General features: G+C 35.2%; 2 pseudogenes; one reads left to right on the top strand and one right to left on the bottom strand.

The window, feature by feature from the left end:
* Nucleotides 1-1,698: 1,698 nt before the first annotated feature.
* On the bottom strand, nt 1,699-3,535 carry LOC127191084 (ATP-binding cassette sub-family F member 2-like; annotated as a pseudogene).
* Nucleotides 3,536-30,395: 26,860 nt separating this feature from the next.
* LOC127191083 (TIP41-like protein) lies at nt 30,396-31,322 on the top strand (annotated as a pseudogene).
* The last annotated feature ends 40,767 nt before the right edge of the window (nt 31,323-72,089 follow it).

Below are 72,089 nucleotides of genomic sequence, written 5' to 3'. Positions count from 1 at the left end.
GAGAAATGGGAATTTTGAGAACATTTCATATCAGTATATTGGAGAATTGTTTTTATTAAAAATAGTCTAAGACCTACAACCCTGAACTTGGACAGAACAGAGTAGGTTGAATCTGCCATTCCAGTCTTCTACAGCACTTCAGCCATGAAGCAGTTGGTTCAGCAGCTGTGGCTCGAAGCCACGCTCAATTCTGTGAAGGCTTCCCAGACAGCTGTAGGCTTGACACAATTCTTTCTGCAGAATGTTCAAAATGACCCTCTGTTGACTCGTGTATCTTCAAAAACAAATCCCTCCAGATCACAGAAATCTGCTTCTCTTGTACTCATATTTTTCAGATGTTTTACAACCAATTTTTGATGAACTGGTTCATGTTTGAGAGAACTAAATTTGAAGCCCATACAAAATCCTCCCTGTAGGACATGTGGCATGATGCATTGTATCCTGCTTTAAGTCTACTTTTCTTATTTTTTCACAGATTTTTGTTTCACAAGATTTAACTTTTTTGCATAAACTGACTGTAGCATATATAAAATAGAAAAAATATTTTAAAAATAGTCTAGTTTTACAGTAACAAATGATTATCCCAGACCTTATATACAAAATCATACTCAGCAGGCTATACTTATATATGATTATGCATATTAATGTACACATATATGTATATGTCTTTGTATGTGTGTGATAATGAGAATAATCACAAGAAAATGAGCTATGAATTTGAGAGTTGTGGGAGAGTATGAAAGAAATTGGAAGGAAGTACCTGGGAAGAGCGAGCTGAAAGGAGGAATAGAAGAGGGAAAGTCATATAATTCTACTATGATTAAAAATGTATTGGAACATGCATTCCTATATGAGATGTCTTTATCAAACATCTCTCCTCAGTGCTCAGTAGACTATGAGAAGGAGGAGGCATAAAAATTATATGAACCAGAAGGGAAGGATTATTTCCAGACACAACAGGACTAATGCAAATATGAACTCACAAAAACAGTGGCAGCACATATAAGTTAGTACCGGTTGAAGCAAGATGGGGTCTCAGGGCTGAGGAAGGGCTTGTGGACACAGCTACACAACTAATAAGGTAGCTATCTACAATTGATAACCACTTGAAAGGAACAATTTGTTTTCTCTGATGCATTCTCATTAAGCATATTAACCACATTTAAAGATTGGCCCTATGCCCAGCAATACTTTGCAGTACAAAAACAAACTCATGATATTTTTGTCATCTTTTTTTTTTCTCACATGTCTGTGTTTGAGCACTTTTCTTTTGGTCTTACTGTACTTCTGCTTGTATATCATGGTTTATGATATTTTGTTATATTTTAATTTTAAGATAGAATGCATCACAGTTTGTTTATTGTGATCAGAGGTTGGGCCCTTTGGGTAGCCCAGGTCCACCTGGCTGCATCTCTTAGGGCAAGATAACCAGCAAAGGTTTGGAGGGAACAGCCAGCTGGATCCAGACAGACAGACCCAAATGGAATGAGGGTGCTGTACAGCTGGAGATAAGATGAAGTCAAGGCAGGCTGAAGTGAGAGGCTAAGAGCAGTATTTCAGCAATTCTGAAGCAAATCTGCAGCAATTGCAGCATCTCGAAGGTCCTGTCCTGAGTAGCTGGTCAGTTGTCAGGAGGCAGTCTTCAGGTGGCAATCCTAACCCAAACCTGGCTGATGGCTCACACCTTGTGTGTAGCCTCTAATTGAGCTGCGGCTCCTCGTCTACAAGCTTGAACTTGAGGTGCTCTTTGTAGGCCAGGACGTCTCCAGACCACTTGGTGATTGTCTGCTTCTTACAGATCCAAATATCCTGTGCAACCTGTTGGATGGGTATGAAGTCATGGTTGACTAGCATCATGCCACCCTCAAACTCATTGATGGCATCTGCCAGTGTGTCAATGGTCTCGAAGTCCAAGTGGTTGGTAGGCTCATCCAGAAAGAGCATGTGAGAGTTCTACCAGGCCAGACAGGCCAACCACACTCAGAACATCTGTCCATTCAACAGGTTCCAGATGGGTCTTACCTGCTGTTTCCAAATGAGGCCATATATCCCTATGATTTCCCTCATGACCTCCTTCTCTTTGATCTCTGGGTAGCACTTCATCATGTACTGCATAGGTTCAAGGTCCCGGCCCAGCTGCGACTATCAGGGTCGCACCCTATCTTGACATGAGAATGTTCCTGAGTCATTCCATCTGTGGGCAGAAGCTCTCCAGTTAGCAGCTTCAGAACAGTGGACTTCGCTACACCATTGGGTCTTACCAGAGTCACTCATGTGTCAAAGTCAATGCCAAATTCTAGATTATTATAGATGCAAGACCTGTCCTTTATATACTTGAAGCTCATATTCTGATGACAGATGGTGGGATTGTACCACATGGTGGGAAATAAAATGACACCATCCTGTCACTCACAACCCTTTCTGTCAGCCCTGATGCCACCATTTTCTGTAGGGTATTCTCTTTGCTTTGAGCCTACCAGGCCAGTCTGGCACTGCCATGGCCAATCCTGGCACTGTAGTTCTTCTTGTGTTCGATCTGGTCCTGCTCCCAGGAGAACTTTATCTGGTTCTCTTCCAGCTCCAGACATGTCTTCACATACTGATCATAGTTACCCATGTGGTACTTCAGTGTCTTGTTGTGCTTGTGGATGATGTTAGTGCAGACTCCATTCAGACAGTCCTGGGAATGGGACACAAGGACCAGGATGCACTTGAAAGTCTTAAGTTCCTCTTCTAGCCACACAGGTCCAGGTGGTTGGTAGGTTCATCGAGGAACAGCATGAAAGGCTGAATAAAGAGGCTCTGGCAAGAGCTACTCTCATCCTCCAGCCACCAGTGAAGTCCTTCGGCTCCTTGTGCTGCATGGCGGGAGTGAAACCAAACATACGTAAGATCCGTGAGGCCCTCATCTCGACTTTGTTGGCATCCAGCTCCTCCAACCACTCACACAGTTCCATGAGATTCCCACAGTCTGCATCCTCCTGAGCTAACCACTCAGCCTCACTCTCCAGCATGGGCCCTCTCTGTGTCCACCTCCGTCACACACTGAAAGTGTGTCTTCTTGTTAGAAGGCATCTCACGGGTCAGATGGTAGATGTCAATGTGCTCGCGGATGGGCACTCCACATTTCCTAATAGGAGAGAGGGGCATAGACTTTCCAATTCTATTTAAGCCAATGAGGCCATAATGACTGCCTGACTTTAATTCCAGTTTGTGTCACTAAGCAGCTCTTGACCATGACAGATGAGTGAGAGGATGATAATGTGGATATCAGTGGTGTTGGGGTGAGAGGCCAGCACATGAGTGACAGCCCAAGAAGCAACTCTCTTCATTTCAAATCCTCTACCTCCTGGGTGAGCAAATCTCCTTCTCTATCACCTGTAGTCTCTCTGCCATTGACCTCTTCATTTTTCTCCTCTGCCACCTGAGGTTCTTGACAACATCTACTTTTTTCCTGTCGCTTTCTAGGCCACTGTCAAGCTCTAGCAGCTTCCTTCTTTCTGGCCGCCTTCTTCTTGACCAGGTTGGAAGACATGGTGATGAACCACAGGGTAGTACCTGTTCTTTCAGGAATAGGGCCTGGCAGCTTGGCCTCTGTTGCAACCAAGTTAGTTGATGTTTAAACAAATGCTAAGAAATTATAGAAACTGCAATTGTCTACTTTAATGAAATGTGCCATGGTCATTTTACAAGGTTTCATAGTGATTCACCACCTTTATATAAATAGATTAAAATAAACCCACCAGTGCAAAAGTTAATTTGAGTATGAGAGGGAAGTGAGATTGCTCTGGGGCTGATATAACTTAGTGATAATTGGATTATAATAGTGTTACAGTTAATAGAGCCAAATATGGGTGGATATTTATTTTATTCTGTGTGTCTGAAAAGGGGAACAAAAAGAGAATTAACAATAAGGCAACAAAAGCAAAATCAACAATTAGCTTCATTAAAGGCTGTTTGTAAGGGTAGTCATGTTATTACATTTGTTTGTTTTCACAACAGAACCTGCAACATAGGACACTTTATTTAAAAAAAAAAAAAAAAGAGGTGTAATTTAGCTCAGTTTTAGAGGATCCTCTCCCACAGTAATTCCAACCATCCTCTTCTCCTCCCTTTCTACTTAGAAAAGGGATGATGTCCCATTGATATCAGTTAGCCTTGCCATATCAAGTAAGACTAAGCTCATCTTACCACATTGAGGCTAGACTAGGAAGCCCAGTTAGGAGAAAGATCACAAAGGCAAGACACAGAGTCACAGACAGCTCCTGTTCATACTGTTAGAAGTCCCACATGGAGACCAAGCTACTCAAGCCAAGAGGGACTAGGAGGGTCTGTCCCATCCATGCTCTCTGGTTGACAGCATATACTCTGTGAACCCTTATGGACTAAGATTAGTTGATTTGTAGGTTTTCTTGTGGTGTCCTTCACAACTCTGGCACCTATAATCCTTCCCTTACCTCTTGCACAGGAATCCTTAAGCTCCTTACACATTACCACCTCAGGACCTTGGGCCTCTGTATCTGTTTCCATTAGTTGTTGGGTGAAGCCTCTCTGGGTGAAGTTATACTAGACTCCTTTCTGCTAGTATAGCACAATACCATTCCCTCAATTTTTGTTCCATCTTTAACCCTGCACATGTTGTATGCAGGACAAATTTTAGATGGACAGCTTTGTGGCTGGGATACTGTCCCAATCCCTCCATGGGCAGTCTGGCCTGGCCAGTTCATGCTCAATTCCTCCATTGCTCTTAGTCTTAGCTAGGGTTGCCCTTATAGGTTCCTGGCAGTTTCCATTGTCCTAGGTTTCTAGCTCTTCCAAAAAATGACTTCCCAACTCAGATTCCAGTTGTTTCTCCCAGTTCTTTCTGCCTCTGTCCTCCCGCAACCTGATCCCTCCTATTTCTATACCCACCCATTCTCTAGAGTCCTCCTTCTGTCTAACCAGAAACTGTAAACCACATAGTGTTGCCTTAAATGAAGAATGGAAAAAAGAAAATGTGGTACATTTACACAATGGAATACTACTCAGCTGTTAAATACAATGACACCGTGAAATGTGCAGGCAAATGGGTGTAACGGAAAACGATGATCCTGAATAAGGTAATCCCGACTCAGAAAGACAAACATTGTATGTATACTTACAAGTGGATATTAGCCCTAAAATAAAGATTAACAATGCTACAATCCACAGACTGAAAGAAGCTAAGTAACAAGGAGAGTTCAAGAGACGAGACTTCAGTTTGACTGAGATAGGGAAATAGACTAGACCTTTAAGATTGTGACTTCCAGTGACCTCAGACTAAGGTCCTGTGGTTATGCACTACCTTTTTAGTATCTCATCACTTTTCAACTTTGGCACACTGGAATGCGGTTTCCCATACATGAAAGTTTAGAGAAAGAATAATATCCAACTAATTCAGGAAAGGAGAGGAAGAAAAGGAGTAAAGAGAAAAGTGTGTGTGTGTGTGTGTGTGTGTGTGTGTGTGAGAGAGAGAGAGAGAGAGAGAGAGAGAGAGAGAGAGAGAGAGAGAGAGAGAGAGAGAGAGAGAGAGAGAGTGACAGAGAGACAGAGAGACAGAGACAGAGACAGAGACAGACAGAGACAGAGACAGACAGGGGGAAGGATACGTTATTTTTATTGTATCTGATTTCAGCACCAGTACTAATTCTCTTGTCTTTTTTCTTCAAACTTCTGTGTTCTTACTTCTTACACCAAAACACTTTGTAAGCACCCTTGGCTTTTTAGTGCAAACATTTTACTTTGCTAATACTTTACCAGGGCACTACAAAACATACTTACAGAATTGAAGTCACATTTATTAAATAGACTAAAGAGTACACATCATTTCACAAGAATGTTCTAAATGTTTTAACATGTTATCAAAAATTCTTAACACAAGAAATGTCAGCATCATCACCCATTCAGTTTTTTTCTAGCTCTATCATTCATGGTGACATATGTATAGTTCATCAAATGTAACACTAGAGGTGAGGAAAAAAATGAAAGAAGCCTGAGAATAAAAGATACCAGACAATGTATCCCAGCAGAGATAAGAATAAAAATCAGTTTATCTGAGAAGCCACAAAGCAAGAAAAGAATGGAGTGAAATGTTCAATATTTTAACAAAGCCTCAAATTCAGCATTGTGTGAAATTATCCTCCAAAAGTGTGTGAGAAATACATTCTGGGGAAATAGAAATTGAAAGAATTTGAGTCCAGTAAAGATGCTTTGCAAGAAATATTGAATATATTCGTCGAACCATAGAAAGATTTAACAGGTAAGAAAGTTTTAAAAAATAAAAAAAAACCAAAGTAACCACAACTGAAGAAAAAAAAATGTGTGTGTGTGTGTGTGTGTGTGTGTGTGTGTGTGTGTTTGAGAAAGAAAGAGGGAGGAAACCAAAAAAGAGGAGGAAGAGGAGGAAGATGAAGAGGAGAGGAAATTTACGAGTGGGTGACAAGATTGTGTCCAATTCTCAATTGTTTTCTACCTTAACTTCTTATTTTATTTTTAGCCAAGGCTTTTGCTCTGAGCCTAGAGCTCACCAGTTCTGCTATCTTGATGTGGTTGTTTGAATAAAAACTCGTGCCTATAGACCCATAAGCATTGAGGGCATTAGGAGGTGTGGCTTTGTTAGGGAAGGTGTGACTTTGTTGGAGGAAGTATGTCACTGTGGATCTGCGCTGAGGTCTCAGAGGCTCAAGCTACATCCAACGTCTTAATCTTCTGCTGCCTGCCAATGCAGGTGTAGAACTCTCAGCTCCTTCTTCAGTACCTGCACAACATCACACTTCCTGAGGTAATGGTAATGGATTAAATCTCTGAATCTGTAAGCCAACGCCAATTAAATGTTTTCCTTACTAAGAGTTGCCATGGTCTTGGTGTCCTTCACAGAAATAGAAACCTTAGCTAAGACTTCTGGCTAACCGGCAAGCCTGTCTTCATTCCCTCTCCCTGATCTCATGTATTCAAGCAAGTACTATACCTACTAAGCTATATTTCCAAGTCTTTTTTTTTAATCTTAGTGGACTTTTCAGTCTTTTAAATATAATAAAATATATTCAAATACATGTGCCAATTATCTATTATATATAAATATATATGCGTACATGTGGTATATGCCCATATATGAATGAATAACCATGTTGATTCAAGGAATAAAAAAGGGAAATAAGATTCTTAGACTCATCAGGTTCTTACACTAAGAGTGAAAAAGTTTATTATGTAAAAGTGGATTAAAATAAGTTGTGAATACATATTGTAGTATCTAAGACAACTCATTAAAACATTTTAAAGTGTAATTGATAACCTAATAAAATAATACAAATAAAATAATTTAAAATTCTAACTACAAACCATATACAGGAGGTGCAAATAAAATTAAAATTAGGTTAAATGAATGAGACATCACACAAAGTACATTTAAAACAATGATACCAGTAATTAATTATAAATAAATAGATGTTTCAACTTAAAAGACAGATTCCCAAAGAAGATAAATATAAAACTCAAATGTATATTTTCTACACGACCCCATTAAAAATAAAACATATTCAGGTCAGAATGAAGCAGATGGTGAAACATACACCATGACAAACTTATCCAAATAATTGTGCTGTGTAAGTAATTACATTAATTTCACGCAGAAAAAGCTTCAAAGAATATCGATATGACATTAAATAATGATAAAAGTGACAGTTCACCAAGAAAATACAGACAACTCAGAATGGAAATACTAACGAAACATTGAATTACTTTTCTGTCACTAGAAGTTAGGTGACACAGAAAGTTAACTTCCTGACATAATAATGAGCTTGGATAGCATCCAGGCTACTGGGAAAAGCCCTAGATCAATTAGAATAAGTATTACATATATCCACTGCCAGTTATAAACCAAATACTGTGGCAGCTAGTTTCTGTGTTCTTTCACTTGAACCTGATCACAGAAATTAAACAACACACACACACACACACACACACACACACACACACACACACACACACACACATACATACACACACTTGAAGCTCAATTTTCAACAATGTATTGTATTTCTGGGATAAGTTGGCAGATGAGAGGATAATAAGGGGCATATGGTATTTCAAATTGAAGGATGGCAGCAGGAAACACAAACATTGAAACAGGATGGTTCACAGGCCAGCAGAGTGAAAGGTTGAGTGAGGAATAATGGGAACCTGCCCACAGCTTCTGCTCCTGCTCTTTGGGTTGAATGGGAAGCCAAAGCGAGAAATGAAAAATGCATACTCGGCCAGGTGTATGGTGAAGAAGGTCTGGTGTCTCAGCCGCAGGACTGGTTAACAATTCATTGGAAGCATTTGGTAAGACAGTGATGTCTCTTGTGTAGCAATTAAGAACTAAAGAAATCCATTTGTTTTCTCTCCTTCCTATAGTAATGATGTAGCTGGACACTATCATGAGAAGAAAACTACTGTTTGAGACTGAACTACACTTTGAATCTGAAATCAAGGATCCATCACAACACCAGGAATCCCATAAAAATAGTAAACTAGAATCCATTATATATGTAAAGTACAATATGATAAAAAGAAATGAAAGGTACATAAATAAAATAAAAATAGAAATTAAGATTTAAAACACAAACAAAAACACCCACAAAACAAAAGCCTTGCTATGACACTGTGAGACAAGGAACTTCCAAAGAGGTCGTTGACTTCATTGTTTCAGCCATCTACATGTGGGCATGCATCCTCTTAAGAGTAGGTTGGTTGGTTACCCTGTGAGACTCCCATGAAGAAAACTAAATTTTCATTTGCAAGTGGTTATCAATTGGAGATAGCTTCTGGGTTAAAGATGAGGGCTTGTCTACTTCTCCCTTTACCTCAAGGACCTCATCTCCTGCAAACCCCTATAGGTGGTTGCATGCTCCCTCAGTCTCTGTGAGTTCATATGTGTTGGTTGGTCTTGGTTTCCATGATTTACTTCATTCCCTGTGGTTCTTACATTCTTTCCTTTCTTTTTCTGCAGAGTTCTCTGAGTCCTAAGAGTACATATTTGATGGAGACATCCAGTTTTAGGCTGAATGTTCCATGATCTCTTACTCTCTGCATATTATCTGGAGTCAGGTCTCTGTATATTCACTGTATTTTTTCATGTCTGATGCAGGAAGATGTTTCTCTGATGATGGCTCAGGAAGTCACTGATCTAGCAGTATAACTGCCGGTTATTAGGCATCATTGTATTGCAATATGCATATATATATATATATATATATATATATATATATATATATATATATATATATTTGCATATATTAGATATAATAGTAGCATTTGTTTTACTCTGTGTCTCTGAGTTATTTATTCTTAGATTCTTGGTCACCAAAACATCATTAGGTATAGGATTAAATTCATGGAGTGGGTCTCAAGTCAAATTCAGATATTGCTGAGTTAGTGCTAGAAACTCTTTGCTGCCATTGCCCTAGCATATTTGCAGGCAAAACACCTTGATAGAACAAAGATTTGGTGGATAGATTGGTGTATATATTTCTCTTTGGCAGCTAGATAGCATGCACAGTATGTTCCTGTACCTAAAACATGAGGACATATGGGTGAAGGCTCTGGTAGGTCTTATCTAACTGGGCTTTTCCATGTAAAAGTTGTGTAGATATTGTCTTCAGCAATAGGGGTTATGGGAGAAAATATGGAGAACATATAGCTAAAAATTAAAGAACATTTTGGAGGTAATATGAAACCGAACACAGTACAATGTCTGTAAAATATACACATATATGAATTTGATCTAAGTGAAATAACAAAGTAATGAAGAGGAACACAAACTGGACATTTGATGCAAAATGAAGTTACATTTCTTTGAATTTTATTTAGTTTTATTGTTAACCAAAGGGGTTTCATGGGAACCTCCACATTACGCAAGATGTTGGTGAGTCTGCAGAGTGTTCTCTACAAAATGAAAGCAAAGCCTCATTACTGGAGAGAACACCTAATTGACTCATTTTGTTTTATTTGAAAAAGTAATTCTTTTTTAATTTTATTATTCTTACTGTTATGTATTTACCTAATATTTATTTATATTCAGTGAAAATTTTAAAATTTGTTGACTTCCCCTTATGTTCTTCTCCATTTTATATTTGCATCATTATTTACTTCCACTATTATCATCTTTATATCATTCTGTACCACATATTTAATCTAGTTCTCTTATTATTACATTTATCATACTATTTAATTTTATAGATAATTCTGTACTTTCATATTTTACCATGCTCTACACTGGTAGTCTAGAAGTAGTGTTGCACTGAATTTAATTTTGATTCCAGATTTGAATTTCTGTGTTATTCTGAATGAGGTTGTAACTTCTTTTCTTCCCGTAGGGTGATAATGGATTGACTCTATACAATACTACTATACTCAGTATCCCCTGAATAGAATCTGGTTACATATTCATCTAAATAGACATAACATTGCAATGAACACACACATACAGAAAATGAATATACAGAAAATATAAGAAAATTTAAAAAATTAAACACAAGGGCAAAAAACCCAGCCAATAAATGAGTAAATTAATTGATTAAAAAGTTCGCAAAAAAGATGGAAATGAACAAAAATACATTAACAAATATTATTTTGCCGCAGGTAAGAGTTGTTTATGTTATTTGTAAAACCTAGTTTGTACTTAAGATTACATCATTAAAGGGTTTAACATCTTATGAGATACATATTTTTTTATGTTTGAAAATTTCTCAAAAAGCCAATAGTTTTTAATAAATATGTATTAATTTAAAATAGAATAAAATGTAAAGGTTAAAAATTGCCAAGAAGTACTCGATTAAGTGTAAGACCTTAATATTAACTGGCTATAACTAAAGAAGTGTTATATTTATAAACTTCTACTTTTATTCACAATTCACTAGATAGTATATTAAAGATTAAAGCAAAACAAAGTTTTCACCCTGCAAATTTATGATAAAGCTATATTTAAAATCAATATTTTATTAACTTACTAAGCAAATACCTATTTAATTAATATTTTTTATTTACTCATATAGTAAATTAATAATAGTGCTCACAACTTTCAAAACTAACTTTAATGATAATTGTTGTTTTTAATTATATGTATGTGTATGTGTCTGTTTGTTAACATGTGAACACAAGTGCAGAAATGTTCACAGAGGCAAGAGTCACTAGATCTGCTGGCATTGAGGCTATAGGTAGTTGTAAGCTCCCCAACATGGGTTCTATGAACCAAGATAGGACCCGCTGCAATAGCAACTCACACTCTTATCCACCCAAACATTGATATAATTTCAACAGTATGATTTTAAGTTATAATTAAGTTTTTTAATTTTTTAGTTTTCTTTTTTAATATACATTTATATTATTACACACATATATAGTAAACTACATACAGCAAAAAGAACCATGAAACGATCAGGAATTATGTTAATTTTAAATTCTTAGTGTTTTGGCTGTTTGTATTTGTCAACCCTGAAGAATATATCTTTCCTATCTTGGTGCATCTAAAATTTTGAGCATAAATCAGTATCTATCATATCTCATCTTTATCAACTTAAAACATCCATCTACACCTAAAAACATCATAACACCTAAGCAACTAAACTTAATTGTAAAGCTGAACTATAAGGTCTTCAACCCCATCAGAGATTTCAAAAGGAATAAAATTAATTACCCTAGTAGACAGGAAGTGTAGGTTAGCAGCTTCCAAAATGAGAACATGACAGAGACAGTTTGCTGCCTGAACAGCCACCGGAAACTCTCTATAACGTTGGAGCATCTTCTTCAGCCTTTAAAAAGTGAATTATTTCATAAAAGAATGGTTAACTCCAATAGTTTGCTTGAAGTAATATAAAATTGTAGATAGAGCATATGTGAATGTTTTAAACACCCCCCAATGCACTTTGAGATGTGTATTCTTTACATAAAGCTTGGGATGTCACTAAATGTTATGTTGCTTCACTTTCTTAAGGTACAAGGTTTTGTCAGCAAGTAGAAGACTAGATAGTATTTTGTTAGTGATACATTTCAAGTAACATATTTGAAAGTGTTATAGTTATTAAACTTTAAAAAGGGCAAACATTTTAGTTAGCTCGAAGTGTAATTTCATTATCAACACATTTTTAGCATTTATCAAAATCTGCAAACCTTTCCACAAACATTTTATATGGTCTAATTAATTTTATCTGTGTAATACAATTTCTTCACAAAAACTTTATTGCTTATATCTTTAACCATCATTTAAAACAATTATTTAGTCAGTAAGATCCAAATTATCTTGGAAACAACAATGAATAAATCTTATGTTAACTATCACCAGATTGCAGGCAGGTCAAAGGCACTTGTGCTGATCTGGGAAACAAGGGAGTATACCCAATTACTCTGAGCACTACTTGCTCAGGGCTACCTTTGCTCACCCGCTAGGCAACTGCAACAAAATGGCTGGCAGAAGAAAGAAGCTATCATATGGCAGGATCAGTCAGGAAGAGGGGCCTGGAGTTGGGAAGACCCCAAGAAGCTGGTAAAAATCCAACCCTGAAACTAAGGGTTAACAATCTTTTTTCTGTTTTTTTTTTCCTGTAAAAATTGTTTATTAAGCGTATGCTACGACTTTCTCACGTACTCTGGTGCCTCACATTTGACCATGTCCCCTGGAGGGGGAGACCTGGTGGCACTCAGAGGAAGGACAGCAAGTAGCCAAGAAGAGACTTGATACCCTATGAGAATATATAGGGGGACGTAATCCCCCTCAGGAACAGTCATAGGGGAGGGGAATAATGGGAAAATGGGGGGGGGGGGGAGGAATGGGAGGATACAAGGGATGGGATAAACATTGAAATGTAACAAGAATAAATTAATAAAAAAAAAAAAGAAAATCAAGAAAACTAATTTGCTCTTGTACAAACCACAAGGAAATAATCTGTATTAAAGATTAATAATGATTCAAAAAAAATTGTTTATTAATTTTTTTTTAAAAAGTACCTTCCATGATTTTCAAACAATTTGCCTAATTCATTTTATTTATACAGAAACACTGAAAATAAGAAATGGAGTGTATGGCTTCTCCTACATTTTAGCACCATGACACAGCTGATGCTTTCTTTCTTTGTTTCTTTGTTTGTTTGTTTGTTTGTTTCTTTTTTCCATGGTGTTGCTACATACTTTAGGCTACTCTCAGTCTCCTGAATTATTCACCACCATTCCCAGCCTTTTCTTCTGTTGGCTTTGGCAAGAGAGGAGCCCTTTGAGCTCCTTACTAGAAAGATTTTTCAGTTCTAGAAGCCTAGCTAACACCTTGTAGGAAGGTGCTTTAACTTTTGCTATTTTATCACTTCCTGTAGCCATTCCTGACAAAAGGCCATTGGGACTCACTGCCTGGGGCCTCTTCTGCAGACTGCCTAAGAGGAAGCAGTAGGGAAGATGTTGTCCGGAGAAGAACATCACTGGCCTGGTTTGGAGATGGCATAGTGGAAACTGATTGGTTGGGTCGCCCAATGCCAGAATCCCTAGTTGGATTATCCGGGAGGGGCAGGTGTTTTAGGCCCATGCTGGCTGATCTAGCCCTCCCACCTCAGGGCTCCAACAGTTACTTTCTATCCTGTTCAAGATTTCTGCAGTTCTCACTCCAAAGTAGCTGCCTACTTTTCAAACCTGCCTTGGTTCTCTAGCTGTCAATCTGTCAGTGGCTTCTTTCTTTCCAACTGTCTATTTACTTTCCTAAGTGTGTGTTCTTTTCAGGACTCACAATTGTCTGTCTCATGGAATGAAGACAGGGTACACATAAACAACCACTAGTCACCCGAGACTGAGGTGATGATATATAACAAATCAGTTTTTAACTTATGAATTTAAACTACCCGACCCATTAAAACCCATCTAGTTAGGTTGCCCCTTTGATTTTCCTTGAGATGCCATAAGAAAATATTTTATTTGTATTTTAAGATCTTTCAAGCTAATGAGTCATTTACATTATTTTATATGTTCAAAGTTCATATATTTTGTAATATATAATACTACGTATTCACCTCATATAATTCTTTTGTGTGTATGTGAGTGTGTTTCTCTGCATGTGTTGTTTTAAAAAATGCTATCTCATTAGTCACATGGGCTATCTTTGGACATTAACGTATTAAATACATAGTTTAAGTTATTAGCCAAAAATGACTAGGTTTTGTTTCCAAATTTACATCATGTGATTCTATCTGTTGATCACTTTTCAAATGTACTGAACTTTTTATTCCTCATCCATTTTAACATATAGATGCAGAGTTCCTTCCTTGGTTAGTAATTGAATATAACATTCCCAGACTGAATTGCTTTTTATGAGGAACCTTTTCATGTGTTCTTCATTTGGATGGGTAATTCATTCACAAAGACAATCATGACACACACACAACTTATTTCTTTCAGGGTTAGTCCCTTGGCCATTTTCAAAAATAGTTTATAATAACCAGCACGATGGTATAGAGAACGTATAGAATTTACAAGAGCACCAAAAAAAAGTTTTGTTTTGTTTTGTTTTTTAACGAAAAAGGCAAGATTAGTAGTGGTATGATAAACCCTGAGAAGATCAAAGGGGCCAGTTAATGAAGGGACTTGGAAATAATTGTATGAGCTTTGATATGTAATTCCGAAAATGGGATCAAGGTTATTATTTATGAACTGTGTATCTTTAGTACAATCATTAGAAACAATTGCAAAAAACAGCATAAGTTTCTCTTTTCTATGGTGATTATAATATTATGGTGATGTAGTATTTTCCTTGACTAGCACAGTGCTCAAGTCTATTTTTAGACCACTGTCTAATATTTATTAATTTAAATATTATACATAATCCTGTTCCATTTTGGGTATTTCCTGCCTGAGTACAATCTTCAATTTGTATATGTGAATAAATGAAAACCGTCCACATTCTAACAACTTCTCAATATGCTATGGGCAAAATAGTTTTATATTCTTCTCCACAGGCAAATGAGAGAAAAATGATCAATACATGACCATATAAACTGACACATGCTGAAGAAAAAAAGGCATATGGTAATGACAATACATAACTTTATCTATGGCTTTTGTAAAATTCATTTTATTAAAAATAGATGGTGTTAATCAAAGTTGCAATGAAGCAGCATTTATTTCTTTTTGATTAATGATGGTTTTTATTTATAATTTTATTGGCAAAGTGGGAGAGAACTTTAAACAGCTTTAATACAGAGCATTGAGTCTGACCATGTCAGGTTGAGCAAGTCCCTTTTCAGTCTTCATGTAATTCTCCAATGATATACAATATTGTATATGCAGTTCCCTTTACCAAGTACAGTTCTCAGCTTTCAGGACGTATTTAAAAAATATAAATACAAATGAAAGGAAACCACTCATTAAAAATGACATCAAATGGAAAGTATTTTAAGTGTGAATTTGTTTTTCCTGGAAATTATACATGCCCAAAGAAAACCAAAAACCTAAAAAAACAAAAGCAGTTACACTTCCTATATTAGTGGACAGTTACAACAACAATCATCTTCTGTAATGCTAGTTTTTATTTATCAACTACTCTGAAGATCTTTACAGATTTAAGTTGGTAGAAGTAACAGACACAGGAAGCATCTATGTTCTCTATGAAATAGGGTTGACATCAGCAATAAGCAATGAATGAAGAAGGATGGGAAATGATGCTTGGAGGTAGATGTATTTAGTCAAGCTTCTGGAGAAGAAGGAAATGCAAGGTAGCTAGGAAATCAAAAGCATTTCTGGGGGTAGATCATTGTGGAGATTATGGCAATAGTCTACTCAGATATACTCATTATTCTGACTTTTGATGAAGATTTGACTTCATAATTTAACTTGTAAGTTTTCAAAAGTCAGTATCTTTCATGTAATGATTTGTTTAATGTATTCCCTATAGCATATATCCCAACTATGCCTTGTAAATTTAAAATCATCATCAATGTAAAAATGTAAGGTATTATTAAGTGTAAAGTTATATGACTGTGAGGATAGTTCAATAGTGGAAAACTGTCAGGCATTGGGCCCCAAGAGTACTTCCCAGTACTGGCAAAACATAAAGCATATCTTACAGATAATATACAACCCACATTATGAATAATAGAAAAATATGCTTGACATTTCATCTAGAAATTGGTCTGGTGTAAGCACATGAATTTTGGAAAATATAGGAGAAACATCATTTTCATATTTTCTATGAATGACAGTTAAACAAAATTTACTTTACCCTATTGTCAAATAAATCAGTGTGGATTACTTCTATTCCACAAACCAAAAGCTAATTTATGAAAACTGAGTCTTTAGTTGAAAATTCAGTTTCTGGTAAATATCTAAGAATATTATAAGTGAATGAACATCCTCGATTTGGAAAAGAAAGTATACTGAGTATATGTGTATAAGAAGGACATTTTGTATTTTAATTTCTCCACAGGCAATTCACATGTATCCAACTAACTTAATTACCTTATTTAGACCTCACTTCCTATAGAAAATATCAAGTGTGCACCCATGAGACAATGAATATTGCTATCATTCTGATAATCACTATAAACAATTCTTTTAATCACATCACGCTTCATCACATAAAATGAAAATGAAAATTATAATGAAAATTCTTGATATGTTTTTGAGATCTAAGGTTACAATTATTTCCTACCCTATTTTCCTACATCTTTTATTCTTAGAGAAATATAATGTCCAGAAGATTTTTTTGTTTTATTAAATATGACTTGAGTTCCAAGGCTGTGTTGGAAATTAATTTATTAAAAAAAGGTGCATTCATAAAAGAACAGACTTATAATGCTTTAAGAAATAACTTTCCTACCATTTTGAGTGCATCTCTGAAGGCCCTTCATTTCTGTCAAGTACCATTAATTAGCATTTTAGTATCATTAAACTATTGTAAAATACTTTACATATTTATAGAAATATAAATAATATAAAATATCTCCTTTAGAGAACATTTCTAAATTTAAATATATGCAAGAATTTGTAAATACCTTTGCAGCAAATTGTAGTAGTTTGAACTAATTAATTAGGATATAATAGCTTTTGGTAATTATTCTCACTGTAACATCCTGTGAGTATTACAAAATACTTAAGAAAAGGACAATTTACCATGTGTGCTTCTAGGAAAACAAGCCTTGCAAACAACTAATCAATAAATTGTTTCACAAAGAAATTTTTCTCAAATCAACTAACTCATATATTGGAGATACCTATAAGTAAGTTGTTTTTCCAAATTTTAGTCCTCTGGTTGGATACCCCAAATATAAACAAGTAGCTATTGATGTTACTTAATGCATATTTTAAATTTTCAATGCACTTTTAGCAATTCCTTTGATAAATCTATACTGAAGCAGTATTTATGCATAATTTTCTTACTTTAAATTACTTCCAAATATTTGCATAAGAAGATGAAAAAATAGATTAATGCTATTAATCCTAGGCCTATTATTTGTGAGAGTAAAAGCAGAAAATAGGATCTCTAAAAATGAAATATTCAGAGGGAGTTCCAAGGTGGCGGCACCTATCATGCACTGTATCTGATCTACTGCATGGAGACAAGGGACACACTGCACACTGCAGACCACCAAACGGGCCTGGCCCCAAGGCAAGCAACAGCCCATGGAGGGCCTGAACCCACTCTCCAGATGCTTGAATGGAAACCACCTACAGGCTTCAGCCAGCATATAAAGCCCTAATTCAGTGTGTGGGATGATGATACACTGGAGTCCCTGGCCTGAGGAAGTCTCAGGCACGCAAGTGAATCTGCCATTGGACCCCTTCAGCCACCCTACTCCAATTTGCGGAGGTCCCCGGGGCCATGTGGAAACACAAGCAGCTGGGTTCACCTAGCCTAGCTAGGGCACACACAGCCAAAGGGAGGACCAGGCCGAAATTGGAACAGGCAGCAGCTGACGTAGCCCACAGCCCTGGGCGTTTATAACGCAGCTTGGACAGTTCACAAATCTCTGACAAGATCTACCATGCTCTTGGGAGAGGCTGGACACCCCTGAGATGTTTATATTCTGGTCTAAAAGGGGGCCATAGCTCAGTAGGTTTGATCCGGGCAGGGTCTTGAATACAGAGCCATGGGAAATGAAGGCAGCTTGGAGCAACTTGCTCAGCTGGAGTGCATGCCGCCAGAGGTCTCAAAGAGTCCTCGTCTGTGGGCCGCGGCATACTGATCCTGCAGTGTCCAGCAGATTGAACCTAGCTGGATCAGTTCCCATGGCCCCATCAGGATCTTCCACACCTGAGGGAGAGGCTGGACACCCTTAAGGGGTCTACACTCTGGTCTAAAAGATGGCCACAGCTAAGTGGGTCTGATCTGGGCAGGGTATTGAGTACAGGACTGCAGGAAATGCAGGCAGCTTAGAGCAACTTGCCCAGCCAGAGAGAGCCTACTGCGGTCTGTGTCACCAATACAGCTGGTCTGAAACACAGCAGTAACTTGAAAGGGACCAGAAAGAAGTCTACCTCTACTGACCTAGTACGGAGCCTAAGGTGTAGAGCAAAGTCTACAGAAGTGGAAACCAGGTCACCTGCCTGTTCCTGGCTAGAACTCCCTGGTCCAACAGGCAAGGGCATGTGACCTATAATCACTCACCAACTATCCACTCTGAATGACCAGTGAAGGACACCAGAAGCTACCTCCCAACATCAGAGACAGTAAAATGACTAAAGGACAGAATAAGAATGCAAACAACAAAAACCAAAACAGTTCGGCATCTCCAGCTATCCCAAAGAAAGCAACCCTTAGAACCCAAACACAATCAAAATACAAGAAAACGACCTCAAGTCCTTAGAAAGGAAGATGATAATGGATCTGTTCTAGCCAATGGACAGTATATTCTCCACAGTTATATGGAGAGCATGGACTAACTCTGACATGAACTCTGGTGCCCCATATTTTACGACCTCTCCTTGGTGTGGAGGCCTGGTGGCATTCAAAGAAAGAATAAGCAGGCTACGAAGATGAGATTTAATAGCCTATGACCATAAATTATGAGAGGATATCCCCCTTGGTCATGGACCTAGGGGAGGGGAATAGCATGGGGGTGGGAGGGAGGGAAGAATGGGAGGATACAAGTGATGGGATAACAATTGAGTTGTAATCTGAATAAATTAATAAAAATAATAAATAAATAAAAGAAATATTTAGAATGGTACGAAAAGGCGTTTAAGGTGTATTCTAATTTAATTTACATAAACTCAATTATTAATAAGCAATCCACACTAATAATGACTCATAAACTATTAAAAATTAATATTCTTCTTCGTGTGGTACTAAATAATAAATATGATCCTTAGTAATATCCATTCCTCTTTACTTGGGAAATTCTTGAAGGGCTCTATTTCAATCACTTCATCAAATTCCTTTTAGTATCTGAATTATTTGATAATTTATTTCATATTAAAGAGCAAGGAGTTTGTGCCAGTCTATTTATTTTTCAGTGAAACACAATTCCCAATATATCTAGTCAGTATACATATATGCATAAACCCATTATATGACCAGTACAATACTAATAACTTGGTACAAATTTAAGTGGATAATGAGAAAGATTTTCTTAATTGAATCTACAATTCATAGATAGCATCTATCTTATCTTATTTTATAATAACAATTCTTTCATGTGCACTTAAAACATAGGGTTTGTATTACTTCATAAATATTAAACTCTTCTTTTGATTATGTAAAGAATGTAGATTTATTATATGCTTTTACCTAAGTAGTTTTATGTATTTATTTTATTCTTTAGTAATTGAAGAGATCAACAGAGTGTATTTAGTTCATATCCACCACCACCCTTTCCCCCTTTTAATACTTTAAGACACCCATCAATCATCTCCAAGTTTCACCTTTCTTCTTCTCCTCCTCCTCCTGCTCCTCCTCCTCCTGCTCCTCCTCCTCCTCCTCTTCCTGCTCCTCCTCCTCCTCCTCCTCCTCCTCCTCCTCCTCCTCCTCCTCCTCCTCCTCTTCTTCTTCTTCTTCTTCTTCTTCTTCTTCTTCTTCTTCTTCTTCTTCTTCTTCTTCTTCTTCTTTTCTCCTCATCTTTACTGTATTATGTCATATTGGTGCCCTTGATATATCCATCTGTGCAGGGCTCCAGTCACTGGAGAATAGCAACCTATTATGGAACAACATACTGTTGAAGGAAACTGATGATTCCTCCCAGCAACCATGAACTACAATAGCCACTCAACTAAGACTAGTGCTTTGTGAGCCTCTTCCTTCTTCATACTTGAGTTGTACTGACTTGATGTTGCACAAGTCTTGAGCTGACATCCACAGCTTCTGTGAGTTAATGAGTGCAATTTTTTTGTTATGTCCAGTAGACATTTCACAGCAATATCCAACGGCCGAAATTTTATTACTCTAACTAGACGTATTTTAGGGATAGTAATTTTAGGGTTAACAAAATTTTGCATTAGACAAAATTAAGTCTATTAAGTCTATTTAAAAATATTAAATATGGATCAAAACTATTACAACATTGCAGAGAAGCACAGAGGCACTGTTTTATTATTAGTTCTTTGAGAATTTTATATTTTTGAGCATATTCATCCCCTTTAACTCCTGTTTTGCAATCTCTCAACTTTCCACTATAATTTGAGATTTCCTCTTCTCCCTTCCCTTCTCCCTTTCTATTGCTTTCTCTTCTCTTCCTTTTTCTATTTCTTCTGCTTCTTATCCCCTTATTGATCCTCATATTCCTCCTCCTCCTCCTTCTCCTGTTTCTTCTTCTCTTCTCCTTCTCCTTTCTAAGAAAGTCCAATTTGTGTTGGCTAGCTTACCATGGGCTTGGTGCATCGTCTGATGTATATTAAACTATTGAAAGGTCACATCATAAACAATAAAAACTACAGCTTTTAAAATGAAGAGTGACAATCTATTTCATAGTTCATGCTATTCCTTTTTTTAAACTTGTCATTAGTATGTTTCTCCTAGTACACTATAGCAGCAACATAATAAACTTGACGTTTGGGGGCTATGGGTATCTAAGCCTTAGCAGTTTATGTTTTGGAGTCACTCTACTTAAGGTAATTGCAGAATATAAACTTTTGTCCTTTGATTGTAATTTAATAATTTCTCTATAGTTACAAGATATTTATATTTCCAGTTAAAAGAGAATTCTCATATAATGCAGGGACACACAAAGTCATTTATAACAAATGTAATCTTTGGCATTGCTATTCTACTTTATATTCTCCAAAAAATATACAGAGTAAAATTTGACGTTTATTTTGAACTTCAGTTCACTAATACCTAAAATACACAATGTTCAGTTTAATATTTTTTGATAATTTGAAAAATTCATGAAACTCTTTTCAATGAATAAATTACTAAATTAACTAATATGATACGTATTAGGATAAATAATATTAACTGAATATGTATGAATATAAATGAGCAGAAATATCAGGAATTATTGTAGGCTTTGAATGTTTTCAAACCTACTTTATTTGAGGTTCTTTAATGCTTATATCTCCCTTCTAACCTACCTACCCTAAACAGGAGATAAAAGAGGTAAATGGGAAAATGATATGTAGATCTTCTTAGACTCAGGTCCTTGGAGCAACTCCACTCTTCATAGTCAAAGTTTCAGCAGACATGATGAACAACAAAGCAGCAATTCAACAAAGGACTTTGACAACAGCAGCCAGAATCTGGAGCAGCAGCTGGAAGCCAGGCCCTTGAAGCATTCATTCTCTAGGAGGTTTCTCCATGGAAATGTCTCGAAGCATAGTGATGAACAGTCAAACAATGGTCAACTATACCAAAACCAAAAGCCAAACCCTGGTTTTGGGCATACTAAGATGTTTACCAGGGGGAAAAATCCATGCCCTAACAAGAAACAGTTCCTCTTCTAGTGGACAAATAGCATGTTTTCTCTCATATTTCCAGTGGACAAACACCACATACTCTCACACAAGTCTGATTTACATCTCATACTTGGTATCAACACAGAAACATGTTTACACCTACTAAAAGGAATCATGAGAAATCTAGATTTACAGACAACAATGGAAAGATACATCAAACTCTTAAAAATTATTGAATGATAAATATATTACACCATTAAAACATTTTAAATTTTAAATTACATTATATATATGATAAAAATAGATATAACCAAGGCTAAAGATTGTTATCATTGCACAACTCCACTCATATCTAAGCTCTATTTCATCAAATCTGATTAGTGTTTACTCATTTAACAATATATAACATATCTTCCAAATATCCATTTCTTGCAGCTCAATAACAATGTCTATATATTATATCAGACAGACTCATAATTTTTTAACTGCTGAATTTGGTTTCATTTTTCCTTATTGTGTGGAAACAAAGAGCTATTTATGAAGATTAGGATTTTTATTTAGTTTAGGAAACTGTAGCAAATTGATTTTAATATCTTATCTTTAAGTGAGGAAAGTAAAAATAAAAGGTTACTGAAATTCAAATCAAAAATCAAGGAACATGAATGTGTATTAAATACTTGCAATGAACAAAAATATTAAACAATGCCTTCATGAAAACATGTTTCATAATGAGAAATCCTAATCTTACTTCTTTGATAATGTAACTATTCTTTAGTTCTTTGGTACTCATGAGAAAACATTCTCATTTGGCATATACCTTCATTCTTCAGCATAATTATTAATATTTTCAAATTATTTTCCTCAAGTAATCAGGTTTTCTTACCATTTGCAATATACATCTTTACTCTTTGATGTTATATTAAATATTTTCTTAAGAGTAAATTTTTAACTAAATTCTGTTTGGTTAGAAAATACATGATACATTTATAAACATCTTATATAATTTTAGGTAAATATGAAACACTATGTTTCCTTGTGGCTTTATCAAATAATCTTTGTTATTTGTCCATTTTTACTCTTTATTGACCTCTCCTTTACTCCCAAGTTGGACTTCCTGTTCTTAGTTTCATTTCCAAATTCGTATCATCTATATCCAGCTTTTTTTCCTCTCGAATCCTTCCTCCTTCCACCTGTGGTTCTTTTATGCTTTCGTGATTTCTGTTGTTATGCTCTGTATTGGATAATCATATATGAGAATTTAGATATGGAAATTGCATATGAGAGAGAGAAGATACAATGTTGCCTTTCTGGGTTACTCACTCAACGATATCTTTCTAGAGCCATTATTTACTTGTAAATTTCTTTATTTAATCATATGAAACACATACAAATTTACCTTCAATTAAACACATATACTATACACACACACACACACACACACACACACGCACACACATGGGCTCACAGTTCTTTCCACAAGAACTATATACTAACAAAAACCTCAATGACTGACATAAGAACCCACTCTTCTAAAGGTTGCTCATGGCACTCCAGGTATTAATCCAGTTGATTCCCAAGTCAATATAGATTGGTGCTGTAGCCCTTGGTTGCTTTTCAAGAATGCCACAATTGTTGAATACATATCCATGGATTATGATATACAATATGGTTCCCAGACTTTCCTCTTAAAATGTATGCTACATAAGAATAATTATGTTAGTTAATTGTTTTAATTAATTTTATCTTATTGACATACTTATAATAAATAAGACCAAACTATTATAATCAAGTTGTACATTTGATGTTGCTAATACTTTATCTCTTTAAATTTACCACATTATTTTCTTTAAGAAATCACAATGCCTAAAAGGTATAATATTATTGTTTAGCCCTCCCTACTGAAAAAACACACAGTGTTAATTCTTTGGTAAGGACCAGGTGTTTACTAAACTTCATATGTAAGAATATCCAAAGCTAGGCAAAGAACATTTTATGTTGTGATTAAAGGTTCTTTACATGCATTTCCTGTTACACTAATTCCTCAAAGCTACACCTCCAGCTTCAACCAGATGCTAATTCTTTGAACTGTAATTAACAGTGTGACACTTATGAAGTAATTTTTAGAATGATTATAGTTACTATACTTGTATCCCCCAGAAGTGCTAAGTACTGTAATCATCACCTGTTCTTAGTGAGCCTTATTGCACCACAGGCTATTAACAACGGATGGCTTCATTTAACCAAAGCTTCATTCCTAATGAATTATCAAGAACTGAATTTTTATTTCCAAAAAATGAGCCTATAGGTGCTTGCTCTGCTTTTATGACATGAAATTTATTCCTGTGCATAAAATATGATTTAGTCTTACGACTCAAAAGTTTTTTAATTTGCACAAATACTCTTTTCAAATTATTCAGATAACAAGATTGGTCTCAGTTTTACTTAAAAATTAATCTGGGAGGCAGAAATGAGGTTTGACAAGGGAATAGTGTTTATATGTCAGAAATAGGTTCAATAGTCAACACTGTAATCTGGGTATATTTTTTAGGTGTAGAAAAAGGGCAGGTGTTTAAATAATTTTATATGTGCACATACACACATGAAAATATATGTTAAATCTAAATATTTGGCACCATAGACGCTAAGGCTTACTGAAGTCCCAGGAAAACAGCATGGGGTGTGAAAAGAAAAGACCCATCACTATGTCCTAAGTCATGTAGAGATAGCTATGAGGAGTTTTGTTATTTTATTATGTGGTGGGATGGATATAGGTACTAATGATACACTGAGTATTTAAAAATATGTAAGAAAGGATTTTGAAAATGGTTCCACAAAGAGGAATAGTTGTAGAGGAATTTTATCTGGTAATATGCCAACTCTGGCAAGGAATCATTTTCAAAGACCTATGTCTGTGTGATCTGGCTTGAATACAAACTTTAATCCCTCTGACTAGATTGTAGACACACATTCAAAACACACCTTTAATCCAAAGCAAGGACATCTAATTGAGGGGCAGGGAACGGGTTGACAGAATGAGTTCAGCATTTTTTTCTTCGAGCTCAGAGGCAGTTTTTCCAAGCAGAGTAATTCACGGAGGAGCAGAGTGAAGCTAGTTTGTATTAGTCAGCATGGAAAGGAGTTTTGAGCCAGAACAGCTGAGTTGAACTAGCTAGCTAGAGTTCAGAATGAACAAGAAAGGGTGTACTTATTCAACAGTAAGTCTAGGAGGATGAAAAATTTGAGGCCAAGGTTAGCATATGGAAGCTGGAAACTGAAGTCCACAAGGTCTGAGCTTGCAGAAGATTAGTTTGTATAGAGTCTAAAAGTGTCCAAGCCTTAGGCTCACAGATATTTAGAACAGAGGAAGAAAGACTCTGGCATCAGCCCAAGCTGTATATTCATAAAGCTTGGGTAGGGTTCTCATCTTATCCCCTAACATCTGAGGAAATAAAAACATTTACAAATAGGTGGTATATTTAACTTGTTTTAAATATCCAAAAATGCATTCATGTTTCAAAATAGTACGTGACTCATAACTATGTATAATTTGAGGAGTTAGCATATGTTACAATAAATTAAAACTTTAAAGTACAAAATGACAAACCTTAAGATTTTAATGCTACTTGTTTTAAATGTATTTATTTTTTAAAGATTTTTTATTTTTGTTTTTTACATATACACTTATATTATTACACGTATATACAATAGATTACCTATAGCAAGAAGAACCATGACAAGAATTATATAAATGTCATATTCTTAATGTTTTGGGTATTTGTATTTGACAGCCTTGAAGAAAACATATTTCCTATCTGGATGCATCTATGTTTCTGAATGTAAATCAATCTCCATAAGTTAAAATAAATGTTGTGGTGGTTTACTCTAAGTATGCATTTACATACATATCAGTAAATTCATATAAGAAAGAAAAAAACACATATCTCTTTTGTGCCTAGGTCCGTCAGTTTCATATACCCATGGGCCTAGGGCCAATCCATGCATGCTCTTTGGTTGGTTCTTAGGTATCTGTAAGCCTCTATGGGACCAGGTTAGTTTGACACTGTCTTCTTGAGAAATTCTGTCCCCACACTCCTCTACAGGACTCACTGATCTCTGTCTAGTGTTTAGCTGTGTTTTCAGCATCTGTTTTGATCCACTGTTGGGTGCAGTCTCTCAAAGGACAGTTAAGCTAGGCTCTCATCTGCAAGCATAGCAGAGGATCATTAATATTGTCAGGAGTTAGCTCTCTTCTGTGGGATGGGTCTCAGGTTGTACCAGACATTGCTTGGACATTCCCTCATTCTCTGATCCATATTTATTCATGCACATCTTATAGACAGGGTAAATTTTGGGTCAAAGGCTTTGTGGGCGTGTTGGAGTCCCTGTCCCTTCATTGGAAATCTTGCTTGGCTAGGAGGTGGCCTCTTCAGTCTTCATGTCCCCCTGCAACCAGGAGTCTCAGCTAGTGCTATCTCATATCCTCCTAAAAGCCAAGCAGGTAGCAGATCTACAACTCATCTAAGAGATGACCCCTTCAGTTTCCCTCCTCTTTCCCATACAACTCACCTCCCACTGCCTGCTCTGCCCAGATCACTCTGATATCCACTCTTGTTCTCCTCCCCAACACTCTCCCTATAATTCCCTATCTTCATCCTCTTTTGACATGTGGCTGGTTTGCCACATTTGATAATCTTTTTAAAAAAGATCTACAAGTCAAGTTTGATTAGTAACTGATCCTTATTTGATAATTTTCTCCAAAGATCTACAAGTTTTTACTATTCATAGTTATCTTTATTTTTTAATATTCTAAATTATATTTCTAAAAAACTTGCAAGTACATAAATGAATTCTACTTAATTAGAGTAGGATTTTGGAAGAAATGCTATGAAGCAAAAAAAATTCATAGTTTTTACATTTTGCTTGCTCTGTGTGTGTGTCTCTGTATGTGTATTTGTGTGTGTGTGCCTTGAGGTGTGAGTGTGTGTGTGTTTGTATGTGTATTTCTTGTGTTGTGTGTGCATGTCTGTGCCTTTTGGTGTGCCTGAATGTGTCTTGCAGGGTGTGTGTGTGTGTGTGTGTGTGTGTGTGTGTGTGTGTGTGTGTGTTTGTGCATGTGTGTCCATAAGCAGTGCCAGAAGCCACATAATGGAGATAAGGATATAATTTTGAAGCCTATGGAGAAAGATGGTCCTCTTACAGAGTCATATTTGCTGACAATTCAGATTGACTTTTACTTTGTAGATATACCCTGTAGCTTATTCATTTATTCTTTTTCATGAGTTTCTTATTTTTTATGAGAATATGAATCATCTAATCCAGAGACCACTTAAATCCAAGATGAGTTTTATCTCAAGATCTATAACTAAATTGTTAGTAGCTCAGTTTGTGTACTGCTCACCTAGCATGAATACTATGTCCAGCAGCACAGAAGCAAAGCACTTAAGCAGTAGGGAAAAAAGGGGCAGAAGTTCAAAGTCATTTATTATAAAGGAAGTAGGGAGTCAGCCAGAAATGAATGAGTCACTATCTCAAAGGCTAAAATCTCTTAAGTTGAATATAGCTATGATATCTCTTATTTCAAATAAGATCACATTTTGAGCTTCAAGGTGGACATAGATTTGGGATTACTACTATTCAATCCACTTCTAATCATTAATGTCAAAGGCTTGAATCCTAAATTTTTTTTTCAAAGTTCAAATCTAAAGGAAATACAAGTATACAGGTAGCTTTTCTAAAATAGTTATTTTTATTTGCCCAGAAGTCTTAAGACCATCCACAGAGATGGGTAACAAAAGCTAAAACAAGGAAATGCAAAATATAAATGCATTCTTGATGGAGGGGAACAAGTCTTCATCAAGTTAGAGGCTTAAAATTTCTTTTGAAATATAAATAAGTACAAAAAAAATCTAATGATACTTGGGTCAAGCTTGTATTAGTAACTAATACTTATTTGGTTCAAAGATTTACTAGCTCATACAATTAATAATTTTCTTGATTTTAATTTAATTTGTTTTAATTTTAAATATATTTTGTTAATTTATTCATATTACATCTCAATTATTGTCCCATCCCTTTTATCCTCCCTTCCTCTCTTCCTCCCATTTTCCCCTTACTCTCCTCCCCTATGACTGTGACTGAAGGGGACTTCCTCCCCCTGTACATGTTCATAGGGTATCAAGTCTCTTCTTGGTAGGCTGCTGTCCTTCCTCTGATTGCCACCAGGTCTCCCCATCCAGGGGAGGTGGTCAAATACGGGGCACCAGGGTTCGTGTGAAAGTCTGCCCCTACTCTCCACTCAACTATGGATAATGTCCTGTGCATTGGCTACATCTGGGTAGGGGTTCGAAGTTTACTGCATGAATTTTACTTGACTGGTGACATAGTTTGTGCAGGAACCCTGGATTCAGATCTGTCCATCATAATGTTCTTCTTGTGGGTTTCTAGGACCCTCTGGATCCTTCTATTTCCACATCTCTCTTGCTTCTCTTACCTAGAGTGCCAGTAGGATGTCGTCCTCCTCTTTCCCACTTTCCTGGTAAGTTAAGACTTCCATGGGACATGCTCCTTGGGCTAGTGTCCAGATATAAGTGAGTATATACCATTTGACTCTTTCTGCTTCTGGGTTAACTCACTCATTATGATCATTTCTAATTCAATCCATTTGTCCAGAAATTTCAGGAAGTCCATGTTTTTATTAGCTGAGTAGTATTCCATAGTGTAAATGTACCACAGTTTCTTTATCCATTCTTCTACTGATGGACACTTAAGCTGTTTCCACGTTCTGGCTATTATGAATAAGGCGACTATGAACATGGTTGAGCAAATTTTCTTGTGTGCTGGAGCATCTTCTGGGTATATTCCAAGGAGTGGAACAGCTGGGTCTTGAGGAAGCCCTATTCCCAGTTTTCTGATATAGTGTCAGATAGATTCCCAAAGTGGCTGTACCAGTTTGCATTCCCACCAGCAATGAAAGAGTGTTCCTCTCTCTCCACATCCTCACCAGCATGTGGTGTCACTTGAATTTTACTAATTTTCATAGACAAAAACTAACATGGTTTTTATAATTTGTTGTTGTCCTCTTATTTTTAATTAGTAAGAAGTGAAACAAGCAATCTCTAAAGCTTACAGGTAGATTTACTTCACTGGATCTTTCCTTTTCTTTCAGTAAACATTGTGTTATTTATATTTATTTATAACTTCAAACCATGAAGATGGAACAGCAATACCTAGGATAAACAATTATTGTCTTAAAATACAACATGATGGGATACCTGACACAGTGTGGTACAGGGCACCTAACTGCTATGGAATTATTATGGTACCATGAGATTTATTATGAATCTCAACCATCATTTCACCATCCTGCTGTCTCCTTTATTGTTAGAGTGAGTGCTTTAGATGACATCTTATAAATCTTTGGTTTGGTCAATATATTTGCTGTGTCTTAACATAGAAGAGGTATGCCTACCTATCACTACCTCTGAGATTTAAAGGTATAATTTCAATTTAATGTGAAAAGTTTTAGCTGGGTAAGTTCCATTAGCCTCTTTTGTCAAGAAGGGAATATGCCTATTCATTTTCATGTTCAGGTTAATATATTGAGCTCTATCAACACATGAAAGGTGTAATGTGGTATTCACAAAGATGGGAGCTTATTGTCTTTTTTTGAGTTTCCCACATGCACAAAAATATTGATTTATATTTCCTTTTGTAAACAAATGTCAAGTTTATAAATGTTTATGAAATACAATGACTTTTTTTTTTTTATATTAAAACATTAGAGGCCTGTTTGTGGTGCTTCTGCCACAAGTGTCAGGAAGATAGGATCTTCTATCCTTATTTTCAACAACCCAAAACAAATCATGATATAGCTGGTTATGTGAGGTAAGCTAAACTAACTCTTAGTTGAATTCTTATATGCACAGTGTTTATAAGTCAAACATTAGTTAAAGAATTAGAGTATAGATGAGCACATATGCACATGGAGGGGAGGGACTTGTTTCATATACATATAAGTTAACAAGAAACATGTGAAATGAAAATAGTATTTATTCATTAGTTATATGTCCTATGTACAGTTTAATTCCAGTATCATCTCTTTTTTGTTTATTTAATTAGTTTAACTAATGAAATTATATTGGACAAAGGTAGCTTTGATTAAATGAAGGCCAAATACACAGAACACCCTGATATTCTTGGTTACTCCAGTAGTCATGGATCTGAAACTCACAGGAGTTTTTCCTGATTATCAAAACCCATAAACTGATGGCAATCCATTGTTCTTCTTATTTCTTAATTAAGGACCTGTGTGGGAAAATTATGAAATATTTGTCTGTATGTTTACCAGCTTGAAATATTTAGCTTTGAAAATTTGAGAGATGTTTATACATAATGTTAACAAAAACATTCTAAAATCTCTAGTGAAGAACTGGACAATATATTTTTAAAGTTACTAAAAACAAAAAACTAAACAAATTTCAAGGGACGGCAGCACCGTGAAGGTTGCTGCAGGCACGTTCCCCTGTGGCTCAGCTTCTGCCAATATGATCCCCGGCTTTCAAAGCAGTCACCAGAACTTCTCTTTCGGAACTTGGAATGTGCCAGTGGCCAAGACCCACATGATGAAGTCTGTGGATATGGACAAATTAGCTGATGGACTGTCTATGCCATCCATCTCTGAAATGATGTTTGCTGACAATGTTCTAAGGATCCAGCATGGCACTGGCTTTGGAATTGAGTTCAGTGTTACAGATGCACTGAGATGGGTAAACAATGCTTAAAGTAGTTTGTGCTGAAGAGGGACAGGAGAGTAGGACAGAGGGTGAGCACTCCAAAGAAGTTATTTAACTATATGACTGGATCTATACAACAGAGTGTAAAGGAACGTTACTTGGAGAATTTTAAGTTAAAGATTGTACCTACACAGATCATATGGATTTGAAGAAACTGAAAGCCAGAGAACAGATGAAAAAATTTGAAGCTCTGCTGTTTGAAGATTAATTGCATGATCACGGAGTTTGCAGCCTGAGTGTGAAGATTAGAATAGTGACTTCCAGCTCTTTCCTGCTGCTGCAGTTTTTCTTGATTGTAGGTGGGGTGCTCATTAGAATGAATGACACAAGGCTTTACCATGACGCTGATGAGACCTACATGTTGGGAGAATATACATCTCCAGAGAGCAGAGTTGCTAATACAATGCATGTCCCGCCTTTCATTTTCATGGAACCTAATGAAATATCACACTATTTACCAATCAAGGAGGCATTTTTGAGAAGCTAATATTTCTGGAAAGAATTGATCCTAACCCTGCGGACTCAGAAAATATGACCTCGGAATCACAGGAGATATGGCATACTTTCACTTTGGAATCTGACTGGACACCTTGGCTATTTGTAAGGGTATTCTTATTAAGAAAATTAATTTCCTTGCTTATGATCAGATTTTCTGTAGCCTTGAAGGAAAATAAATGATTTTTTGTAGATAGGTTCCACTCAACTATTAATACTGTCTGTTTCAAATCCCCCAATCTACCATATATTTAGAAATACACATTGAGATTGAATGTTCTGTAATTTATTGATTTCATTGAATATAAAATTAAATCAAAGTACTATAAATATGACAAATGTATGTGATAATTTATAAAGTTACATATTACATTTATAAAAATGTATGTGAACCATGTGGTACTATATGTATGTGTATGCATATGATTGTGTTTGCATAAATTAAATTCAGGTATAAAGCATTACAATTTAAGGGTTTTAGAATTATAAAATTATATAGTTAAGAAATTTATTTCTTCATTTTATAAACCTTTATATTTTATTTTATGTGTAAAATTTATTTTAGGTATTTTATGAAAGATATGATAATAATTAATAGTTTACTATATAATCAGTAAAAATATGATTGATTTTAATGTTTGTAATCTACTCACAAATAATTCAGTAATTGTGAATTCTTAATCAATTATATTGTTTTGTAAATTGAATATTCTTACACTAAATAGTGCATTAGTTCATCAGGCAATCTAAGCCCATTACATATGGCCTCAGTTTCTATGTTCTTTCCAGGTTATTTTGCCAAAACTACTTAAAAATGCCTGCATGCATTACTGTCTAGTTCTTCTCTATAGGACACAAACCTATTTACATAAATTCCTTAGGGGGAAAAAAAGGCATTGAGTATACTTCAGGGAATTATGATTTCACTATTGATCATCTACTTATGTTATCAACAATGAAGTAATCCCATTGTGCAAGTAATTCTGTGATGATCTGTTTTCTAAGACATTACATGTGTGTCACAGTTTTTAATCCACAAAAGTCATTCAATGGTAAATTGAAATCATCTTATTAATTCAATTATTTACAGAAAGGTAATAAAACCAAATATGTTTCAACCCATAGACTGCCAAGAGTCACCCTTGTCACAGAGATGCTCTCTCTCTCTGGATTGCCTTTTTTTCTCCAAAATCTTCACCAACCCTACATCAGATCAGGGGCAAATATCCAAAATATGTAAAGAAGTCAAGAAATTAAACACCACCAAACCAAATAATCCAATTAAAACATGGAGAGCTTGTTCCTGAAGGCAGCTGATTCTTCCTCTCACAGTAGCCCCCAATTAGCTGTGCCTTTTCATATTTGGGTGGAGCTTTGTAAAAATTTAATCATCAACTTCCTATATTACTTTGGCCAGACATATGATCAGCTTGATGATGTATTAGTAGTCATTTCACATATTCTTAAAATATATCAGAAGTATAATGTATAAAACTTGTTTTCAGTAGGACTTTCCAAAATGATTAAATATATTCCAACTGTTTGAAGACATGTTTTCATGACATCTATGCAGTCAACCCTGTAACATAGTAGGACTGTCAGAGTATTCTTTATCCCCAAGAAACTGATATTCACTAAAAATTAAAATAAAGTTTTGTAAGCAAATAAATTAATTAAGCCATTTCATTTTTGCTAAAATAAAGGCTCTTATATCTGAACTTATTTCAAGTTTTCATATATGTGGAACACAAAACACATTAAGGTATGAAAGCATAACAATAACACATTGACCAGGAACAGAGGTTCCTACTGAAATCACATGGGGAAGTGACATACCATGCTATTATGCATATTAAACTATTTAAACAAGGTTAAATAGGTTTAAGTATATCAGGAAAAAGTATTTTTTTTCAAGCTATAAGAAGAGTTGTAATACTTCTTACGGGAGAGTTCATGAGTAGACTTCAACGCTGCATACAACAAACTCTAGGGAATCAATATTCTTTTGTACAGAAAAACAAAGTCCAGATGTGAAAAATTATTTATCAGGAGAAAATGACTGTCATTTATATATACTGTAATAGTGAGATTGCTATCCATAGTCACAGAGAAAATGTATACTCATCCCTTAAAATATTATGACAAATTACTGGAAAGCCCTTTATCTTCTAGACAAACACTTGTACAGTTAAATTATGAGTATATTATCTAGAGAACTATCTACTTCAGTGCTGACCTTCTTGGACCAGCCAGTGATCATAAAGCCCTTGAGGAAGATGTATTCCACAGGAAACTTCTCTGTCTATAACAAAAAACTAACAAACAAACAAACAAACAAAAAAGAGGTGATTGCTGTGCAGGTCACAAATTGCCCTTAAAACTCCTCTATGTAGAACTGGAAGATGGTTGAAGTATATAAAATCCAAACAGTTTAACATACTCACATTTAATAATTGCTGAACTTTTGCTGAAGGAAACTAAGTTCAGAGAGCCAGAGATGAATTGAGTCATGTCTAATTTGGCACAATAGACTGTTTTTGAACATTATATGGAAACCACTTTTTTGGTATTGGAATGGTAGAGATAGATTTCATTAGTCCAATGTGGTCCTGTAGCTGCACATGAGCAGCTAAGTCTTGGGTTTCCTTCCCACATCTATCATATTAATCTTCCTTTTAAAAGTTCAATTATCAAAATTAATAGCCTGTGATTTTGTTATTTCTGAAACGTTTTCTTAGAAAAGAAAAAAATCAAAAATGTCATCCCATAATATTCAGATATGTAGATTTGAGGGAATGAACCAGACAAAGATTGATTTTCTTAGACTACTCAACACATTGACAGTAGAAGCAGTGTTTATTCCCATGAGCACTCTATTGCTTTCATCGCAGAACACTGGAGGGTGCTGTTTTTAATTAATAGGCACTTCACAATTCTAAAATTGAAACCAGGCTCAGGTGCTGTGCCATATATCTGCAATATATTTTTTACCTCTCTCCACAAGTAGAAAAGAGATAGGTTGGGGACAGGGAGAAGGAACAGGTACTGCAATAGTTTCAGCATGAAATATAATCCATATTTCAATCCAGGCCTTTGCACCTTTCCTGTTTATTTCTTCAGTAGTCATTTACTGTCAGTAAATGTTTGTTGTTTTGTTTTTTTACCTTTTGACTTTGAAATAAGGTGCTCAAATTTTAACTTTTAAAGGTAAATTGGAAAGGAAGGCATGCCTATTTAAAGAGAGGAAAGAGAAATGCCTTTTTTCTTTACACAAAATCATTTACATCTGAAAACATGAATGTGCCTTTGGACATATATTACTGAGATGTTAACAATCTCTCCATATATGCATGTATGTATATATACATATATAAATGTATGCATATAATCTATATAATACATAGATTTAAAAAGATACATCTGCCATTACTTTGGGCATGTTACCAACAAAAGTCTTTTCAGGACAGAGTGTAGTTGAAGACATGCTGATTCTTAGGTGGCTTTCATAGAAGAGAGAGTGACATCTCAACTCATCAAGTTTCTCCCTCTATTTCCTCCCAGGACATAAGATAAGCATCTTTCCACTCACAGCTGATCACTAACATGACGACCTGAGTTACTTAGGGAACTTAAGGACCAGAGCCAACAGATCACAGAGCCTGACCCCTACAACTGAATATCCACTGTCCATTATATACAAGTAGTGTTTCCCTGGTATTTGATATTGTCATAGGATATTAATTCAAACAAAGATGTGTTTGAATTTTTGAGATGCCAAATTCTAATAAGATGAATTATAAATTGGCCCTGTAGAATATCAATTTTTAGAATAAAAATAATTATACATAATTTTCAACTCTACTAGGGCTTTGATTATATTTTCTGAATGTACGTAATTACCACAAACTTACCTGTTCATACCCCATCAATTTTAAAGAAAACATGATAATATTGATAGGATGTAAACTAAACTGAGGCTTACGCATAATGATATTGATATAAATGTATCATACTTTTTTCAAGGATGTATTTACTTTCTGCTTGCATGTACACCTGCATGCCAGAAGAGGGCACCAGATACCATTATAGATGGTTGTGAGCACCATGTGGTAGATGGGAACTGAAATTAGGACCTTTGGAAGAGCAAAGAGTGTTCCAAACCTCTGAGCCGTCTCTCCAGCCCCGAATGGTTCTTATTTCCTTAATTTTATTAGTGATGGTAATTATCTACTTGGTAATAGTATAAGCAGCATAGTAGACTGCATTTATGAAAAGAAGCAGGGCTTTGGTAATTTAAGTAGTTTATATATGATAGTTTTTTTGTATTCTGGATGAAGTGAAAAATAAAACGTGTCTTCTACTGCCCATAGTCTATTTGCCCATCATGTATCAGCACTTCAAAATGAAGTGCATGAAAAATCTCACCCCTAACAAAGAAGCTATTTGCAATCAGTACTTCTTGAGAAAGGGAAGATCAGTCTTCTCCAGGGGAGTTTCACTAGTTATATCTCTTTTAGTGAGGGCAGACCTCATAACCAGGAATTATAAGCCAACAGCCAAAGGCTCTTAACTTCAAATTCTAGAGAATAAACTAAAGCAAATACAATAGCCTGTAATATTTGGGGGTCAAAGGACATCACTAGTAGAACTAACCAACTCATGACACTGGGTGTAATCTAAGAGAGGCATTGTTGCCCCATAATGCAGTAACTCTACTGAAACTCTATTCCATGTGAATATGTTTATATTTATAAAGCTCCTATAATAGTACTTTATTTTCTAACTGTTTAGAAAGTTTTTATGTTTTGGGGTAGTTTGAATGAGATGTTTCCCCATAGTCTCAGGCATTTAAATACACAGGATAATATTTTTATACACACTATATATACAAAAAAATAGCCAAATGAATTAACATAAGTGAACCACAAATATATCACATTGAGTATCAGCACATCACAGAAGTAATACATTATATCTAATGACATCCATATATATTAGAGACAAATAACAAATGCTTAATTTAGAGAGGCACACCTTTCATAATATATATATATATATAGCCACATATAATGTTCTCAAAAAAACCTAAAAATTTCCTAAATGTTACAACTAGGAATAGTTTTCAATTACAATGAATGAATTAGGATCTACAGATTTTTAATTTGATAATATAAGTTTATATAATCTAGAGCTTATTTCAATCTATGTGTGCTGTGTATGTGAAACATTGACTCATTCTTTTTAAAAATTTTTTATTAATTAAAAAAAATTTTTTTATTAATTCATTCTTGTTACATCTCAATGGTTATCCCATCCCTTGTATCCTCCCATTTTTCCCTCCCTCCCATTTTCCCCTTATTCCCCTCCCCTATGACTGTTCCTGAGGGGGATTTCCTTGCCCTGTATATGCTCATAGGGTATCAAGTCTCTTCTTGGTAACCCGCTATCCTTTCTCTGAGTGCCACCAGGTCTCCCCCTCCAGGGGACATGGTCAAATATGAGGCACCAGAGTTCGTGTGAAAGTCATACCCCACTCTCCACTCAGATGAGAGAAGCATGGGAGAATAGCAAAGTAGAAGGATCCAGAGGGTCCTAGAAACCTACAAGTAGAACATTATGGTAGGCAGATTTGGGCCCAGGGGTCCCACTCAAACTAAGGCATTGACTCATTTTTAAATACAATGAAAAGCTTCTCTTTTAAGCAATGAATACATACAAACTAAAAAGAGGTCTCAGCACTTAAGAATGCTGCTAGTTTTCTAAAGGATCCAAATTTATTCCCAATTCCCAGATCATGAAGCTTACAACCACCTGTGACTCCAGTTTCAGAGTATCTGATGCTTCCTATGCTGCTGAGTTCTCCTTTACATGCACGGAAGACACACACACACACACACACACACACACACACACACACACAAATACACAGCACTACATATATACATACATGACACACAAATACACATAAACTTACACACATCGTAATTTATATTTAAAATGTAGTGCATTATAAAATGAATAAAAACAGAACAGCAGCAGCAACAACAAATCACTTCTCCAGGTTTCTATAATATGCAGCTTTTCCCTTAAAATAATATAAGATATTGGTCATGAATGGGTCCTGGACCCACAATAAGTTTGTTATCTAGTATACATAAGGCCTGGTCCTGATCCTAGGACACTTTGTGTGTATGCTATATATGATTCTGTTTATATTTTATGTGTGTATGTACATATGCATGCATTCATATATGTGTATGTAGGTATATGTGTGCATATATAATTCTCTGTGTGTTATTCTAACTTTTCTTATGAACACATAATTAAATATCAAGTATTTATTGTTTACTTCTCAATAATCTTATATACTATCTACATTAAATCAATAATAAAATTAATCATTATTATTGAAAACATGTAAATTAGAATTGGCTACTTTATACTTAAAGATAATATAAAACTAACATGCATGGTCTAGCAATGTATCTCAGTAGTAGAACAGTGGTTGTCAAAGTAAAAGTCTAGCAGGTCAATCCAGGTACCACAAGAAATAAACAACAAAAAAATCCAAAAAAACTACTAACCTATTAATTTATACAAAGCCACACATATATACTCCAAAACGAATACAAAAGTAATATCTAAAAGTGATATTTTCATCATCAAATATTTTTATAAAGCATGATTTAATTAAAAGTGCTATAATTTATCATTGCTAAACAAAAATAGAATAATTTCCACTGTTATTAAAGTTACACTTTCTTATAGCAAATGATTTGTCTCAAGCATGGAAATACCTTGTGACATCCACATTCCATAAAATATCTACATTTTCATGTAGGTAAACTGGCTATTGAAGGAAGCTGCTTGTATATCTAGACCAAGCAATGGGTGTTTCAGCACTTACAGTCTTCATTTATTCCATAACTAATTAGTCAAATCCTTTAAGCAAGCTCCAGGACTCTGCATCAAAGAATGGACCAAGGCAATGTGGAGAACACATTACATACCCTGCATTAAGACATCTGATCCCAGGAATTGACAGTGTATTGTGCAAAAGGGTTTATTAGTTTGAGAACTAGAAATAACATGCTGGTACTAACAGTATAAAAGGAGTTTTTTGATAATTTTTAAATTACAGTGAAAAATTTCAAAGAAGAATTATGAATCCCAGCAGGGAAAACAATTAAATATGTTAACTTATATTGATTTCCTTCCTTTTGATTTTTGAAAATTAACAGCCTTTACACTTTAAGCATCTTTAAGTTGTAATTAAATAGAAAGCACAGACATTCCTAAGTGTTACCTTCGTTTCTCATCTATTAGTGCCCCATTTTAGAGTGATAACTTAATAGCTTCCTCAACCATCATGATGATAAGCAATAAAGCTTAAGTTCTTGTCTTTTTTTTTTTAATATTAACATTTAGTATATCAAGAAGGTCAAATTCACTTAGGTTTGGTGGCTAGATTCATAGTGTATTTAAAACATGGCCTCCAGTGCTAAATATTATATAGACATTGCTTTCTCTGTTTTACAAAGGATAAGAACAAAGTCCTAAGTATATTTTTTTCCAGAGACCTCAAAGCTCATGACTTTGGTTGCTATCCTTTAAGCATTCCTGATAGCATGTGAGTCTTGACCTGTAAATCCCATGATTACAGCTTCCATACTTACAGAAAAATAACTGTTCTAGAAAGTGAACCTAGAGTACATAACCAAGGATAGAATGAGCCATGTAGTAAGTCAACCACTAACAATAGCTTAAAATTGGAGTAAAAGTGGCAAATGAATGAGTAACACTTGAGACGTTATCATACATAAAGTACACATCATTTAGATAAAGCTCCAAAATAAATTGGTGATCCTGGAGTCATATTCTGGTTAGCAAAGAATTATTAACAAAAAGCCATACCTGTTGTCTTATTTTGCATCCTATTGGGACTCTAAATGAGAGACGCATGGGAGAATAGCAAAATAAAAGAATACAGAGGGTCCTAGAAATCTACAAGTAGAACAATATGATAGGCAGATTTGGGCCCAGGGGTCCCGCTCAAACTAAGGCACCAGCCAAGGGCAATACAGGAGGTAAACTTTAAACCCCTTTGCAGATCTAGCCAATGGTCAGAATATTCTCCACAGTTGAGTGGAGAGTGTGATATGACTTTCTCACGTACTCTGGTGCCTCACATTTGACCATGTCCCCTGGAGGGGGAGACCTGGTGGCACTCAGAGGAAGGACAGCTGGTAGCCAAGAAGAGACTTGATACCCTATGAGAATATACAGGGGGAGGTAATCCCCCTCAGGAACAGTCATAGGGGAGGGGAATAATGGGAAAATGGGGGGGGGAGGACTGGGAGGATACAAGGGATGGGATAAACATTGAGATGTAACCAGAATAAATTAATAAAAAAAATTAAAAAAAACAAAAATAAAATAAAAAAATTAAAAAATAACAATTTTCAAGATATTCAGGGTAGCAATCTGTGTTCTTTACAGTAAATATATTTAAATTGTCTAGGGATCTGCCCATTGCTTGCACTTCTATCTGTTATATGATGACTCAAAAAAGCAGCAGTTTTAGCTAAGAAATAATGGCAATGTTGTAAATTCACAATTCAACAAACAATCAAGAGCTAGAGTGCTGTAGGAACTTTAAAAATCATCTTTTCAGAATCAAAACAATAGAGAGAGAATTTTGAAGTGCTTGGTAACTTTAAGTACAAGTACTTCCACTTGAAATTCTATATTTTAGGGACTGAAGAATAATTGAGAAAAATGTTGAAAGCATGCTTTTTCAAGCACACACTTTTGTGAATGCTGGAAGCAAACATGAAATTCTTCAGAGACACAAGGCAGCTTATTGCTGAAAGTCATAGCAGTTGTCAGAATATCAGAATCTGTGACATTATTTTAACTATCAATTTTCAATTAAAATGTGATACCTGCATATATGCTTTTAAAACAGCATTTATAACACCAAGATCTTTCATAATGAGCAGTATACAAACTAAAACACCTCACACAAGTATAATTTAACATTTTGTTCTGTACAATGCATAGCTGTTCACAGAGAGTTGTCTTCTTTCAGTGTAATGCATCCATCTATATCCTAGAAAATATAAGAACAAAAATAATCTGTACCTTTCTTCACTGAAATGCAGAAGTAATCAAAGCCAAATACAGTTGAGCAGATAATCACTCAAGTTCACTAACCTGCTGCTGGAAAAGTATATGCATAGTTGTACCAGGAAGAGTGTCCAGTACATCTGAGCAGGCTCACGATTTTATAGGAGAATTTATCTTGCACTTGTGATGGCTTGATGAATAAGACTGTTATGTAAAATTGGCTAGATATTTCTTCAGTGTTCATTTATTTCTTTGTTTATTGTTTTAACATTTTGGATGATCACTTTGTTTTTTTTTCTTTTAATAAACACAGAGTATTTTTTTATACAGCGTGATCTAATGCACTTTCCCCTCCCTCTATTCCTCCCAGGTCTCTCCACTTTCTTTCCATCCGGAATCACTCCCATTCTATCTCACATTAGAAAAGGTTTCTAAACGATAACAATGAACATAAGAAACACATAATAGATCAACAAAAAGTTACATAAAAGTTGGACAAAACAAGAAAACAGAAAAATATAAGAGCCCAAGAACCACTCTTTCACACACTCAGAAAAGTACTAATTTGAAAGCTATAGTATATATGCAGAAGACTTGTGAGGATGTATAGAGGCTCTGAGACTGCTGGGTCAGCCTCTGGGTTCATATAGCTCTGCTCAGAACTTTTTTCTGCTACTCTCCTTGTGTCCTCCATTCCCTGTCTACCTGACTTTTTTCTCCACTTCCATGGTGTCCTCAAGTTCTGAGAAGAGGAATTTTACTGAAGTCTCCATCTATCTGTGGCAAGGTTCTCTCTGTCTCTGTCTCTCTGTCTCTGTCTGTGTGTCTGTGTGTCTCTGTGTGTGTGTGTGTGTGTGTGTCTCTCTTTCTCTCTCTCTCTCTCTCTCTCTCTCTCTCTCTCTCTCTCTCTCTCTCTCTCTGTGTGTGTGTGTGTGTGTGTGTGTGTGTGTGTGTGTGGCTGCAAGAGAAAACATCTCTCATGATGGCTGAATAAGCCAATCTTATTCAGGATATTATTATAATAGCCTATTATATAGGCCTTAAGTCCAATCACACATGTGTTGGGTATTTAAATAATGTTTGATTCACTATTGCTGTAGCATAATTTGCAGGCAGTAAAGATTGAAGATTACAGGTTTTGTGATAGAGTTGATATTTGAAATTTTTGATAGCTTATAAAGTACCTAGAACATGGGGGCGAAGTTACCACTTAGGCACTAACTGAGCCTCTTCATGGTTGATGTGTTATGTGAATGTTGTGTTCTGCAGTGAGGTCTTGCTATCAGTTTATAGATAATAACTTATTTTCTTGACAACTGTTTGGGTCAATTGGGAATTTCCATGGAAACCTTTTAGCTAACAACACAAATGTATGATACCCAATCCTGGTACTTTTACCTTCTTTTGGTGACATGAAGTGGCCAGGTGTGGCTCTGTCTTCTGCATTAAATGGAAATTTCATTAGATTGCATTCAAATATTCAGGAAGGTTCTGCTGTACTAGCATCCCATACATCCCCTGAAATCACCTTCAGCTCTAGCTGTCTCTCCCCTTATTCCCTTCCTCAATTTCCCCTCTTTTCTCCTTTGCCCCGTGATTCTCCTAATCTCAACCCCGACACCCAGTCCTTGGCCTCAGTCCTCCCATTAATTCTATTTTGGTTTTCTCTCCCAGGGAGATGTATGTGTCTCTCCTGTTTCCTTCCTGTATCCCTATCCACGTGCTGTAGACTAATCATCATTTATTTAATAGCTGATATCCCGATATGAGCAAATACATATCATATTTATTTGTGTGTGGTCTAGATTACCTCATTAAATATTTTTTAGTCCCATCTATTTTCCTTAAATCTTCATGATGCCATTTTCTAAGAGCAGATTAAAACTCCATTGTGTAAATGGTACCACATCTTTATCCAGTCTTCTGTCAGGGGACATCTAGGTTGTGTCCTGTTTCTGGCTATTATGACCAGAGAAGTGATGGACATAAGCCTGTGTCTTTGTAGCAGAATGAAGAGTACTTTAGGCATATGCCCAAGATTTGGATTCCTAAATCAATTTCCATCTTTCTAAGGAACTACCACTTCTTTTCCTTATTGGCTCTATGTGTCTGCACTCCCATCAACAGTGGAGGAGTGTTTCCCTTATTCCACCTCCTAGTTAACATGAACTGTTAGTCTATTATTGACCTTAAAGTTTCTGACAAATGTAAGATGGAATATCGAGGGAGTTTTGATTGTTCACTTGCCTAATGGATAAAAATGTTAAACATTTCTTTAAGTGTTTCTCAGTTTCCCCTCTTGAGAATGTTCCGTATATATGTATACTACACTATTTAACATTTAGTTGTTTTTTTTTTTTAATATCAAGTTTCTTGCATTGTTTAGATATTTTGGATATTAGTCCTCTATCAGATGCTGAGGTGGTAAAAATCTTTCCCCATTCTGAAGGTAGCTGCTTTGTCTGAATTTACAATGTCATTTGCTGTGCAGAAGCTTATCAGCTTATTGAGGTCTCATTAGTTGTTGATTTTAGTGCTTGTATTATGGTGCTCTGTTCAGAAAGTCCTCTTCTGTGCCAATAAGTTTACGGCTATTCCACAGTTTCTCTTCTATCAGAGTCAGTGTATCTATTTTAATTATGGGTTTTTTAAAATCCAACTGGAGTTGAATTTTGTGAAAAGTGATGGGTGTGGATTTATTTTCATCTTCCTATATATAACCACCCAGTTTGGCCAGCACCATTTATTGAAGAAGCTGTCCCTTTATTCTAGTGTTTCTAACTTTTGGTTTAATTAAATATTTTAACCCTAAAATTTACACAAAGGCCACGGCAACTTTCTGAGGTAAATACAAAGGGAAGAAGAGAAAGTTATCAGGCCACTGAAATATTAATTTCTCAATCTAGATTGGTAATAGAAGAGTTTAATAAAGCATGATTTTTTTGCACAATTTTAGCCCAGACGAAAGCTTTAAATATATCACATAAAATTAATTATGGCCTTTACTAAAGGAACTATCTAGCCATATTCAAATCCTAAAACAAAACATTAAAATAGTAAACAGTATATGGAGATATAGTGTAGTGGCTAAGAGCACTTGCTGCTCATCCAGAGGACTAGAGTTCAGTTACCATCATTTATATTAGGAAGTTCAAGACTGTCTGTACCTCTATCTTCAGAGGATCCAAAGCCCTCTTTTGGCTTTGTGAAAACTTCCAAGCGTTTGCACTCTCACAATCAGAAACACACAAGTATACAAATAAATATAACCAAAAAATCCTTAACAGTATAATAATAAACATATGAAACATCAGCCTTGGGCATGCTTGTGCTTAGACTCATACGAAATGCTTGACTTTCAAGATTAATGTATTCTTTCAGTGCAGTATATTATTGAAAAATTTGAAAAACACTAAATATATTATTATGATTTTTCAATTAATTAATTACTAGTTTGTTTATTACTTCATTCTCTTATACCACCAAATTTCTAACACTGCATTGCAGTTATTGGTTTAAGCATCATTATTTCAATGTATTCCAGAGGTTTTATCCAGACATGAACATCTGAAAGTGTTAGGTAATCTGACGCGCGCATACACACACACACACACACACACACACACACACACACACACACACACACACTCAAACAAATGTTCAGACACACATTCACAGAGAACCTTTCCATGTGCACAGAAATACATTCACATGTACATGCAAACACCAATACATACAAATTTTTAAAATTAAGTTCTAGTTTTAGTAATTTTTCTCACTTTGTGTCTTACTGGTTTAAATTTTAAGTGCTATAGGCACAACCACTAAATTCTGGTGACTTCTATAAGTGTGACATTGAATTATCTGCTTTCTGACATGAATACTTATCGCGGCGTATTTATTTCTTCTATAATTTAAAGCATCTGTCTAAAATTAGCATTACATTAATTTTAATCTTAAAATAAACTATATGATTGCATAATGTTTTACATATCTATCTAGCCTAGATATTTTTCAGAGTAGTTTATATGTCCTGCATTCCTGAAGTGTGAAAATTTTGTGAAAATTAGTTACATTTTAATAAGGACATAAATTTGCAAATTTTCTAAGTGAATCATGAATAAATAAAATCTTATATCATCACAGCATAATGTGACATTTTCAAAGTAAAACTCTTGATGCTCATAAATGATAATTTTTATGAATCTTAAAACTAGTCTCAATTAATTATTAAGTCTGAAAATAAGTACATATATTTACACATCCACTCAGAACATTATGTATATTTGATGGTATTTGCTTTATGTCCTCCCATTTTAATAGTGTTTTGTGGTTTTAGTTATATTCCACCAAAATGTCACATTGCATGCTATTAACAATAATTAAATGTTTTGGATGCTGAGGAAAAGGTTCAATGATTAAGATCATTTGTTTTCAGATTCATGTGGTGGGTCATAGCTACCTATAACTCCATTTCCGGGAGATCCAATGCTCTCCTTTGACTCCCTCAGCCACTGATAACAGATGTGATTCACAATGCAGATGCAGGGAAAACACTCAAAGATAAATACATTGGAAAATAATTTTAAAATTACTTGAAAAGCAAGTGTATCAATGATCAGTGTTTGAAGTTAAAAGCACCATTTGAAGAAGATAGTCAGGAAAACACTCTTACACGTAATAACCTCAAGATGACAACTGCCAGGGACAACATCAGACATTTATAAACATATTTATAAACACATTCAATATTTCCAACCCTATGCTTTTTATTTGTAAAAACTGCACACTTCAGATTTTGTACTTTATGATAACTTATAAATACCAATATTTAATAATTTGTTTTTGCCAACTTCTTCAAAGTTCTTTTTAAAATGACAGTATCTGCAAAATGTAGAATAAAACCTTATCTACCACTCACCTTTGTGGAGATAAGGGGGAAAAATAATCTCCAGAGGTCACATTCTTTTTCTATAATGTATTTCTTAAAGTTCTTCTTTGATGATTTCATTCTTTCAGACTATTAAAGCTTCTTGGAAGCGTAAAATGAAACATAAGTGCTCTGAGATCAGTACATGAGGTCACTTTATTTACTCATAAACTTCAAGGAGTCAGAAAGGAATTTGTATGAAGCACACATAGTGAGTACAATTTAGGATACAGAACAAAGAAGATATTTTCTAACTAGACATTTTTTAAAAGTATGAGTTACAGTTTAGAAAACATGGTATAAAGTACTAGTAAAAAATGGCATTATACCCCAGACTTCTCTGATAATGGCACTTTCAAATGGTATATTACAGAAATTCTAAAAATCAAGTTTACCAATTGACAAAAAGAAAAAGAAAAGAAAGACAGAAAAGAAAACATACATCAAATAAGTACCAAACATGAGAGGTTGTAGGCAGGAGGCGCAGATGTATCCAATAGGCAGCTCAGTCTCCTTCCGAGTCCCCTAGTAAAGGAAGCAGGAGCTGTTCCTGCCAAGAACTCTATTTCCTGCTCCTTGATCACTTCCCCCTGGTGGGGTGCCTTACCAGGCCACAGAGGAAGAGGATGCAGGCAGTACTGAGGAGACTTCGTAGGATGAGGTCAGTTGATAAAGGAAAACTGTGCCCCCTCTCTGAGGACTAGGGGAGGAGGGTGAGGGAGAAGAGGGAGAGAGGGTGGGGCCATGGAAGAGATGAGGGAGCAAGATACAATTGGGATGTAAAATGAATAAATATTTTTAAAAGAAATTTAAAATTAAAAAAGAAAAGAAAAATAACAAATGTAAGCAAGCAGTTTAAAAGTTATATTCTTACGCAGTTCAAAAGTTATAGTATAGTTACTTTATGCCTTTCATAAGACTCATAATAACAATTTGGGCTGTAACAAAGTTCTAAGTTAAAAACACAGATCAACAAATGTTTGGGTAAAAGGTGCTTTTCATTCCAATTCCATAAATTGTCCAATAACTCTATAAATTACTTTAGCCAAAACAACTAATGCACATTATTACTAAATATACAACAGATCCTAAATTGGTCAGATATGCTTGTAGGGATCTTATCCATTAACAGTTTATACTCTGTGCATATACACTTTGTGCCTTCTGTTTGCAAAGACCATCATACATGTAAAAAAAAGACCACACATGTAAAATCCCATCTGCTTTCAAAGACATGGATTATTTTATAAAGAATTAGAATGAAAGAGTTTAATTTCAAGCAATAGCTATAATGATCGTAACAAAGTGCTTTTCCATACATTATTTAGCTCTTTTCAATTTATTTTTACTTTTGATATTATATTTGATTACAACATATTTCTCTTCCTTTTCCTCGTATATATTATACATTCTTCCCTGCTGTCTTTTAAGTTCATGATTTTCTGTACTAATTGTTTTTGCATGCATATGTATTTGCATAAATATGCATGAATAAAATCTGTTCAGCCTGTCTACTGCTACCTGTATAGTGTATGCATTTCTTCAGGATGGACTGAGTGTCACTGAGCAGCCAACTAGTGTGCACATCTCTGGGAGACACACCTCTCCTGTGACCGGCTTTCCTCAGTTTTTATAGTTCTTTGTGTACGGTTGTTTTTCCTCCACGTAATTCAGGATGTTCATTGGTGTCATATTATGCCATTGTCAATTATTAAACTCTTTCAAGGATGAACCATACTATGTTTGATGTGTTTTACAGTGACAAGAAGAAAATATAGCGATGTGATTTAGATATCTTTTCTAAAACATATATACAATATCCTCCTTAGGTTATAATATCATGAGTAATGTTTTCGATCTCACAAGCTTATTTCTATTTTACTAAAACCCTTCCACGATTCCGGCTTCTATCAACATTCTAGATGAATGTAGTGTCAACATTTGTTACCTGCAAGTATTTAATCCTCATTGCAGAAGTATTTGAAAAACATTGCCCCTGCATTGAATAGGTACAAATGTTCATACATCATTCCATGATACATACAATACATTGATTTGTGTGGTAAGAGAAATTGTAAATAAGTAGAGAAGATTCTCTAGAGAAAGTTCCATTTACAAAAAATAACATAAAAAGAGCTGTCCAGACTTTCATTCTTCTCCTGGGTTTCGGACCCAGTAGGTTTCTATCTATAGCTTTCCCGTAGGCAGAAGACTATTTATGTTTCAAGTTCTTTAAATATCTTGAAGAGGGTTAGAAAGAATAACCTAACACTGCGTTGGTTTTATTTAAGGAGTAAATGACTAGTGAGTGAAACTAATTTTACTACCATTAGCTTTGTGTCTGATCTAGGATTTACAGAAAGAAGATGAGTTGCATGGATTTCTATAGGAGCTCAAACTGCAGGAACAGTTATTAAATGTCCCTACTACCAACACTGGTACATTGGGTATTTAACTGTATTTCTGTAGTGTGTGTGTGTGTGTGTGTGTGTGTGTGTGTGTGTGTGTGTGTGTGTGTAAATCACTGCATTTAATGGAATCCCTTCTTTGTTAGGTAATAAAGTTTTATGTTCTTTGAGTTCAACCAAATAGATATCCAGTACTCCTTTTCTTATCAATCATTCATTTCTCCATAAATCCATAAACCCAATTTTCTGTATAATAATGCATGCAAAATATGATTTTATTTTGTTGAGATGAATTGTCAACAACCTTTACAATTTTAAACTAATACTAAATTTCATTTTGGAAGGTTGAAATGCATGTGGACTTGAAATCTGCAATATAAAGCTCCATTTCACAAAATGCATCTCAATAAATTGTCTCAAGTTTCCTTCATCGAAATCAGTTAGTCACTTTAACAAAGTCAGTGTGCATGCAGTATATTGTTTACAAGAAAAAAAAAACAAGTGTTATAGGGTAGGAGAAAACAATCTGTGAGGGGTTACTAGACTACAGGTCTCATAGCAGTTAAAAAATATGTGGTGCTAGGGAACTGTTAAAGATCACAATAAGTTATTGCATAATGTATTAACTAGTTTTGCATGTCTATAATGAAATAGCTGAAGGAAGCAATGGTTTTGGCTCATCGTTTCAGGGGGTCTGCATTGTGGAGGAAGATGCTGGGTAGTACACATGTTAGCTGGCACATAGCAGCTTATTCACAAAGATAACAATAAGAGAAATAGTGCAGTTCTTTTGGGCATCCTCTCTAAGCTACAGCTTGAGGTTAAAAAAAAAAAAAAAGACACAGGAGTTACTAAAAGTCTTCCTCTGACTGTGTTTAACATTGTGAATTAAGCAGGCCCTAAGAAAATGTGCTTAAACATTTTAAATGGCTACTGAGAAGTGTTGTAAAAGAAACTCTGTTACTTTGGGGCTTGCATTTCATCCATTGAGAGTCTTCTATTGAGCAAAGTAATGTTCTATCATTTTTGTTTCATAGCACTACTTCAACACAGCATCCAAGCAGTGGAGTTCATTTAACAAACTAGTGATTTGGAAACAAACAAATGTTATATTAGTTCAGTTAAGCTAGGTTTTGAATCCCTTAAAGTACTCACTGCTTATAAATAGGTAAAGTAAGTTATTTTAACAGATACACTAATAAAAAGAGGAAACCCTTCAATTTGTACAAAGTGCTAAGCAGAAATCTGTACTTAAATGCATCTAGGACTCTCTCTCTCTCTCTCTCTCTCTCTCTCTCTCTCTCTCTCTGGTTGTAGGTTAGCAATTAATAATGATTATAGTGTTGGACTGCCTAACATCCGCATCCATTAAAAAGAGCTTACTTTCTAAGCATCATAGAGTTCACATTCTAGTTGTGGTGTGATTGATGCAGTTTTAATCATAGCAAAAAGTATAATTGTGGATACAAATCCACAAAACTCATATTCTGGATATTCATAAAATACCCAAGAAATGGCAAATAACAATAATGTAAATATATTCCATCAATAAATATTTTTACATTAATTTCTAGAAGGCAGTTTAGGGCACTATTAAAAGCAGTCCAGCACTGACTAAGAATATTTAGAAGAATTCTTAAATCCACAACTGAAAAACTGGAATTTCATTCCAAGCTCAGATAAATCACAATTGTTCTTCAGCAATTGTTCATTTAACAATAGACTACTCTGCTGTTTATGATAAAATTCATTAGCCCTTTGAAAGATGAAGTAACATGGGCATATATCATAGTTATTCATAGTTATTCAAAGTTACTCAATTTGGCAAGAAATCAGAAGCCAATTTCTGTTTCTATCCTATTGTAAACTCAATTTTAAAAGACTAGTATCCAGTATATCCTGTATTTAATCACTATGTTCATTTTAATCCTACAGAGACTTCTGCACATAAGCAAAACCAAACCAAAAAAAAAAAAGAAAAAGAAAAAGAAAGAAGGAACAGAAGAGATAAGAAGAGAGGAGAGAGGGGAGAGTGAGGATAGGAGAGGAATAGAGGGTAATGAGGAAGGACGACAGGAAAGGAGAAGGAATTATGTGAGAGCACCTTGATGATGCAGAAAGTGCACATACACTTAGTAAGACACTTTAATAAATGGTAAGTGAGTCAACAAAGGGCATTTCATTTATTATTAGGCCATTACATGGAAAATGTAATTTATTCAAAGCCATTTGGAGTTGATGTTAAACAAACAAAACACACTGTCACTTAAATTTTAATCTCTATTTGAAAATTCAAACATGATGCTCTTAAGCCAAAGACAGTTCCCCCTCTCCGAGTTCTATATTATTTTGTACTAGTATGTACTTTAATGTTTCAATATGTCTGTTTAAATTTCTATAAATATGAACTTTAATTTTCATGCCTATCTGGAAAATAATATTTCTCTATTTGAAATAAAATAATCCCATAATTTATTTTAAAACAGTACTAGTTATTCTGTGTATACAAAGGGTAAAATTATTTAGCATTTAACAATTTCTATTGCATGCTACTTGTAAATCAAATATATAAAAACTGTGATAAAGGAAATGTTTAGGAGGTAGTACATTTAGTATTCCTGCGTCATCTTGGCATATTCACTCATACTTCTTAATTCATAGCAATAATTCTAAAACTATTCCTTGACAAGTAAGAAAAATATCTAAATGGATTTGTATTCAAAATTTTAGATGCACCAAGATAGGAAAGATGTTTTTTTCAAGTTTACCCAATACAAATAGCCAAAACACGAGAAATGTAACATTTATATAATTCCTGATTGTTTCCTGGTTCTTCTTGCGGCAGGTAGTTTATAGTATACACATGTAATAATATAAATGAATATGTAAAAAAGAAATATAAATATAATAAGTAAAAAGAAAAATTGAGTGAATAAAACATTCATTGATATGATCAATAAATACATTATAACAAGATGTTAACATACATATAATTTTGAAATTTATTAAAGTTAAAGAATATTGGGGTAGTGGAAAATTCTGTGTGTTATATGTTATTTAGTAGATACTTGAATTTATATATAGACATAAGTATATGAGTTATTTTCAGATGATTGTAAACATAGTCACATATATGATTGACAGATTTGACAGATGACAGGTAGATGACTTATCAATATAGGTGATAACTAGATTGGTAGATGAAAGGTAGTAGCTAGGCAGATTAATGCTAAAGATATAGTTAAATAATAGACATGGGATCTGTCATAAATGCTGATGGGGATATTTTGGTCAGTCCTGATTTGACTGATGACCTGGGTTGGGTAGGTAGGGGGTGGCTCCCCGTTTCTGAGGAATAGGAGAAGGGGGTAGAGAAAGAGAAAGGGAGTGTGGGACTGGGAGTAGTGGAGGGAGGGGCTATGACCAGTATGTAAAGTGAATAAATAAACTATAAAAAGGAAGAAATTAAAAAATTATTTAACAAATCCTATAACACAGTGGGTGGCAGATAAACTTGTGAGAGATAAGTTTGTGGTTTTTTTTTTTTTTTTTTTTTTTTTTTTTTTTTTTTTTTTTTATAGAATAACAAGGTAGCATTCACAATGTGGTGACATTCACCATTATCTCCTGAAGATTACACAGCACTATTTGGTTTGACAGAAAGGGGAATGGTGCTAAAAACAAACAAAGCTTTAGGAATAACTTTGTTTTTTTACACACTATCAAAAAGATTTGGTGTTGGTAGATTAAATGTGCAAAGGTAAAATAAGAGGTGAAGAAGACTATTTTCTAACAAATGAAAAACTGGACACATCCCAAATCTATAATGCTTCTTTGAGTTTTGTGAGAAGTGACGTTGCTGGACACATGACCACTCCACATGTAAAATTAGAGACACTTCCACAGAACAGTAGCTGATATATGCTCATATGGTGGTGGGAATGGATGTCATAAATGGTAAGAACCTGCAGCCTTAATGTAGACTAGTGTAAGAGATTAAGTGAGGAATGTATTATGTAAATGTATCAACCTCAGAAGGAACCTGGGGATTGCCATCAGGCTTTACTTTGTGGGGAGTAATAAAGGAGCGTGCATGCATGCGTGCATGCGAGCATGCGTGCGTGTGTCGTTGTCTGTGTGCTGTGCCATGGTTCTGACATGGAAAGGGGAATGGAGAAAGTTATTACACAATATATGTAGAGACTCCCCATTTATTCTGGTGATAAGCAATTTGCTAAAGTCCAAATCTGAAATGTTATTCCAATTCAGAGAGAGATTTCTTCCCCATGTCAGTTACGAGACTACTTTATATTCTAGATATTAGCCCTTTTCAAATATGCAGCTATAAAAATCTTTCCCACTGTTGGGTTGCATCTTCACCCAGATGAAGGTGGCCTTTGACATAAGTTTTACAGATGCTTGTACTAACCAGGCCTTTTTAAGAAAGTACTTTTCTGTGCCTATAAGTTTAAATGTAAGTGTATTCCTTATTTTCTCCTCTACCAGTTCAGTATATCAGGTCTTCATCTGAGGTCTTTAATCTACTTATATTTGAGTTTTATGTAATATGAGGTAAGAATATAGTTTTATTTTTCCATGTACAACTTTCTAATTTGACGAGTGCCATTTATTGAAGATTCTATTTTTCTCCATTTTGTATTTTTGGCTTTTTTTTTTTTTTTTTAGAAATCAGGTTACTGTAGGGGTCTGTGATTATATAGGGTGTCATAATTCTATTTCATTGACTCAAGTCTCTGTTTTATTACTATTGCTCTAAAGTATAACTTGAAATACAGAATGGTGATACCTTTAGCGAGTGGAGCAAAAAATGTCATATCTTGAGTACTCTGTTCAAGACTTATGTATCACCATTTCTTCGGCAAGACTTGAATTTGATAGAACTGTAACAGAGAAGGTAGTGCAATTTCTTAGAAGATTCTCCATTTTCCCACTGACAACTTGTTAAATTATAATAAAAACATAGTCTTATTATTTTTCTTCATCATTAAATTTAAAGGGTAATGTTGAATCATCTCTAAAACACTTCTAATATTACCAGAATTCATATCATAAACAATGATTTCAAACTATTATGTCCTTACTTAAGATGTAGATTAAATCATTTTTGCATTTCTTAAAAATATAGACATGAAATATAATATAAATTGAAGAGTCTATGATGTTTGGGAACTATGCCTCTAACTTTATTTATTTATTTATTTTCATTTATTTTTTATTAATTTATTCTTGTTACAACTCAATGGTTATCCCATCCCTTGTATCCTCCCATTCTTCCCTCCCTCCCATTTTTCCCTTATTCCCCTCCCCTATGACTGTTCCTGAGGGGGATTTCCTCCCCCTGTATATGCTCATGGTTATCAAGTCTCTTCTTGGTAACCTGCTGTCCTTCCTCTGAGTGCCACCAGGTCTCCCCCTCCAGGGGACATGGTCAAATATGAGGCACCAAAGTACGTGTGAAAGTCATACCCCACTCTCCACTCAACTGTGGAGAATGTTCTGACCATTGGCTAGATCTGAGTAGGGGTTTAAAGTTTATTGCCTGTATTGTCCTTGGCTGGTGCCTTAGTTTGAGTGGGACCCCTGGGCCCAAATCTGCCTATCATAATGTTCTACTTGTAGGTTTCTAGGACCCTCTGGATCCTTCTACTTTGCTATTCTCCCATGCTTCTCTCATCTAGAGTCCCAATAGGATGTCCTCTCCTCTGTCCCAGTTTCCTGGTAAGTGAAGGCTTTCGTGGGACATGCCCCTTGGGCTAGTATGCAGATATAAGTGAGTATATACCATTTGAGTCTTTCTGCTTCTGGGTTAACTCACTCATTATGATCATTTCTAGCTCAATCCATTTGTCCACAAATTTTGGGAATTCCTTGTTTTTAATAGCTGAGTAGTATTCCATAGTGTATATATACCACAGTTTCTTTATCCATTCTTCTACTGAGGGACACTGAGGCTGCTTCCATTTTCTGGCTATTATGAATAAAGCTGCTATGAACATGGTTGAGCAAATTTTCTTGTTGTGTGCTGGAGCATGTTCTGGGTATATTCCAAGGAGTGGAATAGCTGGGTCTTGAGGAAGCCCTATTCCCATTTTTCTGATATAGCACCAGATAGATTTCCAAAGTGGCTGTACTAGTTTGCATTCCCACCAGCAATGAAGGAGTTTTCTCTCTCCCCGCATCCTCTATGCCTCTAACTTCATCATCTAGAAAATAAGGTTGACAACTGTCCCTAGATTATTTTGTACTTTTAAGTTTAACTTATTTTTCTTGCATGAACAATGAAAGATGAGGCTTCAGGCTATGGCTATAGAACACTTGTAAGCTGAGTTAATACTATGCCTGGATAATTAAAACTGTATTTGTTTCATTTATCCTGTTGACTTTTACAGAATGTTAGTCACTGGTTTTCTAGTAATATGAGAAGTCTTTTTATCATGAAGAGCATGTACTATTTTAACAATCATAATAGAGTGACAGATAATTTAAATATTCTTTTTCCTTGAGCAAGATTTACCTTCATTGATAATAGTTTAGTAAGATTCAAGACATATATCCAGAGGATGTCCTGTGATTTTACTGTGCATAAAAGACTCTTGCCATAGGTGGTCTACAAGATAATTTCCTTATTGCTATTCCCTCCCTCTTATCTTCCAGTCTCCACCCTCCCTCCCTCTTTCACCTTCTTCCACTCCCCTACTTCCCTCACAGGTAGGGCAGGAAGGGTTTCCTCCTCCCACACGATTTGACCTCAGCCTACAGGTTTCATCAGGATAATCTGCATCTTCTTCTGGGTGCCCACAGGCTACCTCACCAAGGTCTAGTGATCAAATCAGGGTGATCAGAGTTCCTGTCAGAGGTAGTCTCCACTCTCCTACTCCCCCTCTCACAACATGGAGAATAAAGTGTCCTTCAGCTACATCTGAACAGGGGCTCTAGATACTTTGCTTGCAAAGTCCTTGGTTGGTTCAACAGTTTATGCAGGCCTGCATGGGTCCAGATCCACCTCGCCTCATGGTCTCCTAGGGGAGTTCCTGAACACCCCCGAGACTTATCTTCTCTGAATTAAACATACAGCTCTCAGTGCTTCACCCAGAACCAGCTGGGAATCCCATTATTTGTCCAGGACCATACTGGGAGGAGTCTCTCAGAGGTTACCTATGATAGCCTAATATCCACTTAAAAGTGAGTATATATCATGTGTGTCTTTCTGGGTATGAGTCACCTCATTGAAGATGATCTTTTCTAGTTCCATCCATTTGCCTGCAAATTTCAAGATTCCTTTGTGGGTTTTTTTTTTTGTTTTTGTTTTTGTTTTTGTTTTGTTTTGTTTTGTTTTTTTGATAGCTGAGTATTATTCTACTGTGTAAGTGTACCACAGCTTCTTTATTCATTCTTTGGTTGAGGGACATCTAGATTGTTTCTAGAGTCTGGCTATTATGAATAAAGCTGCTACAAACATAGTTGAGCAAATGTTCTTGTATGGTGGAGCATCATTAACATATAAGTCCAGGAGTTGTATAGATGGGTTTTGAGATAAAACTATTCCCAGTTTTCTATGAAAGCTACAGATTGACTTCCAAAGTGGTTATACAAGTTTGCACTCCCTCCAGATAGGAAGGATCTTTCCCATTTCTCCACATATCTGCCAGCATGTACTGTCACTTGAAATTTTTATCTTAGCCAGTCTGATAGGTATAAGATAGAATCTCAGCATTGTTTTGATTTGCATTTCCCTAATAATTAGGAACACTGAGTATTTCTTTAAGTGTTTCTCAGTCATTCAATATTGTTCTGTTGAGAAGTCTCTGTTAAAGCCTTTATCCCATTTTTTATTTGGGTTATTTGGTTTGGTGGTGTTTCATTTGTTAAACTCTTTATATATTTTGGATAATAACCCTCTGTCAGATACATGGTTGGTGAGATCTTTTCCCAGTCTGTAGGCTTCATTGACAGTGTTGACAATGTCTTAAAGAAGCTTTTCAGTTTCATAAGGTCCCATTTATTAATTGTTGATCTCAGAGCCTGAGCTATTGGTGTTCTGTTCAGGAAGTTGTCTCCTGTGCCAATGAGTTCAAGGCTTTTCACTACATTTTCTTCTAACAGATTTAGTGAATCTGGTTTCATTTTGAGGTTTTTAATCCACTTGGAATTGAGTTTTGTGCAGTGTGATAAATAAGTATCTATTTGCATTTTTCTACATGTAGACTTCCAGATAGACCAGCACCATTTTTGTAGATGCTACCTTTTTTCCTTGTATAGTTTTTGCTTCTTTGTAAATCAGTAAGTGTCCATAGGTGAGTAGTTTCTTTCTGGGTCTTCAGTTCAATTCCATTGATCAACCAGCCTATTTCTATGCAAGTATCATGCTGTTTCTTATTACTGTTGTTCTGTAATACAGCTTGAGATCAGGGATGGAGATTCATCCAGAAGATCATTTATTGTACATGATCTTTTGTAGCTGCTCAGGGGTTTTAGTTTTTTTATATGAAGTTGAGAACTGAGCTATCAAGTTCTATAAAGAATCATGTAGGTATTTTTATAGGATTACATTGAATCTGTACATTGCTTTTGATAAGGTAGACATTTTTACTATGTTGATTCTCCCTATCCAAGAGCATGGGAGGTCTTTCAATCTTCTGATCTTCAATTTCTTTCTTCAAAGACTTGAAGGATATTTCAGACAAGTCTGTCACTTGCTTGATTAGAATTTACACTGAGATAATTTATATTATTTGTGGCTAGTGTAAAAAGTGTAGTTTCCCTAATTTCTTTCTCAGACCATTTGTCATTTGTGTACATGAGAGCTACTGATTTTTTTTAGTTGATTTTGTATCCATTTGTTGAAAGTGTTTATCAGTTGTAGGTGTTGCTTGGTAGAAATTTTGGGGTCACTTATATGTACTACCATATCATCCATAAATAATGACCCTTTGAAAAAGAAGATCCGCTTGATTGTCTTTAGTTGTCTTATTGCTTTAGCTTGAACTTCAAGTATTATATTGAAGCAGAGTGGTCATCTTTGTCTTCTTTCTGAATTCAATGGGATGGAATTAAATTTCTTTGAGTAATCAAACATTTATTATTTATTTGAGAAAAATGGGACACCCTAAAAGAGAGATTATTTCAGGTTTGTAAAGAATTTCTACTTATAAAATTTACTAACTTAGAACAGAATTTCAGAATATTATATTAATATTAAAAATTATAGTAATTTTGTACTTCATATTATTTACTCTGCTAAATGGTGAGGCATGCCATCTTTCCCTACTCATTTTTCTGTACCATCATCTTCCTGAATTGTTATTTCTAAATCAAAAAGTATTTTACAATGAATTCTCGTTAGCTATTTTATTCCTCGGCCATACCCACATTTCTCTACAATTTTCCCTGCTCTTTGTACATGTAGTTTACCACCTATGCTATTAGGTTTCTATTATTATGATAAACATCAATATCAAATATGTTAATTAGATAGACACTCACATCAATCATTAGCTAAGAAAATACCTTACATATTTTCCTATATATTAATTTGATAGAAGCATTATCTCAAATGTGTTCTCTGTTTCCAGAAGATGCTAGCTTGTATCAAGTTGACTAAATTTAGCCAACAAGAGTTAACTATTAAAGAATATGAATTTATCTGAAGATACTTGTACTAAATTCATAGATTTCTACTCTTATAATTATTCTGAGACCTTTCTCAAACATGTCACTATTTTCTATTCTGTATCTTCAATTGGATATTATCTTCTAAATTAAATCTTCAGGAAAAAAGTAGAATAAGTTTTAAATCTTTAAATATTTTATTTCACCTCGTTTCTGATATGTATGGTTAGTACTGTGCTTTTTTTCTAATACTTCACAACTTAGGAATATGCTTGTACACAAGCAGTATACGAATAGTTTGTGCAGGTCCCTTATTGTAAGTAAACCACTAAAAAATAAAAATACTTTCATAAAACAGTTATCGAAACTTAAAAGCTAACCTGCAACCTCCACCTTCTACTGTATCCTATTTTTATGAAAATTGACACTTGGTAACTACTTTTAAAAAACCAAGTTTTGTCACATCAAAATGACATCCATTATGTATAGAAAATGATGAGTTTACATACTTATATCAGAGACACTATTGGCAGCATCAGACATAGCTGACTAAAATTTCTTTTTAAAGCTTTAATATACTCTTCATTTCTTTGAAAGCTGTTATTAAGTCCTTTACTTAATAACTTTAATAAATAACCTGCCAATCAAAGAATCAGCCTTCTCCAATGACAATAATTTTTCAATCTGTAAGAAAATGTAACAAAAACTAAACTTTAAAATATACTTTCAGTTGAAAGAGAACCACATCACTTTCCTTCTTTCATTCTTCCTTCCGCCCCTCCCAGGTACTTTACCTCCAACCCTTCCATTTTGTGACTTTTTCTTTGACCCACATGTTTGTGTTTGTATGAAGAAATATATAGGTATAACAGGTTATGTCCTTTTCATTGTTTATGTTTATAGTATTTCAGGGATGATCACATGGGATTTAGCAATAACTATAATATATTGGCTCAATTCACATATATAATATTTCTATTACCAGAAAGATCATTTTCTGCTAAAATGTGATTATGCAATATGAGCTCTGTAACCTTTTAGTTCCCTCACCCAGAGTTCTTCCTAGGAAAGTTAGACAACAAGTCAGTCAGCAAGTCGTCTGTTCTTACTCCTCTATCAGCTCTGATTAATATGTTAAGGCTTACTATACATGTTAAACCACCAGTTCTTGGCACATATTAGTGGTTAATAGTTTTTTTTTCCACTATTAGCCTTCCTTCTTGGGTAATGTTTCATTGTGATTTTAATTCACATTCCCAAACAGTTAATTACACTTGATGTGACTTTATGCATTTAAATGTCTTCTATACATTTTGCTTGATAAGTGTTACCCATGGTGTTAACCTATGTTATAATTAAGTTGTTTTACTTCTTATAGTTATCTTTGTAAAAATTTATTCTAGATGTTAAAATATATACAATGATATAGATATTTTAGCTACATGTCATATTTTTTCTGGTATATAACTCACTTTCACATCTCAACAATAGTTTATCATAGTAATGGGGTTAATCACATGAGGTCCAGATATATTTATGTGCATCTCTCGACCTCTATCACTGCCTCTGATTTATTGGACTTTACAACTTAGATAAGGATTGCAAGGTACCTTTTTAAATAACATGTGGTCCTTAGTTCATTTTAAAATAATCTTCCTCCTCCCTTTGCTCTGTGCCTCTTTCTTTTGGTATTTCTTTCTTTTTAGTTTATCCTTCTTTCTATCTTTTTTTTCATTTTTAAAAATTTTTATTAATTTATTCTTGCTACATTTCAATGGTTATCCCATCCCTTGTATCCCCCATTCTTCCCTCCCTCCCATTTTCCCCTTACTCCCTTCCCCTATGACTGTGCCTGAGGGGGACTTCCTCCCCCTTTATATGCTCATAGGGTATTATTTTAGTTTTAATTTTACCTTGGATATTCCAAATATACTCAAGTACTACTCATTGGTCAATCTTTTTTTTCACAAATGCTTTTATACATTTGTCAAAAATAAGTTGAAAATAATGAGTCTCTCTCTCTCTCTGTCTCTGTCTCTCTCTCTGTCTCTGTCTCTTTCTGTGTCTCTGTTTCTGTCTCTCTGTCTCTCTCTGTCTCTCTGTCTCTCTCTCTTTGTCTCTCTGTCTCTCTGTCTCTCTCTCTCTCTCTCTCTCTCTCTCTCTCTCTCTCTCTCTCTCTCTCTCTGTGTGTGTGTGTGTGTGTGTGTGTGTGTGTGTGTGTGTGTTCTCATCCTCCACTTCTTTCCTTGGGAGGTTGAGGTACAACTAAGCACTGGGTTGGGAAGGATGAATCATAGTCTGAGCAGGTTGATCTGTAAGATCCTGGTTTGGTCCAGTGGTGGATGCCCCGAGCGAGAAAATCTTCCCTGAAGTAGCACTTTAAGAGTTATAGGCCTTTTAGCTCAGAGCTTATTCAGTGACTCAGCAGCTCTTAGATAACTTTCAGTGAAGCAGCTTGTGTTCCTTACTCAGGGTGAACAATGCCTCTATATAAGTGGGAAGGGGTTTTCAGGGTAGGTGCATATCCTTGGCTGGCCTGAGGTGCTGTGGATGCTTTATTTGCATGGAGAGGAATTTTTGGTGATGGGCTATATGACTAGTTTCAGAATATCAAGAGTGGGAATCTCAGAATTGTGAGAGAAATTGGATAAAATCTGTATATCAATTTTTTGGCAACATGTTAAACTCATAGTATTTTGGTGTACTATTCTGTGTCTGCATATATTTACATTTAATCAAATCATCTCTGTTTTCCTGGTGCTACAAAATTTTGTATACAAATCCTGTACATATTTTAAATATTGTATATAATAATTTCTTTTTTCTACGTTTAGTTTTTGAGATTACAAAATAATTTGAACATTTCCCATTTCCTTCCATACATCCTTCCAAATTGTCACATATACCTCTTCCTGTGTTGTTTTACAGGCAAAAGCCCAATCTTTTAATTTTACCAATGAAGATTCAGAAGCCAGACACTGGGGTGAAAACCTGCTGGCTCAGAGAGGCAGAGAAAGCTCCCATGTGACATAGCTACTCCATGGAATTCCCAGATGTAAAAAAACCCGCTCTTCTTCTCTGCATTCTCTTAACTAACATGTCCTTCAACTTTCTCAACACCCTGTCCCTCTTTTCTGTTTACTTATATTCCCTTTCCTGTTGTCTACTTACTTGTTCCACCTTTTCACCTAGTCTTCACTTTATTTAGCTTTCCAATTAAAGGTGTGTGCTAGGGTTGAGCCACACCACAAATACTTGTTTATAGGAAGAAGAAAGCTCTTGGGTTAAAGGTGTGTGCTAAGACTGAGCCACAACACAAGTAGAAACCTGTGTTACCAATACACACTCTCTAGGTTCATAGTATGATCAATATTTTGCAACACTATTCTCCCTTATATTCATGGCATATTTTCTCATTAATTCATTAATTGGTAGTACAGGAAAAATATGTATTTGACTCTGCTTTTTATTAACAGCTTTCTCTAAGTACTTAGATGTTCTCTAAGATCTATTAAGAATGTTTCTTCCATTTTCCCACACTCTGCTATTGCATATGATTATATACTGATATGATTTTTCTTCTTTGTGCTGCTTATTGTTTGTTTGCTTAAGGATGAGTGTTTTGTCATTGTAGGTGTTGACTTAGATATCTCAAAACAAGTTTGTATTTCTGAAAGAAAACTCATCATATTAAAATATATAACCTATTCTATGTATTTCTGAATTCTATTTGGTATTTTTATTTAGATGATTCTGGGATCTGATTAATATCATTATGATATCAATTGAAAAACATTTTCCATTTATTTTCTGGAATACACAAAATAGAGGATAGCTCTTTTAAAAAATATATAGCAGTATTTTATAATGAAAACACATCTATATCTATATCTGTATATGTATATACACACAGGTTCCAGATAGATAAACTGGATTAATATGTATGAGAATGTGTAAATTACCTCTATCGGCTTAGACATATTATATTGTTATATTTTTTCTTTTCAGATGTTTTACTTCTTAAAAATATTTGTATGTATTTATTATTAATATGCATGTGTATGTGCCTGTTTGTGTGTGGTTTTTTTGTGTGTGTATGTGTGTGTGTGTGTGTGTGTGTGTGTGTGTGTGTGTTGTAGTGCCATGTAAATGCTAAGACATCTTAACATCAGAGCAAACATCAGTCTCCCAGACTTAAAGGTGCTGAGATATGAATTTTATTCTTCTGAAAGGGAAGTATGCAATCTCAACCGGTGGTCAATGTCTCCATAAACTTGTGGCTGGTGTTTTTGTCATACATAAAACCATAAATTCATTGTATTTGGGATTTAAATATATCTCTAAATATTTTGCATATTAGTTGATAAATATCTATTTTTTCAATTTTATATCTCTTCATAGACTTTCATGTCTCTCTCATATCCCTGGCACACCTTTTGCTCCAATAGAAAAAAGAGTTTTCCAAATTCAGGTGGATTAAAGACCTCAACATAAAACCAGAGACACTAAATCAGTTAGAAGAAAAAGTAGGGAAGAACCTGGAACACATTGGCACAGGGGACAACTTCCTGAACAGAACACCAACAGCCCAGGCCTTAATGTCAACAATTAATAAATGGGACCTCATGAGCCTGAGAAGCTTCTGTAAGGCAGGAGACACTGTCAAGAGAACAAAGCGACAGCCTACAGCCTGGGAAAAGATCTTCACCAACCCTTCATCTGACAAAGGTCTAATATGCAAAATATATAAAGAACTCATGAAATTAAACACCACCAAACCAAATAACCCAATTGAGAAATTGGGCTCACAACTAAACAGAGAATTTTCAACAGAGGAATATCAAATGGCTGAGAAACACTTAAAGAAATGCTCAACCTCTTTGGTCATCAGAGAAATGCAAATCAAAACAACTCTGAGATTCCATCTTAGTCCCACCAGAACAGCCAAGATCAAAAATTCAAGTGACACCACATGCTGGTGAGGATGTGGAGAAAGATGAACACGCCTTCATTGCTGGTGGGAAGTAGTCTAGTGTAGCCACTTTGGAAAGCTATCTGGTGCTATCTCAGAAAACTAGGAATAGGGCTTCCTCAAGACCCAGCTATTCCATACCTTGGAATATACCCAGAAGATGCTACAGCATATAACAGGGACATATGCTCAACCATGATCATAGCAGCCTTATTCATAATAGCCAGAACATGGAAACAGCCTAAGTGTCCATCAGTAGAAGAGTGGATAAAGAAACTGTGGTACATATACACTATGGAATACTACTCAGCTATTAAAAACAAGGAATTCTCGAAATTTGTGAACAAATGGATTGAACCAGAAATGATCATAATGAGTGAGCTAACCCAGAAGCAGAGAGACTCAAATAGTATATACTCACTTATATCTGGACACTAGCCCAAGGAGTATGTCTCATGAAAGTCTTTATTTACCAGGAATATGGGATAGTGGTGAGGACAATCTAAGTAGGAGAAATATAGGAGATAGGGAAATAGATGGATGCAGAGGGTCCTAGAAACCTACAAGAAGAACACTATGATGGGCAGATCTGGGCCCAAGGGTTCTGCTTGATCTATGGCACCAACCAAGGACAATATGTGCAGTCATCATCAACGACCTACTCAGACCTAACCAAGGGACAGACTATTCTCCACAGTTAAGTGGAGACTGGGGACTGACTTTCACATAAACTCTGGTGCCCCATATTTGGCCATGTCCCCTTGATGGGGAAGCCCAAAGACACTCGGAAGAAGGATAGCGGACTACCAAGAAGAAACCTGATACCCTAACATCATATTCTTTTTCTATTAATTTATTCATAATACATCTCAATGGTTATCCCATCCCTTGAATCCTCCCATTCCTCCCTCCCTCCCATTTCCCCCTTATTCCCCTATCCCATGACTGTGACTGACGGGGACTTCCTCCCCCTGTATATGCACATAGGGTATCAAGTCTCTTCTTGGTAACTTGCTGTCCTTCTTCTGAGTGCCACCGAGTCTCCCCATTCAGGGGACATGGTCAAATATGAGGCACCAGAGTACATGTGAAAGTCATACCCCACTCTCCACTCAACTGTGAAGAAGGTCCTGTCCATTGGGTAGATCTGGGTAAGGGTTTGAAGTTTATGGCCTGTATTGTCCTTGGCTGGTGCCATAGTTTGAGGCTCCCATCAGTCACAGTCATAGGGAAGGGAAATGGGGTGAAAGCGGGAGATAGGGCTAAATGGGAGGATGCATGGGATGGGATAGCAATTGAAATGTAATATGAATGAATTTATTTTTCATTAAAAAAAAAGAAAGATAAGAAAAAAAAGAGTTTTCTGATCTTGTAATGTCCAATGTTGTATTTCCAGGTTTCCTACATACTGCCCATGGTTCTGTCAATCCCTTCTGCTTAGCTTTGTTCCTCATTGTATTTTCCATAGTCATTCTTATAGCCTTAAAATTTCATTTTCTTTTTCTTTGCTGATATTATTTCCTAAGACTTTGTTATTTGTGCAATTTATTTGAAAATGCTTTTTGATGCACTTTTAGGATGACTGCTTAAAATATTTATCAGCTGATTCTAACATCTTTTCTGATTATTCTAGCAGTTTGATGCTAAACTTATTTTTTCAATTGCTTTTTCCCCCACTCAGAGCTTCCTGAATATGGCATTAAATATTATTTAAATTTAAAATAGAAATCTGAGTCATTATGCTATGAGTCATGGACCTTATCCAGTCTTTATTTTGGCTGGATTCTTTGAAACTTCTTTAAGTGGAAAGGGTAGAAAAACAGTGAGTGTGGTCTAGTTGCATAAAATGTAGTAGTCCATGCTTTCAGGCCACTGACCTCAATTCTTACAGGACCCCTACATTGCTACTATATGGTTGGTGTTTTCCAGCTCTTTGTGAGACAACAGCGATGTGTGTATATCACATGTCCTCGGTGACATGCAAAGGAAATAAGCTAGTTATTCGACCATTCTAAAACAGCTTCCCTTCATAGAAGTCCGGGTGTAGTGGGAATTAGCTGTTCTTCACTGAGCTTTGAAGACGCTGCTATCAGCCATAAGACCTTAAGGCTTTCTGTGCACTGGATGGGTTCTTTGAGGTCAGATCTTCCAGTTCTCCCTTGGGCCAGCAGATGCAGATGCTGGTGCTTCACTGCCCACAGTTCGTTCCCAAATACAGAGTCTAAGATATAGGATGCAACTGCAGCTCATTGGAGTGTATGTGGCCAGTCTTTGGGGAGTGGTCACCAGTCCTCCATGGACCAGTTGGTTGGCCTGAGGCCAGACCCACCTGTGGTCTGCACCCATCGGGTGTACCCCTCTCACCTAAGGTTTTTCAGATCTTGTTGTCTATAGCCCTCAGCCCAATCCCTAGGTTCTGTCACACTGATCTGACGCCCTGCTTGGTCAGTGTCACCATCTTGGATCTCTGGTAAGACATTTATTTCTCTTGTGCTTTTTCTTTAGCTCAACTTTTTTTCTTCTTGTTTGGTTTACTCTATTCTGGTTTGTATTTGTTTTTTATGTTGATGGTGGTTTTCCTGCTCATTTTCTAATGAGAGAGAAGGAAAAAAAGTGGGGATTTAGGTCAGTGTGGAAGAGAGGAGGATTTAAGAGGAGTTGGGAGACAGAAATTCTATAAAATATATTTTATGGAGAAAATTATCTATTGTTAGTTAAACAAAAAAGGATTTTAAAAACTCATAAAATTAGCAATATTTTTTATAATTCATATAAGCCACTTCTTATATGAAAGCATGTAAAGCTGAGTAGGAGAGATGTTCTCAACCTGTGGGAGCAACCTCACAGGATTACATATTAGATATACTGCATGTCATATATAAGCATTATGATTCATAACAGTAGCAAAATTATATTTAAAAAGTAACAACAAAGTGAGTAGCTGCATTTAAAAAAATCACAGTATTAGGATATTTGAGAACCACTGGAGTAGGAGGGGTTGGTATTCCATGGTATTCCAGCAATAATCTAGACACCTGGGTGCTGGCCTTCTGTTCTGTTAAAGGAAATGAAACTCTTGCCTTCCTGATGTCTTAGACGTTTATTGTGTTTTGTTTATTTTCATAGCTAAATATAACCCTACAGAGCATAGAAATAATTTTCAATGATTATATTTGTCTCCGCTGAGTTGAAAAGTGTTGGTTGGTCTAAAATTAGCTTATTTTACTATTACCTAGGATATGGGGCATACAAGAAAGCTCATTGAGCCAAGATAAAATGCAAAGACAACTATTTGTTTTACTGATTTACATATTTGTTTACATTTAGTACCAGGCAATAGAAAGCAAAACTGTTTTTTTTTTCTCTCTGCTCTTATACACATGAGCCATACAATTTGAGGTTGCCTGCTACAAAGTTGTAAACTAGTAGTTATAATGTCATCGTGAGAATCAAAAACACACCAAATAGATAGAAAATGTGTTTTAAAATCGGCATCACCAATTTATTTGCTTACAGCTAAATTCCCTTGAGAGTGTTGTTTCTATTCGTTTCTCCTTGATACATAGATCAAACTTGAGAATTTGGTCTCCAGGGAACATATTGGAAGGAATAAACAAATAGTTTCTTTTTTCTTTTCAAAACTTCATACTGTCCTTCACCTTCTATGGTCTTTGAAAGTTTTTTTCCCCTCATTTAATCTATTTTATGGCACCTTAGTGCCCTACAGGAGTCTTCCACTGTCCTATTTATCTTTTCTATGGAGGATTATTTTAAAGTCTGGCTGTTTAATAGTGACTAAATATAGCAGAGGGCATGTATTAGGACACATTAAACAGAGTTCTAGTTATTTTGGTGTATAGGATGAAAATATTACTATACATTTGCTATGTTGTATTATCCTAGTACATATGTAAGCCTTTTAGATGATTCATCAAAATATTTTAAAACATGACACTGTGAGTGGAATATATTTTGCTAAATGAAGCGTGTCAAAGTATACTGAAAAGATCTTTTGAAAGACGAATAAGGGATATTTTAATGAAAATAATATCATAAATATAGTTTGATAAGTTTTTCAATGGACTTATCACTTGGTGTGATTATCTCTTTAAGATACATATACAAAGAAGAAGAGAAAAACCTGGATGGTTAGAAAAGAATTTGAGATTGGTATAGCATTAAGTAAACCCCCCCCCCAAAAAAAAAACGAGTTTAAAAATAGTCAGTAGATTCAAAAGGTATTAGATCTGATGCATGTAGAATAACCTGGTGCCTGAGAAATTATACTATAGTTTCATTTTAAAAAGAGTTAGTACACTTAAAAGAACGAGGCCCAAATGAAATTTGTGGAGGTGTAATAGAATATTTAGAATCATAATTGATTTTACTTGTTGAGAATAATAAATTTTTCTCCAATAAAATTGGGGATAGAAAAAAAATTACAGGTCACATTTACAGTTGCAAATTACCCTTTCAGACGGTAAGGAACTTGCAGCTCAATTAGCTCTCATGAGAATATCCATTATATCTATAGTGACAGGGCAATTATAATCAATATGTAAGTACAAAGACTGTGTAAAAATGTGTAGCTATGTGGTTAGATATGGATGTGAGGGCAAAACAGTTTCTAGTTTGAGGTTTTGTCTGAGCAGCTACCATTTGGTAATTACAGCTGTGAGGGATAATTTTTAAAAAGATAAAAATAATTTATGTTGTCATTTTGGGTGATGCATGGGACAAATGGACAAATATGTTAAAGAAGAAACTGCAGACAGAGAATTAATGTTCAGTGGGGGAAAGAGCTATTTGGCGTGTAATGAGCACATATATGCGCATATCTTAACTTGAAATATACATATTTTTGAGACAGGGTTTATCTGTGTAGTGTTGGCTGTCCTGGACATTCTTTGTAGACTAGGCTGGCCTTGATCTCAAAGTGATCCGACTGCCTCTGCCTTCCGAATGCTGGGATTAAAGGCATGTGCCACCATACCTGGCTTTAACTTGCAAATTTAAAGTAGAGATTATGATAAAGAAATCCATGGCTGCAATATACCTATCTAATATTTCTAAACATTAAGAAAAACTCACAAGAGAAAACTAAATAGCCCCTATAAATGGTTAAAACCTCTCACTGACTAATAGGAGTACTGCTGCTTTAAGTAATGTCAATTTTTCTTATTTGCAGTAATTTCTGGGACATCCATATCTTTGATGCAGCTTAGAATAATGTGTTTAAATGCAATGCATCTGTGCTTGATGACTCAGAATGATAGTGTCACAAACTCTCCTTCTGGATATGTCACTGCAAACAAAAATGAAACTAGATCAAACATATAAGGCAAATGCTTTGTGCTATGTGAAAAGCTGTCATTCTTGAATAAATGGAAACTGCAAAAAGCTTTTCATAATTTCTAATTAAAAGAACATAGTCTAGATAAAACAACAAAAGTAAATATTTAATAGCAGTATATATATATCAGAAATATGGTTATCAAAACTGCAGTGAAACTGTATGACTTCCCCAAACAGTGGAACCAATGAAGATAAGAAAAAAGACAAAGAGCAAGTCAGCTTTCAATATTATACAAGGACATATAAACCTATGGTAATTTGGATATAACTCTCATTGTATAGCTGGTTATTATAAAGAGGCCTGGAATAACTAGAGAATTATATTTAATATCTGAAAAAACTCCAAAGGATACAGAAATCATAAAGAGTGGCACAGTCCAAGTAATAAGCTACAAAACTCAAGAATGAGCATACCTTCACCAGTTCTAGCACGAAGCCAGGCCTTACTGGACTTGGATAGCTGAGGTTTATTGTCTCACAGAGAAGTTTCTGTGGTACATTGTCAGTAAATTTTACTAAAATTCTGTCCTCTGTTGTGGAGATGTATTGTGAGCTGAAGGTCCTATAGCACTAAAAAAGACGTTGTCAGGGTATCGGTTCATAGGTAATGTTGATTCTTTTGCATTGACAGTCTTGCTGATGTCTGTTTTTCACAAGCTAGGTAGTATATAAGCCTTTGAATTGGCAATTTAGAACATTTCACTGCCAAAACAACCCTGGTAATGGGCAAATTACTCATGGCATAGAACCTAGTTCTTTTCTGAATCAGGAAATACGTTCATTTGTTTTCTATAATATGTTTTGTGGTTTTTTTTTTTCTCCAGCATCCTCTGATTAATTGCAACTTTGTTACAAAGGGTGAAAGGATGTTTTCAAACAGTCATTTTATAGTTTTAAGAGCATGCATTTAATTGTGGATTTTAATTTTGGAGAAAATAAACATCAATAACAGTTAACAGAAACTAAAGCATAATTAATTTATAAGAACAAAAATTCAATTGAAATAATAATTGTTACGGTAAAAAAAAATGTCTTAACTAATGACACAGAAGCTGAATTTTCTTCTTTAGGATCTCACTGTCTAAAAGTTTGCATCTAATGATGTTGTATATAAGTAACTAGGAAATAATAAACAGCCAGTTAGGACATAATTTACCATAGTGAGAGAATAGATTTCACTTCACTGTCTGTGAAGTTAAGCAGACAAATCAATGAAGCTGCATTTGTTCTAAATAGTACCTCCAATTCATTTGATTTATTTGGTGTTTATTGAATATCTTACCTAGTATTAGGGAAATACAATCCCATGAAAATTATCACCATGATTGAGCACACTCTAGAGATATAAAGCATTGTTTAACAGATTAGATAGTCTAGAAATCCTTCAACATATATTATCAGACAACAATGAAGTTAAAATAAAAATAAAATGTAAGAAGTATAATTAGATAAAATTTAAATTTAGGGAAATAAAAGTAAAGTTTCCACATGCTCTAAATGTTTAACACAAGTGTAGAAGTGATTTTGTGATGAAGACATAGCCCAAGTGGTAGTGTGTGCTGAGCAATTAGCAGATCCCTGGTAACGTGGATTCATGAGAAAGGGCAGTTGCCACCAAACGTCAGACTCTGGAACTGACCCGTCAGATCTATATAGTTAGTGGAAGCAGAAAATAAGTTCCTGAAAGTTGTCTTTAACCTCCACATTCTTGCCTTGGCATGCAAGTCTCCCACCCATACACACAAAATAGATATAATATTTTTTATGTAATTAAATACCACAAACAAAGTTATGGTAATTTAGGCTTATTACACAATGAACTTAAAAAACAAATTTAAAACTTCACAAAACACATTTCATTCATTCAAGTGATTCCTAACTACTTTCATTTTAGATTTTAGAAATAAAACTAACTATACTAGCTAAATGTTGGCTCAAATTATATGAAGCATTTTTTAAATGGGACGTTTTAGTATTATTAGTAGAACAGTGTGTTATTTTCTACAAAACCAGAATTGAGACTTCAAAAGATATTTTTGTCCTGTGCCTCTTAATTTATTTCCTATTGTTTACTTGAAAAGATTCCCATTTGAAAATGTCAAAGTTAATTGATGGTTTTTAATTGACTGTATCTACTAATTTTTATATTCCAATGATATACATATCTCATCTTCTAATTGTATCAATTACAAGAAATCTTGGAAGGGTAGATTTCACAATTCACCAATATTCTTTCTTTCATTCTTTCCTTTTTAAGTGTCTTATTAATTTCTTATAAGCCCAGATATCTTAGCTAAATGCTGAAATTATTTATTTTAGACATGTCATTCTACATACATACATTCTTTTAAATAAAGAAACTCAGGTCAACCATTACCTTTAATGTTGTGTTTACAAGTACGCTTTTTAATTCCCAGCTAAGTTGATCACTTTTAACAATTTTCTGGGTTCCTCTGCTAAAACCATGTTATATGGATTCCTCTGTGTAGACTTGGCTGTCCTGGACTCACTTTCTAGACCAGGCTGGCCTCAAACTTGCAGAGACCTGCCTGCCTCTGCCTCCCTAAGTGCTGGAATTACAGATGCGTGCCACTGTACCTGGCTACACACAAGTCTCTGATTTATTCATTGGGAAGAACCATCACTTTCTATTCTTCAAAAGTCAAACCTATTACAAGTTTTGAGTGGAAAATCATTTAATTTTGAAAGGAATGAGGACAGACAGAAAATTTGAAATTTTTTTTTGTCATCTTCATTAAAAATGAAGAACAATGCTAGGTGATTCCAATGGGGTTAACTATAGTGCACATTAGTGCACATATGAGTTAAAGATAAAATAAATGGGTGCATAATGATTGAATGGATGAGAGATTCAAAGGTGCATACTATGGAGGACCACTCTTTTATAACCACAGAATAATTTAAATGGTTAAGTCAAGGAAAAGTAATATAATAAGATGAAGTGACAGAAGACAGGTCACTTGCCACACCAAATCTTAGTCATTTGGAGCTCAGAAGTTAAAATTTCACTGTGTTCAGTAAGGTGTATGGAAATATAGCTGACATTTAGAGACTCATTAATACGAGTAATACTTTACAGTCAAGTTATGTTAAAGATAGTTTTATCATAACATATAGATATACTACTGGTATAGAATTTAAATATCATAGCTTTTATCAGTTTAGAATTGCGATTCATCAGATTTTAATATAGTACAGGTGTACCTACTTGCAGGATTATCAAATGGGAGTCATGTTCTATCCCAACAGAAACATTTTACTCATTAACAGTCACCGTCCACACATCTTCCTTGATCCCTTGACTGCTGATAATCTTTTATCTCCAAGGATGAATACATGTTGTGGTTCTCACTTGCTTCCCATTCCTGTCATAAGACATTCGTACCAAAAGTAACCTGAGAGAGGAAATGATTTACTTTGCTAACACTTCCAGGAAATAGTTCATCACTATGGGAAGCTATGTCGGAAACTCAGTATATGGAATTGAAGGAGAAACAATGGTGAAACACCTTAGTTCCTTACTCGCTGCCTCATGCTTAGCTAGCCTTTTGTAGATCCCAAGACCACTTGCACAGGAACAAGTGCTTATAGTAAAATGGGTCTTCTTGAACCAGTTAATTTTCAAGACACTCTAACAGACATACTCATGGTCTGTTTTAGGAAAGTCCCCAATAGATAAGTTCCTCTGCGCTGATTCTAGGCCATATCAAGTTGAAAATTAAAGCTAAATAGGACAATAGTATATTTCATATGAATAGCATTATTCAATATATAGATTTTAGAACTATACATTTACTTTATTTATGACTGAAAACTCCATTTATCTGAGGCATTTAGCAGCAGTGGATATTCACTCTAGCAATACTACACCTAGGACTTACAGAAAATTCTGCTGTTCAAGTCTAACTTTATTATATGAAAACTATAAAGAATAGTGCAACTGGATAGAATTAGCAAGAGTCCTCTAGATAGAGAATGATATGACTATAAAAGATTTCTTTATGAATTCTAAAGTGTTGTTTCTGGCAGAAGCATTGTAGGGAGGTCAGATATTTTGCTAAAGCTTTGTTTTGGACAAGCACAATTATTAAATGAAAGAAGACACAAAAAAATGTTCACACTTATGATAGTATAAGCTGCTATGGTAGAGAGAAGGATGGTTAAGTTTACCTGGAAATTTTAATGAAAAGTAAGTATAATAGTTTCAACATTTCTTAATATACATATAAGCTATTGCGCATACATTAGGCCTCCTCATTCTCTGTGATAACTTTGGTGGTTTTGTGCTTTGCACAAATTGTGTATATATTCATAATAATTCTTGCATATCAGTCTTTCATTCCATACCAATATTGTATTTATTTACCACTTCAAAGTTCATTTTTCTCTAATCATTAGTGTCTACACTATTGATGCTTTTTTTCAAATGGATTTTCTGTTATCTCCTTGCTTAATGTACATTTATTTATAGAAAAATTGGGTTGTTAAAATCAAATTTTCTAACT

Source organism: Acomys russatus, chromosome 6 (assembly GCF_903995435.1).
Source record: "Acomys russatus chromosome 6, mAcoRus1.1, whole genome shotgun sequence".
Taxonomy (NCBI): Eukaryota; Metazoa; Chordata; class Mammalia; order Rodentia; family Muridae; genus Acomys; species Acomys russatus.
The sequence above is the reverse complement of the archived record's forward strand: the minus strand, read 5'-3'. Positions and strand labels throughout refer to the sequence as shown.